Raw genomic sequence first — 72,089 nt, 5'->3', positions numbered from 1 at the left:
AATCCGAGGAAAAAAAACAAAAAAAAAAGGAAAGCGGAAGAAGAAAGGGAAAAGAAGAAGAGAGAGAAAGAAAGAAAGAGAGGGAGCGCGAGGGGGCAGAGAAACTGCCACTGTGCGAAGTAGCGGCGGTGCCTAATGAAGACAAAAAATAGAGGAAGGAGGAGGAGGAAGAAGAAGAAGAAAGAAGAAGAAGAAGAAGAAGAGAAGAGAAGAGAGAGGAAGAGAGTGGCTTGGGGGTGCCACTGCCGGTGGTTGGAGAAATTGGTTGCCGCTCTGTCGCTGTGTATCGATGGAAGGAAGAGAATGAATAGTGCCTTTTGATTCATTCGAGCGAATGAAAAATACTGTTGAGTTTATATGAGAGGCAGAGGCATTTTCATAATTTTGAGTAATTCGGGGGTATTTTGGTAATTTTTTACAAAAATGGGTCAAATTGGGTTCAAGAGGCTGAACCGAGGTTCTGGTCCAACGGTGGGTGGTTCTGGGTCAAAAAATTGGCGGGTTGAGATGGGTTTGATGGTTGAGAAGGGTTTTGATGTAGGGGCTAACAGGATTAACGAAATAGAATCTTTTTTATGAAAGGGTTAACGAGGGAATTTTTGGCTGAAATTTTGTAGGTTGGGGTTTTTGAAAATTCTGGGTTGATTGGCAAGGTTAGATTGGCCCGACTGGGCTCAAATTGGGCAGATCTGGAAAGGGTACAATTCGGTTAATTTGGGGGCTCGAAATGAAATCTTTGTGTAACGAAGAGGAAAATAAATGCAGTTTTTGGTGATATTCTCTAGGTGGGGTTTTTGGCTAGTTTGAGATGATTGGTAAAATTAGATTGAGCCAACTAGACCCGAATCAAACACATTTGGAATCTGGTAAATCTAAAGCTTCAAAATGAAATCTTTGTGTGGTCGAGGGTAAATAAAGGTGTTTTGGGTTGGAATTTCATATGTATGGGTTTTTTTGGTATTCTAGGGTGATTGGAAAAGTTTGATTGGTTTAGATGTGTTCGGATCAAGTGGATATGGGTTATGGGTGCGAGAATGGTCGAAATGGAACCTTTGTTCGATGGACGGGTGAAAGAAGGAATCTTGAGTTCAAATTTCATGGGTAGGTGTTTCAGGATGTTCCAGGTCTAATGGTTGTGTCTGATCTAATGGTTGAGGTGTAAGTGAGGGTCGATCGAGGCCATCGGATAGGTACCGGGTAGGTTTAGCAGTGGATCTGAGGGCTCTCGGGGTGAAATTTGGGTTTCTGGGTTTTTGGGTGTTTCAAAGAGGCCAAAAGGGTTTGATCAGGTGTTTGGGGTGAATTGGAGGCTCAGACAGCAGACCGAGCAAAAATCGAGTGCTAACAGCTGCCCCTCTTTGTTGTAAAGTAGGAAACTACGAAAAAACAAAGACCAAAAGAAGCACACAAAGATTTTTGTGAAGGGCGGCTTAGAAGAGGGGCAAGACAAGGATGGAGGAGTGAGACAAAAAGGAGTTCCCATGCAGCATCGTTTCATCATGTTCAGGCCATTTTATTTTTGGCAAAGTGACCCTTCCTAGGTATCAAGAACCTTCGGAATCTGGGTATATTTGCTGCAAAGAGAAACATTAAAAACAAGTAGAAAACAACGACGAAAGCAACTCAATGTATGATGTCTATTTAATTTTGGCAATAGTTAACTTTCCAACAAGTGATAGATGATCTTGTGGAGTGAGGTCAATTATTTGTCTTGAGGTGAGAAACATAAAATTAAAAACCATAATGTGCCATGCAACGGAATTAAAAACCATAATTCCGTTGCATAGCACATTAGTGTAGCAGAAAATATCTATGCTATAATGCGAACAAATCAATGATTTATGATGGGGCAAGGTGGCGATAAGAAAACTATGTGCTATGCAACGAAATTCATGTGCTATGAAGCGAGAAAATCAGTGATTTATTATATGTCGAGTGGCAGAAAATCTATGTGCCAAGCAGTGGAAGATCTGATTTACGATGTCCTAGAGGCAAAACTTATGTGCTATGTAATGGAAAAATTCTAATTTATGATGTGTTAGACGTGAAAAAACTCATATGCTATGTAGCGGAAAATCCTCATCTGTGATGTGCCAAAGGCAAAAAACTCATGTGCTATGCAGCGGAAAGTCTGATTTATGATGTGCCAAATGACAGAAAATCTATGTGCTACAAAGCAAAAATTCAATGATTTATGATGTGCCAAAGTGGCGGAAAATCTTATGTGCTATGTAGCGGAAAAACTCACGTGCTATAAAGCGGAGAAACCTGTGCTAAAAAGCAGAAAATTCTGATTTATTTTGTGCTAGAAGTAGAATACTCATGTACAATAGTGGAAAACTCATGTGTTATATAGTGGAGAAACTTGTGCTAAAAAGTGAAAAAATTTAATTTATTATGTGCTAGAGGTAGAATACTCATGTGCTATAAAGCGGAGAAACCTGTGTTAAAAAGCAAAAAATTCTTATTTATTCTGTGCTAGAGGCGGAATACTCATGTGCAATAGCGGAAAACTCGCGTGCTATAAAGCAGAGAAACCTATGCTGAAAAGCGGAAGAGCATGTGCTAAAAGGCAAAAATTCTGATTTATTCTATGCTAGAGACGGAATACTTATGTGCAATAGTAGAAAACTCATGTGCTATAAAACTAAGAAATATGTGTTAAAAAGTGGAAAAACATGTGCTAAAAAGCGAAAAATTCTGATTTATTCTGTGCTAAAGGCGGAATACTCATGTGTAATAGCAGAAAACTCATGTTCTATAAAGCTGAGTAACCTGTGCTAAAAAAGTAGAATAACATTGCTAAAAGGTGAAAATTTCTGATCTATTATGTGCCAGAGGGGGAATACTCATGTGCAAATAGCGAAAAACTCATGTTCTATAAAGCTAAGAAACTTGTGCTAAAAAGCGAAAAATTCTCATTTATTTTGTGCTAGAGGCGGAATACCCATGTACAATAGTGAAAAACTCATGTGCTATAAAGCTAAGTAACTTGTGCTAAAAAGTGAAAAATTCTGATTTATTCTGTGCTAGAGGTGGAATACTCATGTGCAATAGTGGAAAACTCATGTGTTATAAAGTGGAAAAACCTATGCTAAAAAGCGGAAGAACATGTGCTACAAAGCGGAAAAGTCTGATTTGAAATGTGCTAAAAGGTAGGACCTTTATTGTACAATGGCGAAAAAATTCTTGTGCAATGGTGGAAAATTTATTGTGCTATGGCAAAAAAATTCATGTGCAATGGCAGAAAACTTATTGTGCGATAGCGAAAATATTAGTTTGCAAACTGATAAAAATGATGACAGGACTGAAAATTCGAGAATGCCAATAACATGCTAGATGCAAAAATGCAATAAAAATTCAAGAAGTATCATCTTAAGATATTCGATTTAGCTTAATTGTAATTTCTCACTTTGTCATTTTCCTTGTTGGAAATTACTTCTCTTAACATTTTTACCACACTTCACATTTTTCTTTTTATTACTTATATTTTTTTATTTTTTTTTATTTTTTTCTGCTTTTTTAGTGTACAATAACAACTTAATTCCTTTTTTAAAAGACTTTTATAGTGGTGTGGCCTGAGCTTATTCTTTGAGACATGTTTATACTCGATTTTGGTGTCAAATGCCATGGGCTGCCCACCTTTTATCTTTCTCTTCTTTTCTTTCTTTTTTCTTTCATTTTTTTTTTTACTTTTTCTTTATAAGTTCCAGAGTAGAAAGATAATGCAACTCAAACATAAAGGATGTGGGAATTTTATTTTCTTTTTATTGTACATTTTTTTTGGAATCTACGAGACCGAAAAAAGAGATGATCGAACAACTATGTCCAAAGGGACCCACGTCATGCCTTAGCAAGAGATAAAAGTATTTGCCCATCTTCAAAAGAGATGATCGAAACCTTAGTAATTATAGAGGCATGTGCATTGAAAATGCGAAAGGGACCATCATGTATTTGCTTTGGGAAACACTCAGGTTTTATGGAAAACTGCCCCAGTTCTTGATTAACAAGAGAATTTGTGATGAGAGATGCTTAATTGAAGAAGGTTTAGAACAAAATCCTTCATCGCCAATCAAATAGGTCTCTCCCATACTAAATTACCAATTTTTAAAGGATCGATGAGGACTTATAAATGGGACGAAACGTGGTCTAAGACAGGGGACCCGAAATGGAGGGAAAAAGGCTCAAAAAACATATTTACGACAAAAAATCAAATGTTTGACCTTTATGCAAAGCTGCTATTCCTCTTCATCCTCATTTTTGTTTATCTTCCCATCTTCCTTTTTCTTTTTTTCCTTTTTTCTCTTTTCTTTTATTTTTCTTTCTTTTTTCTTACATACCCTTTACATCTTCCAATATAAATCATGTTTTTTTACTGATCATGGTGGACTTCAAATGTCAAAGAATCGACAGACAAGTACTCAAGCCAATTGATTATAAAATGATTGAAACATATATCTGCCCAAGTTTTTTTTTTTTTGCATCACTTCTTTCTTTTCCAACCTTTTGCAAATATATCTTCATCATTCCATCTCACTTTCATTTGCCCTATATTCCCTACTTTGAATTTCTTTGCCTTTTATTTCCTCAAAGTTTTCTAATTTTTCAAACTTCCTTGACCATTCCTCCATTCTAAATTGCCCCAGTCTCTTCTTCATTGCTCATTCCTCTTTTTTCTCATTTTTTATTTTTTATTCCTTTTCTCTTTTTTTTTTTGGCTTTACAAAAGACATACCGGAAATTTAACAAGTTCACAAAGGAAAAGGTATTTATGCATTGACTCAATCAGGTTGACTAGCGGATTTTAAGAGATATTATGGTCACTCGAGAATTGGGACGGCCAAATGAGGCCTCCAGCCCTTTCCTCTATCAATTGGTGAAGCACTAGGTCATGATGAAATCCTTACTCTGTGCTGGCTCTAGGAAATTAGTAGAGGATACATATTTAAATTGTCAAAACTGCCCCAGTTTAGGATATTTGGGTGTTCAAAAAAAAAAAAAGATTAGGATTTATGCTCAAGGCCATTTGAAATGTTCAATGAGGTGGGTAGTGGTGGGCATCAATGTTTTTATTCAATGGATTATCCCTTTTCTCGAGTGTTTCCGGGTGCGAGTCAATGATTGTCAACTAGCTTTTTACGTAGACATGATTTGGAGATTCATTGCAAATCCTCGATTTTTTTTTTTAGGTTTCAATTATGCAACTTTCTTAGAAGGGGGAATCTTCATCTTTTCTAAGGGTAATGGGACCCAATGGGATTTATTGTTCCATCATGAATAAGTAATTCAGGAGAAAGCAAATGATAGAAAAGAATTGGGGAAAATTGCTAATTTATTGAAGGAAGATGCCGAACCCATGAGATGGGCTACTCTCCATACCCCGGTGAGAGGGATCAAGCCAAACGTAGTTCAATGTGTGTCTTTGAATGACACGAAAACAGAAAGGGATAGGGACTATGTATAATGACACAAAGATGCTTTCGATGAATGTAGAAGTAGGGTGAAGAGCATTGTCTCCCTACTTCGGAAGTTACATCAATACTGACAAAGGTGCCGCAATATCAGAGGCAACATTTGAAATAGTCAAGCAAATAGACAAATTATTCTCAGCACTTGGCAAAATATTTGAATCGATTACAGAGATATCTTCCTCAGATGGGCTCTCCATAGCACATTTTGTAGTCCGTCCAAAGGTCAGGTCTTCAACTACTAATGATGGCTTAAAAGTAGAATTAGTGACTTTGCTCAATTAAGGTTGCAACAACATCAAACTTTTCTCCTTGTAGTGACTACTTCCTCTGAGAATCGGTAAAGAATTCATAGCATGCTTTGGTCGAGGTTGAGAGGTCCGACTAACTATTGACTTGACTCTAAAGGAATGGTCTATTGGCGGAGTTCCAATAGGAGTAATGAAAATGCTATAATCATAAAATGCCTTTCCTTCACCCAAGAAATTGACGGAGGGGTCAAAATTTTTCCCTGAATTGAGCAGTAGGTTCTAGGGGATTTTTGTAAAATGTTGCATTTGCACAAGGTCCTAGTAAGTGAGATTGTTACCATCAATCAAATCTTGAATTGCAAACTTCAACTGCTAGCAGTGGTCAGTGGTGTGACCAGGTCCTTGATGATACTGACAGTAAGCATTTTCATCATAATTTCTAGGTTTGGGCTCTCGTGGAGGCTTCCATGTAAGCAACCGCAAAAATCTAGCTTGAACTAAAGCAGAGCAGTTGAGAATGAGCACATGGTAAAGGAGAAAGTTTTCTTCTTTCTTTTTGAGGAGATTGCTGAGTGATCGGGGTTTTGGGAGGCAGATGATATGTTTGTGCTTGTGTGGGTGAGGGATAATATATCTGCTCGAGGGCGGTTTAACTAGTTTGAGATGATGTATGGTAAACTGCAAATTTGAAGCTTTTAGGATAATGGGCTTAAGGTACCTGAGACTTAATAGTAGAAATAGCTTGCACTTCATTCTCTTCATTATACTTTGGAGAGGACTTCCCAACTAATGGTAAATTCCTGGGGATCATCACCGGGTTGATTCGACCCTGCCTAAGAGCCTCTTCAATTTTGAAAGCTCCCTTTACGACATCACCAAAATCCTTCAAAGGTCGTACAATCAACAATGTATGATATGGACCCTTTAATGTTTTAATAAACAACTGCACCATCTCTTCCTTTGGCATCAGGTGCCGCAATTTAGCTGCCATTTCACGCCATCGATATGCATAATCCAAGAAACTTTCCCCTGAGTTCTGAGACATTGACTCAAGTTCTGCTCGATCAGGTGCTAACTCCATGTTTTAAGAAAATTGGTCCAAGAATGCTTCTGAAACTCCTTTCCAAGTCCTCTTCTTTTCATCTGCCAAATTTACAAACTAGGTTCTAGCACTCCTTGTAAGGCTCTTCTGAAACATCTGAATGAGTAACTTCTCGTTTGAGTCGTATTGAAACATGTTACCGTAGAAGATCTTCAGATGGGTTTGTGGGAATCCCTTCCCGTCATACTTTTCAAGGTATGGCATTTTAAACTTGACAGGCAATTCTGCATCAAGGTATAAGCACAACTCTCTAAAATCTGTAACACCCGAATTCTGAACTTCTTTTAGCCTCTTCATCTCATCTTTTATCTGCTCTATTTCAATCTTGAGGGGATCTTGGAATGGTGAAGACTAGATGTCAATCATATTCAAATTCTTTCCTCCTGAAGATGTAGCAGTGGGTTGAGGCATGGTTGAATTCTCAAAGTTATGAGTGAGAAATGCCCTTAACTGATAAGCCTGTTTGGTTTCCGCAGTAAAAACAAAGGGAGATTACCAATATGTTGCTTTTGGCATGGGATTAGGGTTCTGGGATGAAAAGGATGTAAAGGCAGAGGATGTAAGAGGGAAAGATGATTGAGTTCCCATTACGGGAGTGGATTAAGTGGTTTGGGATTTCTCAACTTCCAATTTGACGAACTTGATAGACATCTCATTCAATGTTTCTTAGAGATGGAGATAATCACTATAAGGGACATGAGTCGGCACTATTGTCTCTGTTTTGGTGGGACAGCCGATTGAGAGATGCAATCAGTCTTAGGAAAAATCTCAGACATGGTAAAGAATTTGGGATGAACCATGCTGCTTTCTGAATTCTGGATCTACAAGAATGGCCTCCTTTGAAAAAGGGCATCAATTAGATCATTGTGCACCATTATCTTATTATTTGCTTATTCTCCTATGTCTTATCTTGGCCATCTTCCATTTCTTTCCTTCTTTCTTTTTAACTATTTTCTATTTTGTTTTTTATTTTGTATTTTTCTTGGCCTTATTTTCTTTTTCCACCTTTTCATACATCTTCTTCTTCTCCTTTGATGATTTGATTTCATTTTATAATCATTTTTTTTTTGTTTTTTGGTAACGCATTCATTACATTTCCCAAAATTTCAACCAATCAAAACAAATTCAAAGAATTTTGGATCATCCTTTTTTTTCTTTTCTTTTCTTTCTTTTTTTGGCTATTTTTCCTTTTTTGGATTTTAGCTTTCTTTTTGCATTTTTTTGGGATTTAAAATTTTTTCTATCTTTTTTTTTTTTGACTTGTAACTCCTTGATTGAACTAAGGTGATTTTATTTTTTGTTTTTTAATATTTTTAAATATTTTATTCTCGATTTTTGTAATTATTTATTATTTTTTTTGAATTTTTTGGCTTTTGTTTTTGAAATATTTTAGATCTTTAGTTCTTGTTGTTTTATTTTTTTAATATATTTTTCTATAATTAATTTTCTTAATCACTCTAAAGAAATATTCAGAACTTTTCTTATTTAAATGATTTTTTTGTTTGTTTTCTTTCTTACTCATTTTTCCTTATTTCTTTTCCTTTATTTTTCTTCTTTTTTTTTTCTCTTTTTTCCTCTCCCATTTCTATTCCTTTTTTTGTATTTCCATTTTTGCTGATTTTTTTAATTCCTTCTGATGTTTTTTCATGTCCATATATTTGTAATTTCTTTTATTCACATTTTTTAGTGTATATTACTTTTTTTTGCCTTTTATTTTATTTTGACACTTTATTTTTGGATTTTTCTGATTTTTTAGTTTTCTTTACATTTTTATATATTTATTCTTTTTTATCTATTGAAAGCTTCCCCTTTAATTTTCTCTACCTTATTTTTTGGATCTATTATTATACTTTTTGACTTTTTATTTAATTTAATTTTTTTTAGAATTTTGATTAATTTAAATGTTTTATATTTGATCTTTTTCTTTCTCTCTTTTTTCTTTTATTTTCCCCTTTTTGATTGAATTTCTATTTCTTTTGATTTTTTTAATTCCTTATTTATTATGTTGATTTTTCATTTGTATTTTCAAAATTTTATTGCTTTTTTTTTATTTTTTAAAAATAGTTTTTAACACTTTATTTTTTGGATCATCAAAAATTTATTATTTTTACTCCTTTTTTATATTTTTTATTTTTCCATTTTTTGTTGACTTTTTCCTGTTTTTCCATCTTTAAATACTTGCTTTTTGATTTATTTATTTGTTATTATATATATATATATTTATTTATTTATTTTACTCTTTTTTATTTTGATTTCTTAATGGGAATTTTGATTTTTTAATCTTTTTTGTTTTTAATTTTTCTTTCTTTTTTACCCCTTTTCTCTTTTTTTTTCTTTGTCACATTTTTGGATTAATTTTTTGTTTTTTGTTTTAATTTTCTTTTATGTATATTTGTGCTTAACTAAACCTTAATACTCCATTATTATTATTATTATTTTTGTTTTACCTTTTTCTTTTTATTATTATATACCTATTTTTTATTTTTTAATATTTGTTTTTTTTTTTTACTTTTTTTAATTTTTTGGGCCCTTAATTTTTTATTTATTTTTGTCTTTTTATTTTTTTATATTTTATGTTATTATTGGATGTGGGCCCCATAAGGGGCATCCAAGCAAATAAAGCAAAGGTGGCTGACACCCTAAATGACTAAGCTAACATGTGGACAGTGATGCATGAGGGAAGAATTTGACACCTAGATTCAAGGCTCCATTAAGGTCGCCAGTCTTCAAACCTCCACCCATTTAACAAATGAGCTTCTCAAGTTGGTGGCTAGTTGAGGGATTTCAATGCAGCGTACAGGTGCATTGGTCCCGAGGCTTAAGTGTATGGCCCTCTCCTATAAGACAATAGGATGCTAAATCTAATGCAAGATGATGTGAAGAGTGTGCATAAACAGATAAGGAATAACAGAAATAAAGCAATAAACTATCTAATAATCAGCAAGAAATAAGCAGTTATTTTTCTAATAAAAGGAAAGCAACCTAAAAGCATGCATATATACAAAATGGCAATCAAGCCAAACAGAACCCATGTGGGGCCCACCTATGGTCCAAGAACTCCCAATGGAGTCGCCAGCTTGTGAGCATCGAAAAAATCGACTCACTTGCCACATGGGCTGGGAATGGAGTCGTCACCCATCAAATTAGGAAATGGAGGTAATGGGGCCTCCAAGAAATGATTTTTAAAACACTTTATTTTAATAATGACTCCAAAGCCCAAGGCACCAGTCCAACCAGTCTAGGTAAGGCTCGGATGGGAAAGGGAAGGAGTTAAGCACCCCTCTCCCGGGTCCAATAAGTGGGGCCCACATGGTGTCTCAATAAACACAATCACAAGAACACAATTGTTTAACCAATCAAAACATACTAATGTCAAAGAAAAACAAATCAAAAACCTTAGTTTATTCTTATTCATCTTTTATACCAACTATATTGCTGATTTCCAATTTATTTTTTATTCTTTATTATTATTTTTCTATTCATCTTTATTATTATTTTTTATACCATTTATTATCATTTCCTATCCTCACCGCTGCGGGAAATATCCCTGTATAACCATGTAAACTGGAGCATTCAAATCAGTCATCTTCTCCATCTAGGGTATATTGAGGCCGAAGACAAAATGAATTCAGTGTCTCTCATTACAACTCCAAGAGGCTAAACCACGCAGCTATTCAATTCAAACAGTCATATTCATGAATGGCACAACTGCTTCATAAGCAAATCATCCTGGGCTTAAAACAAGTTAGCAAAGCATCAATTAAATAAAACAGCAGAAAGAGGAGCAATATATTTAGATCTAAAACTCATCAACATCCCATTTGAACAATTCAGAGAAGATTAAAAGAAAGAATAAAACAAAACAGATAGCAGATTACGATTAGGATTAACGCTAAACAAGAAAATTGGTAACTAAAAAATCAAGGAAATGCATAAATCTGACGGGACTGGCTAGATCTCCATAGTTTTAACAGAATCAATTAGGTAGGGAGAATCGTCGCCAGTCCCAATAATCATCCTAGTACCCATCATTCCATGCCAAAATAAAAAATAAATAAATAAATAAAAATAAAGAAAAGAAACCGGGAAGATGGAAAGTCGGGGGGAGAGATTTAACAAGTTAACTCACATGAATTGGATTTCGGCCTGAATTCGCTACTGCAACAGGAGGGATTCGATTGAGCTTGAACGACGAAAGCGAAGGGGCGTGGCTACTAGCATATCGGAAAGGGGGCGGTTGAGTTGCTGTTGCTAACAAAGGCTTGGCACTTTTGGAATCTCTCCGGTTGGTTCTCTAGATCAAAGGCGATGAACAATAGAAAATGGCGATTAGAATGGTTCGATGGAAGAAGAAGAGGTAGAGGTGGAGGAAGAAGAAGAAAGAGGGAAGAGAGGGAGAGGTCTGTGTGAGATGGAGGGAATGAACGGCACAACCGCCGGTGCTCGATGTTGCAGCAGCGAGGAGTAGCAGGGGAGGGTGAACCCGAGGAAAAAAAAAAAAGAAAAAAAAACGAAAAGAGGAAGAAGAAGAAGAAGAGAGAGAGAAAGAGACGGAGCGCAGACGGGCGGAGAAACCGCTACTGCGCGAAGCAGCGGCGGTGCTTGATGAAGTCGAAAAACAGAGGGAGGAGGAGGAAGAAGAAGAAGAAGAAAGAAAGAAGAAGGAGAAGAGGAAGAGAAGAGAGAGGAAGAAAGTGGCTGGGAGTGCCGCCGCGGCGCCGTCGGTGGTTGGAGAAATCGGCCGACGCTCTGCCGCTGTGTATCGATGCGAGGAAGAGAATGAATAGTGCCTTTCAATTCATTCGGGCGAATGAAAAATACCGTTGAGTTTATACGAGAGTTAGGGGCATTTTCATAATTTTGAGTAATTTGGGGGTATTTTGGTAATTTCAGACAAAAGGGGTCAAATTGGGTTGAAGAGGTTGAACCAGGGTTCTGGTCCGATAGTGGGTGGTTCTGGGTCAAAAAAATTGGTAGGTTGAGATGGGTCTGATGGTTGAGAAGGATTTTGATGCGTGAGCTAGCAGGATTGACCAAAATGGAATCTTTTTGGATGGAAGGGTTAACGAGGGAATTATTGGCTGAAATTTTGTAGGTTTAGGTTTTCGAACATTCTGGCTTGATTGGTGGGGTTAGATTCGGTTAATTTAGAGGCTCGAAATGAAATCTTTGTATAATGAAAGGGAAAATAAAGGCAGTTTTGGGTAAAATTTCTCTAAGTGGGGTTTTTGGCTAGTTTGAGATGATTGGTAAAATTAGATTGAACCAATTGGGCCCTGATCGAATAAATTAGAATCTGGTCAATCTAAAGCCTCGAAATAGAATCTTTGTGTAGTCGAGGGTAAATGAAGGTGTTTTGGGCTAGAATTTCATATATATAGTTTTTTTGGTATTATGGGGTGATTGAAAAGTTTGATTGGTTTAGATGTGTTCAGATCAAGTGGATATGGGTTGTTGATGCGAGAATGGTCAAAATGAAATCTTTGTTTGATGGATGGGTGAATGAAGGAATCTTGAGTTCAAATTTCATGGGTACGTGTTTCAGGATGTTCCTGGTCTAATGGTTGTGTCTGATCTAATGGTTAAGGTGTAAGTGATGGTTGATCAGGACCATCAAATAGGTATCGGGCAGGTTTAACGATGGATTTGAAGGTTCTCGGGGTGAAATTTGGGTTTTTTGGGGTGTTTCAAAGAGGTCGGAAAGGGTCTGATCAGATGTTTGGGGTGAATAGGAGGCTTAGGCGACGAACTGAGCAAAAATCAGGTGTCAACAATGGGGCATGATTATTTTTCAAGTTACAAGCTACCTTAGTTTTGTGCTATAGGCTGATTGATCCATGACATGAATTTTGTAACAAACACTTTAATGATATTCATTCTTGCCCATTCTTACTCAAGATGGCCTAAAATAGCAAATCAAACATGGCCTGTCTCAATAGTCATATCAAATTATCAATAGTCTATTTCTCCTCCCATGCGCTGGTGAAAGTTCTAGCCATCCACATAGGTCTATTAGGTGTCCCTTGGGGTGTCAAGAATTGAAGTGCATTGTGATGCTATCAAAGTGATTTCTTTAATCTCTAGGCCTTCGTCCAAGGTTCATCACAAGGCCTTTGCGATTATTTTGGACATCCATCATCTCTCCCGTCAATTTTTGAGAATTTGTTTTAGATGGATTAGTCGAGTTGCCAATAGGTCAGCCCATAAGGTGGTCTAATTGCGTTCGCATCAGCACCCCACATAATGAAATGGGGACACCTGTCCTCCCGCACAAGCTCCATTCTAACACATACAAAGCTAATGGGGAGTCGGAGACCCCATTCCCATTGGACCCTCTCTCTTAGTACTCCTGTTTACCGTCCTTGCATCTCCATCCTACATTGGAATCCGCTTATTCTCTGGCGTCGAGTTCATTTCGACGGTTCGAAGGTAATCAATTCTTTATCTCTCTCATCTTTGTTTCACTTCCACTCTTGTATTTTTATTATTTTTTTTCATTGCAAAACATACAAGGGAGGGCATTTTCACCACCAACCATCACTAGTGACCACCAACAACTTTGAACAAGTGCAGTTTTTTTTCCTCTTCCCTTTACTCTATTTTTTTAAATATATATAATACATATATGCTGTTTATTTATTTATAAATATTATTTTTTATATTATATTTTTATAAATTTGTTATATTATTTTTTTATAAAAGACATATATATATATAATGAAAATAATTAAAAAATATTTATATTTTTTATTTTTATTTTATTTAAATTAGTATATTTTATTTTTCTTTTAATAATTTATTAATTTTTAAAGAAAATAAGTCAAATTGGATCAGATCGAAAGATCCGGCTTACGATAAGATTCGAATTCAAATAAAATCCCATCAGATCAGATCAAATCATCAGATTGGATCGGAGAAGAAAGCAAATTTCGATTAGGATGGACTTGACAGTAAACAGCGCTACTCCAAAGTCAAATTAAGAGCGAGGGTCGAGCAGGAATGGCCGAATCGGGTCCCTGACTCCCCGTTAGCTCCGTACACGTTGTGATCGCATGCTTTGCTGTTTATAGTATTTCTATTTTCTCACCAATATATATATATATATATATCATTAAATATATGTTTTTTCAGCACTTGTGTGACAATGTGTGAACACATGAACATATACGGCATTATTTTCTGTTTCTTAACAAGTTACAAAACCAAAAGCATTTTTGACAAAATAAATAAACTGAGACCAGAAACAAGAATACAGTCATCTAGTGAACTGAAAGAGGGGTGAGTAATGACACCACTATCCGTTCTCAAACAAGACCAAATGACACCAAAATAAATTACAGAAAAAAAAGCCCCTCTGTCCGTTATCCGAGGATCAAAGCTCCCCAGTTATACTCCACTCTCTACAGCTACACCTCTACACCTCTAACTAGAATTTCTGCCCGTATATGAAGTTAAAAGTAGGGGTAAGTAAGAAAAACCGAAAAATCAAACCGATCAAAACCGAACAAAAAAAATTGGCTAGTCAAACCGACGAGTTAAACTTCAATTCGGTATTTAAAAAAAACAAAGGTACCGATTCAGTTTCAATTAACTAAAATAGAAAACCGATGGTTAGCCAAACCGATTGATATACATATATTTATATATTATAAATAATAAAAACCCGATCAATCAACAAACCAAACTGATCAACCAATCAACTTCAGTTCAGTTTCGGTTACTGGTTTTTCACCCTTTGATTTAAAAAATAAGCCCACAGTTCGGTTAACTGATCTGTGAGTACCCCTAATTAGAAGCACAAAAATTTAGCCTTACTGAGATGTATCTAATATTTCTTCTGCAATATATGGTTCATCAACCTACTCTAATGATTCCACTGATCAAATTTAGCTTTAGAGGGAGATGGAGCAAGAAACCATACCAAAACAAAAGTCACACCAATTAGGGTTTAGCAAGAATCATACTTAAGCAACCCATTAGTAAATCAACTTGACCTTCCGTTCATTATATTTTTATGTTTTGGGGTTTTAAAGCTAAAGATCTATATAGAATAGTTGGGGCATGGGAGCTATCTGGATAATAAACTTATGGCTGTACTTTTCATAAAGCTCAGTTTGGAAGGAGTAAAAATACAAATATATAGAATGCAAATACATACAAAGTAATACAAAATACAAGACTTTGCACTCTACATATTTATATTTGTACTCCTTCCAAATACAAATATGTACAGTACAAATACATACAAAATAATACAAACTATAAGGTTTTGCACTCTACATATTTACATTTGTACTCATTCCAAACTGAGCCTTGGTAAAAAAATGCTCGTACATTTTACCGAAAAAAAAAAAGAAAAACTCATACCCCCCGGGGTGGTGCTCAATTGCCTCTCTCTCTCTCTCTCTCTCTCCAATTAAATGAGAAATTGGTTGCATGAAATACAAATATTTGCAACAATAAAAGACTTTGTATGTGAGACATCGTACTCCCAACTCCGGAAGCAAAAGAAATGAAGAATATATGAAATAAAGATTATTCAAGAGTTGACACCACAAAGGAAAAAAAAATAATTCCGTTACAAGCCTCAAGAGGAATAAAAGACGAGGAAAAAAATGAATGAGATATGCAGAGATACAGAAGGGGCAAGCTCCAGACAACAATACAACTCTCCACTCACCATCACTATTATATAGCACACAAGGAGGAAAAAAATGGGCCACTATACTTGAAGAAAACCTCAGAAAAAGGTCTACATGGGGAAGAGATATGGGTTCAAAACTACCCGGCCTAGAATGCACTCCAATTATCAGAACTCCTTCTTGGAGTTTGACTCTCTGATGAGATCTTAAATGGTCCAGTTGAACCAAAAGGATCAGCCTCATCAAAAGATGAGAACCCCCCTCTATGCTCGAAGTCAGTGGTGCTGCGGATGGAGTCAAACCTTGCAAGACTCTCACGGGGAGCAAAAAATCCACTGTCATGCATGCTGAAGGAATCAAACCTGGAAATGTTGTCAAAAGAGTGCTCTGACTCGCTGTACCTTGTGGGCGAATTGCCAGAGTTAAAAAGTGGGGTGCCAGGAACGGAATCCCCAAAGTTGAATGGGCTCTTCTTCTGGAACATGCTATCTGCATGTGGGGACTCCGTCCTAATTGGATTGAGACCAAAGTCAGTGGAACCAAAGAAAGAGTTCTCTTTGTGCCTCTCCTGATCCAGATCCTGAAAGAGAACGTCAGAAAAACACACAGAATAAGCAAAATGCTACTTAACCTTGTAAGCAGCAAAATAATTGGAATACTAACATTAAATTGGAGTTCGTGAACTGATCAAGTAATTTTAATTACAGTACAAGTCCACACCAAGTGCAAAGATGCAATGAGAACTGTAAACTATATTCAACATCCAGTATAATAACAATCATAAGGCCACCCAGAGGTAGAATGAGATCGTTTCCTTGGTTTAAATTTACCTAAGCATTCTAACTCATAACTACATAACATAAAACCAAATAACTAGTGTGTGTACAGAAAAAGCAGGTGTGGGAATTGGAGAAAAAGTGCAAGACCTTCAAATTAAAAGAAGATTGAATTCAAGAGCATTTCTAAATGACAAAATGGCAATAGATAGAAGATCCAGGGGGATAGCAACGTTGTGTGGTACAGAATGTTGGAAAGTCAAGAAACATTTCAAAAATGAGTATGGCAAAAATGCATATGTTGAGATTGATGAGAGGAAAAATTAGCAAGGACACAGTCAAAAGAGAAGTCATTCAACGGAACCTAGTAATAACTCCAATAGGTGATACAAGAAAAAATAAACTACGATGATTTGGTTATGTGCATAGAAGACCATCTACAGAATCCGTAAGAAGTGATCTGATACAAGCTGAAGAGGCTAGAAGAGCTAGGGGTAGACCGAAAAGGACAGAGGTTGAAGCAGTAAGAAATGATTTCAGCACTTACAATTTAACAATGGAAACAGCACTGAACAGAGTGGAATGGTGAAACAAGATTAGTGTAGCCAAACCCATATAATTGGGAGGGGGGCACTTGTAACATCCTCCAAAAGAAATTCAAACATTGTTTTTTCTTTAGAACTTCAAACGTTTACCTCATGAACACATACCAGTTTGTGTACTGTGTATAATGACAAGGTAGCAAAGGCACTTTCTTTTTAAGCCTTGCAGTCTAGAGTGGGTGTCACCAGGTATTGTGTTGACAGTGATTTACATAATTCATTATTGAAAGGGCTTGAGCCCGGCAAGAGTGAAAAGATTCATTGGAATCTTTTCTGACAAGTGATTTATTGGAACTTTATCATTTATGGGGTTTATGTGGGGATTGTGGGAAGAGAGAAACAAGTGAATCTTTGAAGGCAATGTGTCCTCTTTTGAAGCTTTAGAAGGGTTAACTTGTTAACTCTTGGGTCCTTGCAATAAAGAAAATGCATCTCCTATTGACATGCAAAAGATAATGGTGGAAATATATAACATCTGTTAATCTTCTCTAGGGCATCTTCTCTCTATAAGTACTCCCCCTCCCTTGAATCAAAACTAAAATCTTATCAGACTACAATTTGAGGAGAGCTCTTTCAAAAACCCAAGGCCAACCAAGGTGGGAGGCATTCTTATCACATCTAACGCAAGCATTACTTACATATATAGTGGACCTATTGGAGGAAGTCACCTTAAAAATAGCTGAGGATCTTGCCCTCACCAGGTTCTGATTGCTAAGAGACCTGGGTATATTTAGCTTACCATTTAGGGGGATTTAACTAATTCCATTAGTAGAAGCAGAGGGTTGGGCAAAGGCTTTGAGAGCTGCCCCCTACCTGAAGATAACTTCAGACATCTCAACCTTTCCTACCCAAAAAAGAACAGTTCCAAAGGAGCTAATCTAAACAGCTGTGGTGTGGGAACGGTTTTTTTGTATAGTATTAGCTTGATGCCTAGCTATTTTTATTCATGAAAAATGGAGTTAATTGTCTCTTTCTGTATTTTATGTACAATTTCTCCTGTGCAAAGTCGTTTTTTATCAATGACTACTGACTACATACTCTTCAAAAATGTAAAAGGCCATTAACCAATGTTGGTCTCAGCTATCCAGGGTCTTGGGAGAGGTGGATTGGATACCCATACCCCTTTCTCAATAAGTGATAAAATGGGATGGATCAGTGGTAGTAGGTCCCTCCTTGACCAATCCAGGTAGAAAGAATGCCTATCAGTCTCTTAGATATTCCAAGAAATTGTGCAGTGCAAGCATGAGCACCAGAACATGTATGCAGATTGATGTAATAAGATCTAAATCAGAGCCACATCAAATGTGATTAGGAGTTTAGTTTATTGAAAATAAAATTAGTGCATTTGTCTAGTGATTGGCATTAGGTTCATTTCATGATAAAATGAGATGATTTCATTTCTATGCAAACAGAAACAACTTCCCTCCTCCCCAACATGGGAATTTCAATTACAAGGTGTATGCAGCTTGCTAATAATAAGTTCCCCTAAAAGGGTCAGATCTCAATGATCTACAAAACATAGATGAAAGAAAACCAATATGTCGTAAAATGGCATAAGTTTAAATTTTAAATACTAAATATATGACAATGAACATACATGTGACAGATTAAGATGCAACATGATTAAACTTAGAAGAAAACTATAAAATAGGTGTTAAAGAAAAACACAAATGAATAAATTTAAAAGACACAAAAACTCAATCCCAGGACTAAATATATCTTTCTCATTTAAATCAAACTTAATAATCCCTTTCTCCCTATGCAGGCAAGTAACCAGATAAAGAAAGCTTTGTGAATATCAAAGCTGAGAAAAATAGAAACATCCAACATATGGGAATTAGACCTTAACCTTTACATGGTTAAGGTAAAAAAAAAAAAACGAGATAAAAAGATATAGATTTAGATTTAAGGTTGGATTAGTGTCAACAGCAGCAGGGGAGGTTTCTAAAGGAAGAAGACGCATGGTTCACATCGAGGCGGTGGGAATTCCATTGCATATGTGGAGCTTCTTGACCTTTGAAGTTGTGGGAGATTTCTAAATTCGATATAAAAATAGAACATGGACGAAGCTGGAAATGGCAAGAATACTGGTGGCAGTGGCGGATGTCTCTGGTATTCCAAATAAGTTGGAGCTTAAATTTGCAGGGGAAAAGTATAGATGGAGAATCATGGTCAAAGGAGAAGATGGTACCTATCTAAGGATGAAGGAAGAGATTTTGAAAGCAGGTAATGAAGAAATAGGTGCAGAGATGGGAAAGGAGGGGATGGGAGGAGCTTGAGTTGGAGAGGGTTTGGGATTCAGACCAGAGGAGAGGTTGGAGGCGGACAGGAATTCGAAGAGTGACCAAGGGGAGAAAAAAGATTGTGAGGTATTGAAAGAGTGATCAAGGGGATTTTGAGGAAGAAGAGATTAAGAAAGCCGTCTTTCTAATGGATAGACCCAAGACTCCAGGTCCATATGGCTTTACAATGGGTTTTTATCAAGACTGTAGGGAGGTGTTGAAAGAGGATTTAGTTGAAGTCTTTAAGGAATTTGCAAACAATCACATTATAAGCCCTGGAATCAATGGCACCTTTTTGGCCTTGATACCTAAGAAGAATGATGCCAACCACCCAAAAGATTATAGGCCTATTAGTATGGTGACAAGCATCTATAAAAATTCTGCCTAAAGTCCTCTCATTGAGGATCAAAACAGTCCTCCCTTCTATCATTAGTGAAACCCAGTGGGCTTTCATTCAAGGGCAACAAATAACAGATCAGATCTTAATTGCAAATGAGTGTGTGAAGGAAATGAAAAGGTCTAGGAAGAGAGGTTTCATTTGTAAATTGGATCTTGAAAAGGCCTATGATTTGGTGGACTAGGAGTTTCTATTAGAGGTTATGCGAAACTGTGGATTTGGGGACAAGTGGTGTAGTTGGATTTTTGGGTGTATCAGTACTTGTCACTACTCTATTCTAGTAAATGGTATGGTGAGGGACTTTTTTCCAGCTTGCAAGGGCGTCAAGCAAGGGGATCCACTCTCACCCTTCCTTTTTACCTTAATAGCTGATGTGATTCGTAGGATCATTACTAAGATTGATAGTGAAGATGCCATTAGGGGTTGGAGAATAGGGAGACACCAAGTCCCCGTTACCCACATTCAGTTTGCAGATGACCTAATGATCTTTTGTGAAGGAGGTTTTAGCGAAAAGGTAGCAAACCTAAAGGAGCTAATCAAAGGATTTGAAAGTATTTCTAATTTCAGAATTAATTTCGAAAAGAGCTGCATAGCGGGTATAAATTTGGAGGTAGGGGAGGTCAAGGCTATTGTGGAGTGTCTTGAGTGTTCCACCTCTGCTTGGCCTATGTCATACTTAGGGCTTCCTTTAGGGGCAAATCCTAGGGAGAGTAGATTTTGGACCCCAACGATCGAAAAGTTTGAGAAGCGATTAGCCTCATGGAAGAGGAATTATGTCTCTTTAGGAGGGAGAATTACCCTAATAAGAGCTACATTGGCTAACTTACCTACCTATTTTTTGTCTGTATTTAGGATACCAGTTAGGGAAGCTAGGAAACTGGAGAAGCTGATGAGAGATTTCTTATGAGAGCCGAGACAAGAAAAAAAGGATCACTTGGTTAATTGGGTAATTGTGTGCAGAAGTAAAGAAGAGGGGGGTTTGGGACTTGGGAGGGTAACTAGAAAAAATCAAGCTCTGTTAGGGAAATGGTTGTGGGGATGGCCATTGGAAAGAGAGAGATTGTGGCATGAGGTGGTGGGAAGCATTCATGGGAGGTCAGAGAATGGATGGGATGCTGGTGTATATAGGCAAGCTAACCTAGCAGCACCTTGGAAGGCCATTCACAACACCCTTCCTCAATTCCTCAATTTTATTAGGTATGAAGTTTGTTCTGGCAACACTGTTCATTTTTGGGAGGATATTTGAGTAGGAGACACACCTTTAAAGGATTTGTTCCCTATGCTATTTTCTATTTCTTTGTACAAAAAAGAGGTAGTCTCAAAATTTGTCTCACCTTTGGGAACACCCTTAGATCCTACTTGGGATTTTGGGTTTCGTAGAGGACTTAGGGATGATGAAATTGAATCTCTTTCAGTCTTGTTTGGTTGTCTTAATCAGGTTTGTTTGGATCCCTCCAAGCCAGATAAGAGGGTATGGACTCCTAAACCCAATGGAACCTTCACTTGTGCTTCTTTCCTCAAGTCAATCTCTCAACTTTCTACTAACTAACCCTTTCCGTCAAAAGAAATTTGGTGCAGGCCAATTCCCCAAAAAATTATGGCGTTTTGTTGGGAAGTATTCCATGGGAAAGTAAACACTCTAAATAACCTACAAAAGAGAAGACCTTTCCTCTGTATTTCTCCTAATCGGTGTATCCTCTATAGAGCTCATGGTGAGGATTGTTACTGCCTATTAATATCTTGTCCCTTTTCTACAAACCTTTGGGCTTGGCTACTTTCGTTGTTTGGGAGCAGTTGGAGTCTACCAGCAGAAGTTCACATGCTCTTCAACCATTCTACCTTTTATTGGCCTACAAAAAAAGGGAGAATTATGTGGAGATGTGCTCGTGCTACCTTGATTTGGACTCCTTGGGAAGAAAGGAATGCTAGAATTTTTCAAGAAAAGGAAAGGAGTAGTCAGGAATTGAAAGACTGTGTGTTATATACGGTCAGCAGTATTTTTCAAGAAAAGGGAAGAAAGGAATGCTGAAGACCTTGGAAATCTTTCATCAATTCTCCTTTAATGACCTTTGGAGAAATTGATCAGCAGTAGCGAGGTACTCATCCCTAAAGGACAAATCAATTACAAGATGGTCTCCTCCATTCGAAGGCTCACTGAAGTTGAACTTTGATGGAAGTAGTTTGGGTAATCCAGGATTATCTGGAATGGGAGGTGCTTTGAGAAATGAGAAGGGAGAGATTTTGTTGCTCTACTCAGGTCCCTTGGGAATTGGAAACTCCATCAGGGTAGAACTTTTAGTTGTTGTACAAGGGGTGCAATTTGCAAACCAGCTAGGGGTACAACACCTAACGATCGAGGGGGATTCCAAAGTGGTGGTGGGTTGGTTGAAAAATCCTGAAAAGGCTATGTGGTGTTACAAGAATGAAATGAAGAAATTTAGTTGCTTGACAAGGAATATGTTGGTCACTGTACAGTGGGTGGGGAGATCAGCAAATACTTTGTTAGATGTATTAGCCAAGCAAGGGGTAAATAGGGAAGAATTGTTTTGGGCTCAGTTGTGATTCTTGCTTTTCTTTCCTAGTTTACTTGTAAGATTCAAGGAGGGGCTGCAGCTCACGCCTCTCCCTGGGATGTTGTATGAACTCACTCTAAATCTGCTTCTGAATTAATAAATTTATTATCATTCATCAAAAAAAAAAAAGATGGTGAGGTGGCAGTGTCGAAGGACGTGGAGGATGGTGGAGTGAGTGGACAGCAGGTCAAAGGACACATGGAGATTGGGATTGGTGAACCAGTGGAAGTTCAAAGGTTGAACAAAAGGAATGTGAAAGAAGATGGGGAACAAGTAATAACAAGTGAGTTTAAAATTAGAATAAGGGTTGGGGACCACTTTTTTTAAGAGACTAGGAAAGGTTTTAAAGAGGGAAACCAAAATAGAAGTGGTAAGAGGGAGGGCTATTACTGGAAAGGGGAAAATGTTTTCGAAGGGGTCAAGATACCCATAAGGTTAGAGAAGAGAGAAGGGGGAGAGAGAGACTTCAAAGGAAAACTGGATTTGGGTAGGGTTTGAGAAAGGAAGAAATTTGCAGTGGTATATGGAGTTGCAAAGGAGTTTGGGAGTGGCTCAAAGCTGGTGGAAAACACAACAAATGAGGAAGAGTGTTTGCAGTTGAATAGCAAGGAAGGACAGAAATTAAGTGTGCCGAACCAGAGAAATCAGTTGAATAAGGAGCAACATTTGAACCTACACGCCGATATGGGGGAAATAGTAGAGATTGGTAATGAGATAACAGAGGGGAATGAGATGGAATGAATCAAATTTTGGTGACAGCGACGGTGGACACAACGGAGAAAATTCCACCTCGTTTGAAAGCCCTTGACATAGGCAGCTGAACACAGAGGTGAGTTCTGCACCTTTATCCTCTTCACCTATGCTGGAGGATCTTAACAAGTGGAGGGTAGGGAAACCAAAGTTGGAGTAAAGGAGGTATGGGGAGACTGGGAGGGGTCAAGAGAAAGTTTTCTAGTGTGGGTGAGAAAGCTGATTATCAGCACAGGTGTATAATAGAAAGAGAAGAGCCTCGGTGTAGGGATATGGAGGAATTGGGAGTGAAAGGGGACAAGTGAAAGTTCAGGAGGAGATGGGGGAAGAAATAAGGATCAGGGAGGGAGAACAGTAACGTGGCAGGATGCACATTGAAGTATTGAACAACTTGTAGAAAGACAAGTGGTGGTGGGAAAGTCTCCTGGGTCACTTTTCCTGGGCGGGGAAACGTGGTTGGAAAAGCAATAGAGCACATTGAAAGGAGTAAAAGAGAAGAGTATAAGAAAAATAAAGCTACTGGGGAAGGGGATGAAGAGTGGGAGGAAGGAGAAGGGCAAGAAGGTTTAGTTGAAGATGAGTGAAGGGAGTTTCTAGAAAAGTGGAGGTGGGGGAACTATAAAGCTTAAAATGAAGTTGATGCCATGGAATTTGAAGGGCCTAAGAGATGGAAAAAGAAGAATTCTGTTTAGGAAAGTGCTGAGAAAACACTTCGGTGTAAATTATTGTAAAATCAATGAAATTCTGTTATTGATCAAAAGAAAAGATTGAAAAATGAAACAAGTATAAAAAAAAAAGAAGATTGAAAAATGAAATTTGGTGTAATAACAGTGGGAAATGGTTGGCCTTGACAGTGGATCATTTGAAGAGGAGAGGATTCTGCATGGCTAGCATATGTTACCTTTGTAAAGAGGATGAGGAATCAGTTAGTCATTTGTTTTTTTTATCAATGTTAGTCATTTGTTTTTTTATCAATGTCAGTCATTTGTTTATTTCTTGCAAAATTACTGACTTCTTATGGAATTTCTTTGCAACATTGTTTGGTGTAAGATACTTCAATCCAATAGAGACCTTCTCTTCAGGGCCGTAACTCAGAGACAGGGAGAAGGCCAAGTTGATTTGGAGTTGCTAACCTTTCGCTATTTGCTGGAATGTATCGAAGGATAGAAACAGATGAGCATTTGAAGACAAGGCATGGAGCTTGGATAGGATGGTGGTGGTTGTTGGTAAATCAGTTTCAGTCTGGAATTTGGTGCTGCCAGAATTTGCACAAGTCAACAAAGAGGAGCTTGGGGATTTTTAGGGGAAGCCAATTTATAACTTGGATGGCATATTTTGAGTTGTATCTTCTTTTCTTATTTGTTGGTAGGTATTGCCTTGACACCTGATTAGATTGTACTATTTTCTTCTTAAATGAAAATTTTTCTTTTACTATCAAAAAAAGACCTTAACCTTTACAGCAATGTAAACAAAAAAGAAACCCATCATGGAAACATCAGCAAAAATCATGAAAGCTGCCACAGTTGTACTAATCCAGCACAGTTTCACTCACAATACAAAGCTTCACTTTCACCCCTCTTCTAGATGTTATGGTTGGTGGCTCAATAAAATTATTCATACTTTCATCCTTTCCTAATTAAGAAGTTTTATCACTAAAAATGAAAATGTACATCAGTCCATGCACGTCCATGTATGGTAGTTTGATTCGTAGTGGATGCATATTGAGGTGTATAACTAAACAAATAATAGCGGGAAAAATGTAGATGAAGAAAGAGAATCAAGATTCTGTTTCAGAATAAAGTCTGGTTTCAGAATAAATAACATAAGATGTCAACAGTCTCATTATCTAATAAATCATTATCTCCATGCTGAATTATTTTGCAATGTAAATCCGGAAGTGTAGACTTACCTTGTTAAAGTTCCATACTGAGTCATCATCATTTGTGTCAAAGGTTCCCCACATAGGTTCATCATAACTTTTGTCCCCAGAAATCACAGATTCGCCACCACCATGATCACTGCAAAGGAAATCAACATGAACTCAGATTATCTAGGTAATTCACCCTAATAATTTAATATCCCAAGTTATTTGATAGTAAAAAAAGATTCTTTAAAAAGAAAATAAAATGGATTACAATAGCCTGGTGATAAGATATCACTCAAGAAAAGGAAAAGATAAATGTCTTTACCCACACCCCAAAATAAATAAAAACCACTCATTCAACCCCAATAATCCCATTGGAAAAACCAATACAAGAAATCTATGACCATGACTGGACAGAATAAACTAAAAACCCAGGCCATCCCAATTCCAAATTCATCTGTCAATGCATTAATTACCTATTCACTACAAAAAATTCACTTCAGCAAATCAAACACACCTCTTCTACTTAGCTACATCAAACTCTCAATTAATCTCACTTTGAAAAACATCTCCAAGCTCTCTAAGCTCCAGCCAAAATCTAAGTGAATCTCCAAACTCTCCAAGCCCCATGACAAAACTTCACTTAAACCTCTCCCAGCTGTGATATTATTCTAATCTGCCTCTTCCACTTTCTTCCAACTCCATTAACATTTTAATTGCAAACTCTTCTACCACAAAAGTTGCAAAATATCAGTAATATATCCGTTCAACTTTCCATGTGAAATGTGTAGTCAACAAAGAATAAGACTAAGCATATTGAGTAGCAAAATATGCAAGTCATAGATATCTTTACACATCTTAGAAGTGAATAAAGATAGCATGTCCACATGTGTGCAACCTTCTATCTAGTGCCAATATGTATAGGTCTACCAGATATCAATATGACTAGAGAGAAGTGCCTCAAATATCATAGCAAGAAAGAAAGATTACAAGATACCATTATCAAGTAATAGCCATACCTCTGGTATTCTTTAGCACGGGGTGAAGCATCTGCCCCAAAGTTCCATCCAGAATGAATATCTGGAAATTCTTGAGATTGACTCTCAAGTGCACCCCTTCCTGCAGGGCTACCAAGCGGGCTTCTTGCTGAACCATCTTCACTCTGAGCATAAGTTGATCCAATCTCAGAGGCCCGTTCTCCTACGTTTGTAGGCTTCTCTGACTTTATATCAACATTAGGTGGTGAAGCTGTGGTTAGACCTTCATCTGTTGAAGCTTTCGGTGGTAAACCTGTGGTTAGACCTTCATCTGTGGAAACTTTTTCTTTCCTAACTGATGTTGATTTTGGTTTTGGTGGGGCTATGGCATTTTGCACATCAAGAGTGAGCTCTTTGACAAAAGTGAATCCTGAAAGTATAAATTATGTAACAGAATTATTAATTAAACAGATTGCAAACATATATACAAAAGTTTATTGAGGCAGTACATATTCTAGAATCTAGACAACGGTGGCCCATGTTGATATTTGTCCAAAATAGGAAAGGAAGCATCAGCTAAAATAAACAAAATATAAAATCCCAAGGTTTCCACTTTGCATCATGGACTACATGTTGCACATGCCAAGGATCACATATTACCTTCATCTCCAAACTTATCCCAATCTTCGTCCCAATCAGCTGCGCCCTCTTGGATGCCAGGTTGCCAGCCTTAAAGGAGGTCAATAAAAGAAAAAGAAATGTTAGAGATATAACTAATATGAAGAACAATCGAATAAAGAAAGGTGAAACCTAAAATGAAATACAAATCTGTAAGTATGACATGCCAATTTGGGAGAAGTACAAGTGTAATACTGTTGAAGGAATTTCTTTTATAGTTTATAACCCAAATAAGTGGGTTGGCTAGTGTGCTAGCTAAATCATCAAAACCAAATAAGGTGTCATGTACGGGAGTTCCCTCTCTTTAAGTGGGGAGGCCGAGTGCCATTCATCTTAGGGGAGGGGGTAATTGCATACTTACCTCACTCCCTATTTAAGTTCCTTAAAGGGAAACTAGAAATCCTCTTCGGAGAAATTTATGTCTCAGAGCATACCACTCTTAAAGGTTCCTAATAAAAGCCAAGATAAAGAGAGAAGAAAAGAGAAGTTCTTAAGGGAAAACAAGGAAGAGAAAAAGAAATCTCACTAATACAGGTTGGTAAAAATAAAGTTCTTTCTGTAAATACTTCCTATATGTGTCTTCTGCTATATATCCTTCTCTCTCTTTTGTTTTACTTCTAAAGGAAATAGAGGGAAAGAAACATTCTACAACCAGGTATTTTTACTTGGTTGATTATGGTCCCTCTATCAAGACAGGTTAGGGATTAAACCATCTACAGTCTTATTCCCAATGGCTGATTATGGTTCCCTTCAAATGGAAATGAAGAACAGGGGTAAAAAACTGTATACAGTTAAATTGACTATTTGACAGACTACAGTTTCCTTCTCATATACAAAATCTAGAAGATTAAGGCTGTCTACAGTCAGGATTTTGTCTGATTGACTACAGTTTATTGTGAAGAAAGGAATGAGAAGGAAATCTTCATTGTATCAAAAAGAAAAGAAATAGAGAAATATATTTTTTATCAGCATAATGAGTTCATTAATTAATGTTTGAGAAAGATACAAAGTTTTAGCTATACAGTGGCCCAAAACTCAACAAAAAAAGCAGCTTGCCCACCCTATTTTGGTTTGCCATCTCCCCTTTTTTACTATCACAAATTACAACATTGCCCAAAATAATGTGGATCTGTTAGCTCCCTGTTTTGCTACAATATCTACCAACCCATTTGTTGTTCTTTTTACCCAACCAAAACTTAGGGATGCAAACAGATGAGATCAAATTCGAATCAGGGTATATCCAAATCCAATCCGATTGCACAAAACCGAGATCCGATCGGATCGGATCTCACAAACAGCGATTTGAATCTGAATCCGTTAAGGATGTCGGATATCCAAATATAATCCGATCCGATTCAAATTATGAAAATTTTAATAACTTATTAAAAGAAAAAAAACATAAAAAATTATAGAGAAAAACAAAAAAATGTAAGTATTTTTTTCAACTATTTTCATCATATATATTAATATATGCATGTCCTTTTATAAAAAAAATTACAAAAAGTGCAATAAAGACATATTTATAAATAAATATTTTTTTGATAAGATATTTATAAATAGATATATTAATATACACGTATCTTTTTATAAGTAAATGTGTTTATAAATATACACATATATTGGTCAGATCGTACCCTTTTGGATCAGATAGGGGGTGATCCAAATCCAATCTGATTTCCAATCGGTTCTAATTATCCAATTCGATCCGAAAATCCGACAAAATAGGATTAGTTTGGATTGGATGGAATCAATATCCAATCCATTTGCACCCCTACCAAAACTAGAGTTACAAATTTTTGCACAAAAGTCGATTTCTCTAAAGGCAAATCCATATTTCCAAGGGGCTGAGTTGACTTTGTTTCACCCAAGAAATGACCAATAAGGAGTCTCTCCCTCTACTTCAAGCTCTCTAACACCCAGCTGTATTGCTAGTTTTAGTTCTTGTAATAGGGCCATTATTTCAGCCTTACCCATATCCCCAAAATCAATTGGCCCTTAGAATAAGGCCGCTACTACACCTTGATGGTTTCTAAAACCCCCTACCTGCCTTCCCCAGATTGCCAAAAGAGCTCCCAACAAAATTTAGTTTCAGCTTATTTGGTCCTACCAGTTTTGCATTCCATTCTCCCTGCTTCTTTGTGTGTATCTGTTTGTACCACTTTAGTAAACACTGTGAAGAGAAGGTTTAATATTGCATGCTTACAAGGAACTAAATGGAAGAGTAAAAAAGCTAAAGAAATTGATGATTATAAATTATGGTACACAGGAGAAGCAAATAATAGAAATGGAGTAACGACAACAGTAGCAGATAAGGATATGAAAAATGACATTGTAAATGCTAAAATAATTGGAGATAGAATGATTATAATTAGACTTAAGGGAGGAAATCATTAGCAAAATTAGTGCTTATATACATCAAGTGATTCTTAAAAAAACATTAAAAGACAATTTTGGGAAAACCTAGAAGGATTAATCCAAGAAATACCAAATGAAAAGAAGATTTTTATAAGGGGAGACCAAAATGAACATGTAGGTTAAAGAAGTGTTTGATATGATATGGAGCGTGGAGGTTATGGGTTTGAGGAGAGGAGGAAACAGGAGATACATACTAGAATTTGCAATAGAATATAATATGGAAATTTTAAACACACTTTTCAAAAAGAAGGATAATCACTTAATAAAATTAGTAAGTTGATCAAACATAAATCAAATAAAATTTTTCCTTACTAGAACAATAGAAAGAATGATGTGTAAGGATTGCAAAGTTATTCTTGGGGAAAGCTTAACCACACAACATAGATTGGTGGTGGCAGATGTGAACATTAGGAAATAGAAGAAAATTAGGGAAGAAAAATAAAGTGTCCAAGAATTAGGTGGGCTAATCTAAGAGGAGAAAAACTAGCACAATTTACAGACTGGTTGATAGTAGAAGAAAATTGAAATTTATAGATGAAAAGTCTAATGCTATGTGGCTTGAAATGGCAACTACATAAAGAAAGCTGAAAAGGATGTTTTAGGAGAATCTAAAGGGAAATGAAAAGGTGCTAAAAAAACTTGGTGGTGGAATGAAGAGGATCAAAATATATTCATATCAAATCAAGCATGTTATAAAGATTGGAAAAAGACTAAAATTGGAGCTCTATGAAACTCGGGAATGGCAAGTATTGGTGGTGTGTTTAGAGATCACTCAAGCAATGTGATGGCTATGCCTTTGGTAGTTATAGGGGTAGGGGATTCACTAAAGGCTGAACTGATGACACTGCTATAAGATTTGCCAAACAAATCAAACTTCAAAAACTTGGAGGTTGAAGGGGATTCAAAACTGGTTGTATCCTGGACTACCACTAGGTGTAATGTACCTTGGATTTATAGACATGCTCTAAGTGAAATAGAAAGCCTGAAAAGGGACCTGAATGCCACTTTTGCTTGGACAAGAAGGATTGCAAATGGGATGACCGACGCATTAGCTAAACAAGAGGTCTATACTTTATAGGCAGATTTATCTTGGGTTTTATTGTAATTCTGTTATTGGGCATTGCTTTTTAGACTTCTTCATTTTGGGTGACTGGACACCCAATCTTTTGTAACTCGTTTTTTTCACATACTAACAAAATTAACCTTTTCTTGTTGATAAAAAAGACTAAAAATGGAGAAAACTTAGAAAAATATAAAGCCATAAGAAAAGAAGTTAAACAAAAATTAAGCAAAGTTAAACTTAAGGCATATGATGAGCTCGATCATAAATTAGGCACTAAAGAGGGAGAAAAACGAATTTATAAACTAGAAAAGATGATAAGAAATTATTAAATAAAGACAGATTTAAACCATGTTAGATGAATACCAATCAAAGAATCTTGGTAAAAGATGCAAGGAAAGATGGAAAAATATTTTGGAAACAACCTTGTACTTTGATGGAAGTGCGTTTGGAAACCCAGGTGCAGCAGGAATCGGTGGAATTTTTAGAAGAAGAGATGGCACAGTTATTTGGGCTTTTAGTGGACCGATAGGGATAGCCTCTTCAACAAAGGCTGAAATTATGGCAGCACTAACTGGAATCAGGATTTGGGCTTTCAGAACATCACCATAAAAGGAGATTCAGCAAATACCATCAAGTGGCTAGCTGACTGGCAGTGGTCCATGGGCTTTAGCTCATTTCTTGGCTGAAGCAAGGAATATCTTTCTCAACCTAAATGCACAGCTGGGTTGGATCCCTAGGGAGCTAAACACAGATGCGGATGATCTAGCAAAAGCTGGTGCTCACAGGGATGTCTTGTTAACTGATAGTTCTCTTCCTACTTAACACTTGAGTTGTAATTTCTGTGTACATCTTCTTATGTACCCTCTATTTCATTAATAAAGTTACCGTCTTTTTCAAATATATATATATATATATATATATATATATATATATTGGAAATTATTAAATGAACAAATAGAGAGCACTAATGGATGAGAGATTAGAATACTCAGTGTTAAAAATAACATGTACCTTCGTAAAATTAGAACAACTGAAGTGAAAAAGGGGTTAATAATATCAAGGGAAAGGCATTAGGACCAGAAGTATTCTAATAGAAGTGTGGAAAGCCGGAAAGGTATGGGAGAGGCAGACTTATTATAACTAACTAAGCTATTTAATAAAATAATGAAAGAAAAGAAGATTCCTAGAGAATGGAGAAAGAGTAATATGGTGCCTTTATTTAAGAAGAAAGAAAATATACAAAGTGGTAATAACTACCAAGGGTTTAAACACATGAGCCACACTATAGAACTTTTCTCTCTAATCTCTGGGAGAGAAAAGTTTAGAGGAAAAAAAATGATAGATCATTATGTGGTGTTCATTAATATAGAGAAAGCATATACAATAGAGTCCCAAGAATGATAACATGGTGGATGTTGGAAAAGAAAGGGGTTTCAAATAGGTATGTAGAATACATGTCGTAGAGACATCAGATTTTACAATTACGAAGGGTTTTCACCAAAGTTGAGCACTTATCCCTTATTCATTTGCATTGATCATAGATAAATTGACCAAACATATTCAGGAGAAGGTCCTATGGTGAAGGTTATATGCCGTGACGTTGTTTTAATTGATGAAGCTAATGAAGGATTAAATGCAAAATTAAGTTTATGGACAAGTACCCTAGAAAAGAGAGGTTTAAAAATAAGTAGGCCTATAACAGAATATGTGATTTTTTTAAGAAGGTAAAGTAGCGTATTAGGAAAAGGAAGAACGCATGTACAATGAGGACCTGTACAATGGGAATATACAAGAAGCTCAATGGAAATGTGATATGTAAATTTAATAATAATAGCAGTACAAATCAGGGGCTAGAAGAAATGATTTGTTACAAGTTGAAAGGGCTTGAAGGGCTAGGGGTAGACCAAAAAGTACCTGGTTAGTAGTAAGAAATGATTTAAGGACTATTAATTTTACAGTGGATATGGCATTAAATAGAATGGATTGATGAAACAAGATTCATGTAGCCAACCCCATATAGTTGCGATAAGGCTTGGATGATGATGATTCAAACATCAAACATATCAGCCTTTACTAGTAGATATACCTCACATATCCTCAGAACTATCTTCTTTACAAATACAAACTCTATTATTTGCACATGCATGGTCCTACAGTAGAAATGACAATAAAGCAAGATCCAAGTTTTAGAATTCATAATTATGCACAAAATGAAATACAAAGTTCAAACAATCTCCAACACTTGGATCAATGATTCCAACTGCATAGAGATTGCATGATGGCAAGAAACGAAATATGCTAAGGTTCATAACCATATCTCATATGTTTGCCTGGTTGTCCACATACATGTTACAGACTAATACTCAGTTGGAGAAAAGAAGAATATATATAGACTTACTGAAGCCAAAAAAAAGTTGTGATCCAGACAGCCGATTAAAACAATTAGATGGATGAATTATAACAAAGAAACAATATGGTGGTGAAATTACCGAAAGGAAGCTCGACAAGTGAAGTTGGCTTAACATGTAATCCATATTTCTTGCAACGTTCATTCAGAGATTTCACCAGCTCATCTAGGTCTGATTGGATGTGATCAGCACGAACCTTTACAAGGTAGCAAAAAACCTGGACTTAGGCAAGTTCCCATGCACTTTAAACTGATTGATCATCTTTAAATTACCTGAAGAATACCATCTGCACTGCCACCTTGCTCCATTTTGACAATTGCCTGATATAACTCCATTTTCCTTTCCTACAAAATAATAATAATAATAATAATAATAATAATAATAATAATAATAATAACAACAACAATAATAATAATAAAGTAGGGCCAAAAAATCATTCACATGGAGATTTGAGAGGTGGCGGACATTTTCAGGCCTAACTTCTTAAGGCAATCAAAGAAAAGAGGAAGATTGATGTGGACAGTTACTAAAGCTGCAACTGTTTGGGTGGTCTGGGAGGAAAGGAACAACAGAATTTTTAATGGCAAAAGTAGATCTGTGGAGAACGTTATTGAGACAATAAAAGTGAAGGTTGTATCTATCAAAAAATAAAAAAACGTGAAGGTTGCACTCTGGACTAAAAACATGGAGTGCTTTCAGAGTCTCACAGTGACTGATATTGTAAGGGCTTGGAAGGAGAGTGCACAATCCTCTAGAAACAAATACAGCATAAAAACGGATTGGAGACCCCTACAAGGTAGTAAAGTTAAGCTGAATTTTGATGGAAGCTCATTGGACATTAGGCAATCCTGGTACGGTAAGATTTGGTGGGCCAATTAGAAATTCAGAGGGCAGATTGCTGGCCCTTTACTCCGGACCAATTGGTGTGGCTAACTCCATTAAAGCTGAATTTTTGGTTTTACTACAAGGTCTCAGGATAGCTAAGCAATTGGGCCTCAGACAAGTGGAGGTGGAAGGGGATTCCAAAGTAATCATCTCTTGGGCAAGAAATAACAGACATATTCCATGGACTCTCAAGAATGCCTTCAAGGAAATAGCAAGGGTTGCAAGAGAGCTAAATGCTGAATTTAAATGAGTTAGAAGAAGTGCAGCAAATGGGGTAGCTGACTCCCATGCTAAACAAGGGGTAGATAGGCAGCAATTGTTTTGGCCATCTTTGTAACAAGTGTTGGTTGTTGGGCTGATGTTATGGTCATTAAATTAAACTTATAATGTTTTTTCACATTTTTTTATTATAATCTAAGTTTATTCGATAAAAAAAAAAAATTGGCTACCTACACAAACTCTAATTAAGATGAACTTTGAAGGATGCAGCTTGGGCAAGCCTGGGAACTCAAGGATTGGAAGAGTGTTTAGGAGCTGCAATGGAGATATAATAGCACTTTATTCAATGCCTATTGGGCACGGTTATTCCACAAAGGTGGAATACTAACAGTTTTGCATGATTTAATACTGGGAAGATCTTTTAAATGCAGGAATATATTGGTAGAGGGTGATTCAAAACCAGTGGTGGAGGTTTGGTGTGCTCTCAGAGTCAGGGATCTCTTGGGATTTTGGTTTTAGAAGAGGGTTGAGGGAAGATGAGTGTGAGTCTCTAGTGCTGTTGATTTCAACCAGAGGATCTACTTGGACCAATCTATAGCTGATTGTAGAGTTTGGTCCCCAACTTCTGATGGCTTATTTTCCTGTGCATCTTTCTTTGGTTTGCTCACTCATATTGATCGTATGGGGGTGAACTTCCCAGTGAAAGAAATATGGTCTAAACCGATCCCTCCAAAAGTACAAGCTTTCTGTTGGGAAGTGTTCCTAGGGAAGGTAAACACTTGTGATGTGCTACAGAAAAGAAGGCCAAACAATTGCCTCTCTCCTCATGTGTGTGTCCTTTGTTTGGGATGTGGTGAAACTCTAACCCACTTACTATTATCCTGCTCTTTTGCTTCTGGTATTTGGAATGTTGTTTGCTCTCTCTTTGGATGTAGATGGGCTCCCCCACAAGATGTGGCAAGTCTATTCAGCCCCTCTTTCCTGTGTCAACAGAAGAAAAGGGGAAAATGCATATGGAAGGCAGTGAGAGCAGCTACAGTATGGACTATATGGGAAGAAAGAAACCTAAGAATCTTTTCAGGAAAAAGCAAAACAAAAGAGGAAGTTATTGAAGCCATAAAAATCAGAACTGTACATTGGGTGAAGACCATGGAGATATTCAGAAACTACTCTACGAATGAGATTCTAAGAAATTGGGCTGAAGTAGCACAAACAGATGTACCCAAAGTTCTTATAAGCATGGAATGGAAGCCACCAGCACTGAACAAACTAAAACTGAACTTTGATGGGAGTTCTCTTGGCAACCCTGGAAGGGCAAGCATTGGGGGTGTGTTTAGAAATCATCTGGGTGTGGTGGTGGCACTCTACTCAGGATCAATAGGTTATGGTGACGCAATACAGGCTGAATCTCTAGCCCTACTTCAAGGTCTAAAGATCGCTGAGCAGATAGGAACAACAGACTTAGAAATTGAAGGAGACTCACTATTGGTCACCTCTTGGGCCAAAAACATCGCATCAATACCTTGGAAGCTCAAATTTATTTTCAAAGAAATTGACACACTTGCGAGGAAGTTCAACTCTCAGTTTGGTTGGGTCAAAAGGGATGCAAATGGGATGGCGGATACCCTAGCAAAACAAGGGGCAAATAGATCATCACTGTAATGAGCATAATTGTAACTGATCGCTGGAGATTGCAGTTTATTCCTCTGCAATCGTTATCTATTGTATCCTAATTTCTCTGTTATTAATGAAAGATTTTTTGCTGACCAAAAAAAAAAAACCAGTGGTGAGTTGGTTCAAGAATATAACATTCAGGACACAGAAATCTATTGAGGGAAAGTAAAGAAATTAGCTATTCAGTTAAATGCTACCTTCTGTTGGACTTACAGATCTGCAACAGCAAGGCTGTTGCTTTGGCAAGACAATGTGTTAATAGTGAACAATTGTTTTGGGGGGTGGCTCCCAGAGGGAAGTAGTTGTAAAAAGTTTAAGGGAACACCATATGGGGCAGGCTTCCATAGGCATGGATAGAAAGTGCTAGCCAACAAAAGGGGGTGCTTGGCAGTTGGAACAATTTCTACCCCAAAAAAGGCAGTTGGCATAATTAAATGTGCATTCCATTTTTTCAACTAATTAATAAAACTTTTTATTATTACTGATAACAAAATTATTGTAACAAGTGATTAAGATATTTAGATGCACAAACAGAAAGGATGGTTTCCTGATCATCAATCAACAAAAGAGGCTGATTGGTTTATGGTTACCTGAATGTCACGAAATGTAGCCTGTTCAATGGTTAATTTACTTGCTACATCTCCTACTTGCTTGTACTTCTCTTCATATTTCTTCGCTAGTGACTCAACCTGAGTCAATAGTGCTCCCAATAAGTCAATAAGCAGAATAAAAATTAATAAATGATAAATTTACGATCCATGCATCAAAGTCAGATACCTCACGTTTATCAGCAGAAGCCCTCTCAGTAATCTCATTAAATCTATTGTCACATCTGCTTTTATATAAAACCTAATACCAAACCAAAATCATTTAAAAAAAATTAGTAAGAGTAAGCATTTTGAACTTCAATCAGAGTGTATGAAAGGTAATCAGTACAGATATAGCCCAGGTGGCAACAGAATGTAAACTGGTTATCCTAGACACCTCAAATACAGAAAAATATAACAATTTCTTTCCACTAGTAATTTAGAATCCTTGAGGAGCTTGTAGAATAAGGAATGCATAATGTTTAATACCACATTAGCTATTTGAAGTAATGCAATTGGAGGAAAAACAAAAGAGATCAAGAGTTTTACGTGCTTGAATATGTTTTATATGTTAAGCTTACTTTTATTTTTAAATTTTCATTTTAAATATGTTTCACATGTTCTGTTTATGTATTTTAATTTGAGATGATAGTTTTAAAAAAAAAACTTATTTTAAAATTTAAATTCATGTTTTTAATTAAGATATTATGTTTAATATTTTTAATATTTTGCTTTTTTTTTTATTTTTTGGCATTTTTTACATTTTCTGCGCCTTGCTTTGAAAGGCAAAATGCCCTTGCACATTTTTTGCACCTTACACTTTTAAATCACTGCATTGAAGACTTCATATCTATCAACAAATGACTTTGCAGAGGACTTCATGCAGAACATGAACTGATTATGTGGGGTTGGGGACTCTATCAGAGCAGAGCTATTAGCTGCTGTACAAGGGGTTCAATTGCAAACCAACTGGGGGTACAGCACCTAATAATCGAAGGGGATTCCAAAGTGGTGGTGGGTTGTTTAAAAAATCCTGAAGATGCTATATGGCGCTGCAAGAATGAAATGAAGAAATTCAGTTGGTTATCAAGGAATATTGGTCACTGTGCAGTGGGTGGGGAGATCAGCAAATACTTTCAGATGTGTTAGCCAAGCAAGGGATAAAAAGGGAAGAATTGTTTTGGGCTCAGCTGTGATTCCTGTATTTCTTTCCTAGTTTACTTGTAAGATTCAAGGAGGGGCTGCAGCCCACGCCTCTCCCTGGGATGTTGTATGAATTCACAACTCTAAATCAGTTTCTCAATTAATAAATTTATTATTATTCATCAAAACATGAACTGATTATTTGATAAGAAAGTCCTCTCACTAACAAAGAACTTCTTTCCAGACAAGTTCATTAACAACACTAAATGCATTTAAGGTATCAAAACTAATGAACTTTACTGCAAGCAAGCTTTTGAAAACAAAGCAACAATACAGAATCTAATAGAGAGTGCAAATCAATAAAAAGCAGTGTGGTTATGGAAAACAAAAGAAAACCACTCACCAGTTCCTGCATCTTACTGCGGTAGAATTCCATCTTCTCTTTAGAGTCTAGGATCTCCTTCTCCAATTCTTCCACCTTTCAGTTACAAAAAGGATAAGATCAGATAGATCAATTAGATGTAACAAAATTGAATGTTCAAGTTTCAAATTTATAAATAATATATTTCAAGATTGCAAATGGTAAGAAGTTCCCATTAAAACCATTAAGCAAGAAGAGAAGACATTGGTTACTTGGTCATCCTTCAATACTCAACAACTGCAAGGATTAACTTTGAACATATCTAAATTGTCTTCTCACTGAGAACAAGTAGAAGAGAATAATAGAGAATTTTGTAACCACCTAGAGAACTTAATTATCAAAAGTTCTGCTTTATGCCTTTATTTTTCTTAAGGTCAGGTGAGAACCTAACATGCTTATCCAGTAAGAGGAAAGGAAGAAACAAAAGTTGTATTTCAATAAGATAAATATTTTCATTGTAAAGTATCTATCCAGAGTTCTGAGCTGGTATTTAAACCCACCTTAAATGATAAAAAATCCATCAGTATAATGCCACATACAAACTTGTATCTTTAAAGGCCCTAGGCTCACATAGTTTATTACTATGCTTTGATGAATTAACATTGAATTTGTTGTTGACTAGGTTGTGCCTGTGGTTTTTTTTTATCAGCAAAAGGTAAATTACTTTATTAGAATTAATTAAGCAATATTGAGTACAATTTGATGACAGGGAAGTCATCCCTAAAAGCTTTCAAACTGCAGTTACAAAGAATTCCAAAAAAAAAAAAAAAAAAAAAACTAAAAGGTTCCCAATAGCCCAAAGTACAGCAGGTTACAACTTTGCCCAAAACAAACTAGGTCTGTTAACTCCTTGCCTTACCAGAACATCTGCCAACCCATTTGCTGTCCTTATCCAGCAAAAAGTAGAATTGAATCTCTTTGCTAGAGGGTCAATTTTCCTGAAAGCATGTCTGTATTTCCAAGGAGACAATCTGAAATTCTTGGACCAGGAGATTACTAACTATGAATCTCCTTCAACTTCCAATTCCCTTACTCCGAGATGTACTGCAAGCCTCAATTCATGTACAAGAGCCATAACTTCAGCCAGGACTGAATCTCCAAAAGCAATTGGTCCTGAAAACAGGGCCAACACCACTCCTTGGTGGTTTCTAAAAACACCTCCTATTCTTGCCCTTCCTGGATTACCCAAAGAGCTACCATCAAAGTTCAACTTTAGCTTGTTAATAGGTGGAGGTTTCCCAACCATTCTTACATGTCTAACTGTTTGTGCCACTTCAGTCCAAGATCCCATTATGTCATTTGTTGAGAATCTCAAAAATATCCATAGCTTTTACCCAATGTGCAGTTCTTACTGTTATGACTTCAATCAGTTCCTCCTTTGATTTACTCTTCCCATTAAAGATTCTGTGATTTCTTTCTTCCCAAACAGTCCAAACCAATGCTACTCTTGCTGTCCTCCAAATAACTCTGCCTCTCTTCTTCTGTTGCCTAAGTAATTGGAGGAGGGGAGGGTTGTTCCATCTGCAAAGAGAGATCAGACATATTTCCAAATACAAGACAGAAAGGGGCAAGCGAATAGTAAATGAAGGAGGGTGTCACCACTTTCCTTGCACAGATACACACATGAGGAGAAAGGCACTTATTTGGCCTTCTTTTTTGTAGAAAGAGAAAGGCACTTCCCAACACAAAGCTTGTACCTTAGGAGGATAGGTCTGCACCAGATTTCTTTTACTGGAAAATTTTCCCCCAACAGGTCTGACAAGACAAGAAGGTTAAAAAAGGAAGCACAAGAAAAAAGGCCATCAGGAGAGGGAATCCAAACTCTTCCATCTGGAGAGGTAGGGTCCAAAAAAACATTTTCTAGATTTGACAGTAAGAGAAAAAGAGATTCGTACAAATTATCTCTCAGACCCCTTCTAAATCCAATTTAGACCAAGTTCCTAGGGTACCCCAAAAATGTGAGACAGGTTTAGCTTTGTAATTGGATAAAGAGAAGAGTAAGGGAAATTGTAGTTTAAGTGCCATATCCCCAATACAAAGATCCTCCTAGAATAAAACTCTTTCCCCATTGCCCACATCAAAGCGAGTAAAACTAAGAAATGTTGGTAATACCTCTATTATTGCTTTCCAAGGGGATTTTGAAGAAACATGAGTAGACAATTTTGCATCCCATCCATTTTCTACCATACCATGAATGCTTCCAATGACCTTGTGCCACAATATATCTCTTTCTAGAGGAAACCTCCAAATCCATTTTCATAGCAAATCTGTATTACTTTTTTGTCAAATTTCCAATACCAAGCCCTCCCATTTCTTTAGGTATGAATATCTGTTCCCATTTGATAAGATGATCTCTTCTTTCATCACTCGGTTCCCACAAGGATCTCTCATAATGTTTTCCAAAATCTTTGCATCCTGACCGGTATTCCAAAGATGGATAGGAAGTAAGTAGACAAGTTGGCTAAGGTGGACCTAATCAGAGTAATTCTTCCTCCCATATATATGCAACTCCTCTTCAAAAAAAGCTAATATTTTTGTGAACCTTTCTAGTACCGGTTTCCAAAAGATTTCTGCCCCAGGGTTACCGGCCCAAATGACACACCAAGATACTCTAGGGGCCAACTCCTAACCTCACCACCTAGTATTTCTACCACCACCCGAATATCTTGTTCTCCCTCATTAATTCCTGTTACACAACCTTTCCCCTTATTCACTTTCAACATCAATACCCTTTGGAATCCATCAACAAAAAGTTTTAAGTTGTACCTATGATATTTATATCAGACTTGCCTGCCAAGGTTTCCGAATTAGAAGGTATTGATAAAAAGAAGGATTCAGACTTTCTGGCACAGGGAGTCCCTAACCCCGTTTCTCTGTTTTCACCTTTTCAGTCTGTGAGTCCAGGTATACACCTCTCTAAACTATGTTTATCGAACTGTGCAGGTACAACCAATGCCATTCCTCCCTTGAATACTCTAACGGACTATGCCACAGCTCAAGATTCCAAGAACCTTCCGGACAATAGCTTAGAACAAGAGAGAGCTAGAATCTGGTCCCTAATTAACCTATTGAATATAGAGTGAACCACCCCATCACCCAACCAAAGTCGGTATCCTGAACCTTAAGCCAGGTGGATGCTAGGAGGCTGAATCAAGAGGATAAAGAAGAGTCATAAGGAAACAGAAGAGTGGAAAGGAAGAGTGAAGGAAGTAAAGTATATTTTAAGGAAGAAAGGAAAGCAAGAAGAAGAAAGCAAAGTGAGCTAGAGAAGCTTAAGTGCGGAATTAATTATGAGAAGAAGGAAGCGAGGAGCCTAAAAATAAAAAGAGGGGAACAATAGGCAACCATTGATAAGGGGTCTTAAGTAGGTTGAAATGAAGATAGATAGCTGGAATGTAAGAGGCCTTGGAAGTGCCAAAAAGAGGAGGATAATCAAGAACACTCTCAGAAAAGAAAGACCAAATCTGGTTCTGATCCAAGAAACCAAACTATCAGAGCTGATTAGAAAGTGGATAAGAAGCATTTGGGGATCCAGGGGCCTAAGCTGATCATATGCTCCATCATGGGGAGCCTCAAGAGGGATTTCGACCATTTGGAGAAATGAGGAAATGAAATGTGTGGAGGAATTGATTGGTAGATACTCAGTCTCCTTAAAAATTAGAAGATCCTCAAATGGGTGTGAATGGGTGGTAACAAATGTATATGGTCCTAACTCCTATAAAGACAGGGAGGCCTTTTGGGAGGAGTTAAGTGCTATTAGAGGAATTTGGGAGGGACCATGGTATGTGGGAGGTGACTTCAATGTTATCAGATTTTTGGGAGAAACAAACAAGCCGAACCAAGGAATCACTACCAGCATGAGGAAGTTTAATAATTTGATTGATTCCCTTGAATTGAGTGAACCTTTGATGTTAAGGGTGGACTATACATGGTCAAATTTTCAATCCCCCCCAATCTGTTCCAAACTGAATAGATTTCTCATTACTCCCGGCAGGGAAGAATTGTGGGGATTAATAATAATAAAAGGGCTACCTAGGGTTACCTCAGATCATTGCCCCATCTCCATTGAGAAGGAAATTCCGGGGGGAGGCCCGACTCCATTCAGATTCGAAAACATGTGGTTTGAGGATCACTCATTTAAAACCAGGTTGAAGGATTGGTGACAAGAACTCAGACCTTTGGGGGTATGAAAATGTTAGGCTTTGCATGGAAATTAAAGAGGATAAAAAGGAAAATAAAAGAGTGGAACAAAGGGCATTTTGGGAGGGTAGAGGAATTAAAAGATAATATAGTGAGAAAGATCTAGGAGCTAGACAAGAAAGAGGCAATAAGAAGGTTATCAGAAAAAGAGAGAGAGGATTGATGGAAAATCAAGCAATAATTGGAAGAGATTTTAAGGAAGGAGGAAATATGTTGGAGACAGAAGTCATGACGTCAATGGATTGTTGAAGGAGATGGTAATACTAAGTTTTTCCATGCAATTGCAAACAGAAGGAGAAAGAAAATTTTAATTTTTAGTGTGGAGGAGGGGGGTCAAGAAGTTAGAGAGAGTCAAGAGATCACACGAATCTTTGTCAACCATTTCAAGGAAATCTTCACAAGCTCAAGCGCAGTGACAACAAGGCTACCAGAAATGGAAGGGGATAGGCTCTCAAATGAGCAGTCTCAGGTGTTGGAGAGGAACTTCACTTTGGAAGAAATTAAAAATGCAATTTTGTCCATGGAAAGATCAAAAGTCCCCCGGGCCGGATGGATTTTCAATGACCTTTTATCAAGAATGTTGGGACTGGTTGAAAACTGATATTCTAGAAGTGCTCGATGAATTCTTTCACATAAGAGGTGCCTCGAGGGGTAAATGCCACTTTTATCACTTTAATCCCGAAGAAGAGGGAGGCCAAAACCCCTAAAGATTATAGACCAATTAGTCTTGTTGGAAGTGTATATAAAATTATTGCAAAGGTTCTTTCAGAAATGATCAAAAAAGTACTACCATCGATCATTTCACCATTCCAAGGTGCTTTTGTGGAAGGTAGGCAGATTGTGGATCAAATTTTAGTAGCCAAAGAGTATGTTGCAGAAAAAAGAAAGGGTAGAGGAAAAGGGTTGGTGTGTAAGGTGGATCTAGAGAAAGCATATGATATGGTTAATTGGGAAGTGCTACTTCAAATTATAGAAAGGTTGGGTTTTGGAACCAAATGGAGATCTTGGATTAGAGGATGTTTAAGTTCGGTTCATTATTCAATTCTTATTAATGGAGTAGCAAAGGATTTCTTCCCAACTAAGAGAGGAATTAGGCAAGGAGACCCTTTATCCCCTTTTCTTTTCACTTTAGCGGCTGAGGTGTTAAGCAGAATGGTGGCGAAAGCCGATTTCCAAGGTTTGTTTAGAGGGTGGAGAATAGGTAGAAATCAAGTGGTTGTTACCCACCTTCAATTTGCAGATGACACAATTTTCTTTTGTGAGGGAAGTACTGAGGAAGAAGTGGTTTACCTAAAGCTGCTATTGGAAAACTTTGTGGGGGTGACAGATTTAAGGATAAATTGGACCAAAACAAGCATTGTAGGGATCAATCTGGAAGAAGGGAAACTTAACAGATTTGCAGAGATTTTGGAGTGTGAGATTAGAAGTTGGCCAATTAGCTACTTGGGGTTACCTTTAGGTGGGAACCCTAGGTCAGAAGGTTTTTGGATGCATGTCATTGAAAGATTTTGCTAGGAAGCTAGCTCTGTGGATAAGGAATTATATCTCTTTAGGTGGAAGGATAACACTGATTAGAGCCTCATTGGCAAACCACCCTATTTACTTCCTCTCAACCTTTATAGTACCCTGTAGAGTAGCAAAGAGGTTAGAAAAATACATGAGAGATTTCCTTTGGGACCTAGAGGAGGAGAGGAAGACTCACCTGATTAATTGGGATCAAGTTAGAAAGCCCAAGGATAAAGGGGGTTTGGGAATAAGAAATATTTCACTTAGGAATTCAGCTCTATTAGGAAAATGGTTGTGGAGATTCCCGTTTGAGAGAGAAAGGTTGTGGCACAAGTTGCCTCTCATGGTTTGGTTGGAAATGGTTGGAGTGCAAAAGTTGCCTCTCATGTTTCCTCATCTTCTCCTTGGAAAGCAATTTATGAAATTTACCCAACATTCCTTAATTCCATTTGATCTGATGTGAGGCCAGGGTAATAAAGTTTGTTTCTGGGAAGACCTTTGGGTGGGAGATAGTCCACTTAAAGATCTCTTCCCTGACCTATACACTTTGTCAAACTTCAAAGGGGAAATGGTAAACATTTAGGATGATCCTGGCCCAAATGGGGTCAATTGGAATCTGGGATTTAGAAGGGGCCTCAGGGAAAATGAATGTGCCTCTTTAGTTCAATTGTTGGACCTATTAGGACAAGTTCATTTGGACCCATCCTTGGAAGATTCCAGAATATGGAAAGGTTCCTTAGATGGTCTCTTCTCTTGTTCCTCATTTTTTAGTGTTCTTGCCACACCTAACAACCTGGATGGGGACTTCCCTGTAAAAGAAATTTGGAGTAAGCCTATCCCCCCAAAAATTCAAGCCTTCTGTTGGGAAATTTTCCTTGGCAAGGTTAATACTTGTGATATGCAAAAGAAAAGAAGGCCTTTTGCTTGCCTTTCTCCTCACATGTGCTCCCTTTGTAAGGAAAGTGGTGAGACCTTGACACATCTATTATTATCTTGTTCCTTTGTGCATCACAATTGGGAATTCTTTTGCTTTCTCTTTGGCTACAGATGGGTTTCCCCGCAAAATGTGGCGGGACTTTTCAACCAAGATTTTTTGAGGCAACCAAAGAAAAGAGGGAAGGTTATGTGGAAAAAGCTACAAAGGCAGCTATTTGTTGGGTGATTTGGGAAGAAAGGAATAACAAAATATTCCTGGACAAGAGTAGAACAATTGGGGGGGGGGGGGGGGGGGGGGGGGGGGTAATTGACACAATTAAAGTTAAAGTAACTCATTGGGTAAGATCTTTGCATAGTTTTCAAGAGTTCTCAGTCATGGCCATTATAAGATCCTGGATAGAAGTAGCACAATCTTCAAGAGTAAAAGAGAGAGTAAGGATGGAATGGAAACCCCCAGATGGTAACAGAATCAAACTGAATTTTGATGGAAGTTCTTTTGGAAATCTGAGACTGTCAAGTATTGGAGGATTGATCAGAAATTTTGATAGGAGAATATTAGCATTATTCTTTGGACCTATTGGCATGGTAAACTCTCTAAAAGCTGAGTTAATGGCAATGCTACAAGGATTGAAGATAGCTAAGCAACTAGGAATGAGGCATATTGAGGTTGAAGGGAACTCCAAGGTGATCATCTCTTGGGCTAAAAACAATAGAACCACTCCGTGGACTTTCAAACAGGTGACAAGGGAAGTGGAAAAGGTCGCAAGGGAGGTAGAGGCTGAATTTAAATGGGTTAAAAAGAGTGCAAATGGGCTAGCTGATTATCTTGCTAAACAAGGGGCTTTGAAAAAACAATTGTTTTGGGCTGCAATGTAAAGAGGGACAGAAACATGTAATAGTGTGGGAGATCGATTCCCATACACAAAGTTGTAAAATTTTAAATCTAATATCAAATAAAATTCTTCTTTGCTGATAAAAAAAAAAAGGCTAGCCTAAAGAAGACAAAGGCATAACCTTCTATTTGCTTTGCAATTTAGATTTGCAATCTTGTTGTCAACCATTCAATGATTCAATCTGATTAAAATCATTCCTATAACCCCATATTGCTTTCTCATTATTTTTTGTATATCATTTTTCCTTAATAATCAATACTATTCATGACTATAAATAAACAAAGAATTCACCTTTCCTTCACGCTTCCTCATCAATGTTGATGTGATTCTTGAGGCTGAGTCATACATGGTTTTCTAGATCTAGCCTCTAAGAAAATTGGATATGTGCCACATTTTCAAACTGCAAGTAGCAAATAGAAACCTAAAGCTTATTAGGCACTTGTGTCTTCCAATGTTCTAGCAGATATCATTGCACAAGGGGTTGGTAGCAGTCTTTAGGAAGTAATAGGGGAGTTCACTGTTATACTCAGAAGAATAACACGGTAGCAGGAAGCAGAATATCAGCACCTCTATTACTTCCTAAAAGATTGCTACCAACTCCGTGTGCAAGGCTATCTGCTAGAACATTGGAAGACTTGGTATTGAGTTGAACCTTGAACTGGCTATTTGTCTTGAAATATCAGTACGATATGTCCTATACAGGGTGTATCATATTGGTATCGACCATAACCGGCATAAGATAAGCAACTGGGGGTGTACCTTGACAGTCATGCATATCGAGCTAATACGGGTGTGCACCGGTCCGTATCGCATTGTATCGGCCAATATGCACCAATACGCTGTACCTTCCTACTAGAAAGTGAGAATGGAGCGATTCAAACCTAGGTCGCCTAGTGTGATGCGTGCCTAAGTTTCAAATCGACCCTTGAACCACTACACCAACTTGCTTCTTATCTTAATAAGTGAAATAAAAATAACTATTATTAAATACAGTATCTAGATGCAATCCAAATAATAATAGATATTTATGTTTAACAATTCCAACTAAAAATTAAAAAGAATAATATTCAAAATTAATATTTTATAAACTAATGGAATAAATAATCTATCAAATCCACATTAAAATCAAAAGATAATTTTAATCTCAAGAAATTTGTACAAATAAAATATTAATAATAGAATAATTATTTTAGTACTTAGAATTAATATTTATTTAATTATTAATTAATATTTTAATTTACATTACATTAATAACAACATATTAACTATTTACAAAAAAAAAATGTTTAGAAAATATTTGAGAATATAATATTAAAAAGAATCTATCAAATCTGCTAATCAACATGTAAAACAAAAATTGGTTTTTAATTTTAGAAAAATTATAGAAACAAAAATATTAATAATGAAATAATTATTTTAGTAATTACAAATTTTCTTATGACATGTATCTTAGAAATTTTAACAGAATTGATATATTTTAAATTGAGATTATATATTTTTATAAATTATTAACTAATATCTTAATTTACATTTGAGAATTTAATATTTTATTAATTTTTTTGTTAATATAAAAAATAAAAATAATAAAATAGAAAATAATTGATATAATAATTAAAATATAATATGTGAATATGTTATGTGTCTTGTACTCTTTTTTTTTTAGAAGAGGTAAAGAATTTCATTAAAAAGAGAACAAAACACCCTGTAGAGGATATAACAAGGGAACATACAAGAAACTAAGCCACTATCCCTTCAGCATTAACAAAAAAATGTACAAAATCAAAGAACTATGGTTCGAACTGTTTAAGTTGATCTGAGCTGAAGACCGGGAGAATAATTTGCCCAAAACATTACTCCATACATCCTCTAGCTAGCTACTTTTGTTGTGAAATATTCTAGAGTTCCTTAAATACCATATCAACCACCACATAATTCCTGGAATCATTTGCCAAAGTCTTCCCTCTTTTGCTCAAACCTTGAATATACCACCCCTTACAGAAACTTTCCACCGAGTCCAGACAATATCCCTTAAAGGCAATTCAAACCTTGAATGTGTCTTGGACTCTTGATTGATGCATTATCAATAAAATTGTATGATATCTATGCATCCTGCTATATTCATTATAATATATCTTTTCATATACACCATTAAAATATACATTTCCTATGCATATTTACATTATTTGTGGATATTTTAAGTTAAATTTAGTGTTATTCATGTATTTATGGAATTTGTATGTGCTTCCCTAGTGTTTCCATATTTTTTGTCCATATCCATGTGTTTCCAAAGCGTATTTGTATCCACATCCATAATCCATATCTGAGTTGTCCAATACAATACCAATACCGATACTTTATTGATGGGGTTAGCCTTACTATTTACATATTGACAAAGCATTTGCAGCTGATCAAAACAAACATATGGAAAATGCCAAGGACCCATCATAAAATTCCTTATCTACCTAATAACAAGTGTCTCTCCACTACTAGATATACGAATAGCCTGGGTAGTATCCCATCTCCATTAACAAGTTCAAAACCATAGTTTTCAAGTATACTTGTCAAGGCGACGCCTAGGCGACAAGGTGCCCTTGGAGGCTCGCCTTGCCCAGCCGCCTAGCAGTTTTGTGCATTGGGTTATAAAATACTTTTAGATTTTTAATTTTTTGACGCTATAATTATAAAATAGACATTATTAAACTAGAATGTTCATTTTATGTGTTTATATACTAATTTCTTTTTATTATTTTCTTATTTTGTTAGGGTTTAACCAATGCAAACATTGTTAACTACTATATTGAACCCATGGTTCACAGTATCGATGCCCCTCTGTAAAGCTAGGAGACTGGGGATCGCCTTGTTGCCTAGTCACCTAGGTATAGGTGAGTTTTTTAAAATAATATATATATATATCCTAGGGCAGTTCCCTAGGATTCATAGTAATAAGCAGTAATCTTTAACTACTAATTACTATAATCCTAATGAAATAAGTATAAACCCCACATCAAAAGTTAGAAAATAACATATTTATGAGAAGAAAGATAAGAAAAGAAAACATACAAAACATAAGGGCTGCATTGTTTTGGTCCTAGGAAGAAGATTAGAAGAAGTCTTATTGATTGTTCTTGTGTGTCAATTTGATAAAATCTTCAAGTTTTTTTGTCAATTGAACCCAAACAAATAAGAAAATAATAAAAAGAAATTAATATAAGAATAAATAATATTAATACTATAAACCCACAATACGAATAATTTAGTCTAATAAAATCTATTGTATTACTATTAATAAAATAAAATAAAAATATAAAAATATTATGTGGTGTCTTACATATAAATATCTAGGCATTTGGGCAAGGCGACCCACCAAGAGCACTTTATCGCATAGGTGTCACTTAGATGCCCACCTAAGCTTCGCCTTGATAACTATGATCAAAACATCAAAAGGTAAAATTTGTATATCTAACAATGTTAAAATTGAAAAGAAAAAAATTCAAAATTGGGCAAGTGATAGAGATCAATCAGCACCCTTGTTGTAGGAGGAAGAATACCTTACAATAAGACCTCATATGGCATGATGATGATGATGATGATACTTGGAATTTGGAAAGAAATTGACACCATGGTAGAATGGGAACCTCCTTCAAAGAGTGTCATTAAGCTGAACTTTGATGAGAGTAGTCAGGGTAATCCAGAACCTTTGGGTATAGGAGGGGTCCTAAGAAATAAGGAATTAAGGATAGCCACATTATTTCCTTATATTCAGGACCAGTGGGAGTTGGTGACTCCACGAGAGCAGAGATACTAGCTACGGTACAAGGGATTCAGATTGCAAACCAGATTGAGGTGGTGCATCTTTTAGTTGAAGGTGAATCACAGGTGGTGGTGGGATGGCTCCTGAACCCGGATTCTGCCATTTGGAGTTATAGAGACCTCCTTAAAAAAGTGAATTGGCTGACTAGCAACATGACCGTCAGTGGGAGTGGATGACTCCACAAGAGCAGAGATACTAGCTACTGTACAAGGGATTCAGATTGCAAACCAGACTGGGGTGGAGCATCTTTTAGTGGAAGGTGAATCACAGGTGGTGGTGGGATGGCTCCTGAACCCGGATTCTGCCATTTGGAGTTATAGAGACCTCCTTAAAAAAGTGAATTGGCTGACTAGCAACATGACCGTTAGTGTACAAAGGGTGAGCAGATCGCCAAATGCTATGAATGATTCATTAGCCAAACAAGGGGTTTCTCGGGACTGCCTTTTTTGGACTACCTTGTAACTTATTCAAACTGTTTTTAAGAATCTTCTTTTGGCTTTTCTGAAGAGGTCGCACCCCGTGCCTCTTCTTGGGTCACTTGTATCTCCTATGTTCTGTGATTAATAAATTTCTTCATTTATCAAAAAAAAAAAAAGCAAGACAATATGGTATTTCTCTATCAAGAAAATAGATAAGATAATGAGTAAAACATGAAGGGCGGAGACATGCCTTTTTATTTGCTTCTGTTGCCTCTTGGAATTTTGAGTTTAATAAACTCTGTTCCTCTTTACTGAGTTGGTTCACAAGGTGCTTCTCCAATTCTGGCACTCTTGGCTTTTGCCGATTGGGCTGCACCATGTCATCAGCTTGAGGAGGGACAGGAACTCGCACTGCTGGCCTGACACTAACTGTAGGCCTGGTTGCCTGTGGACCAGGCATCCCTTGTTGCTGAAAACCTAATCATCAAAAGTAAAGGATAAAAATGCAGAAATAATGGGAAAACAATGATAGAGGAATTGAAAACAACATGAAAGAATACCAGCAGTAGTTCCCCAAGCAGCAGGTCCAAATGCCACAGGTGGTTGACCAGTGATGGACAAGAGTTTTTCATCAAACATGATATTGCTTGGAACCGCCGCTGGCAGAGGGCGCCCTTCCCTGTAACGCTCCATCAAGTAGAGTGCAGTGCAAAACTCTTTCAAAGATAGCATGCTATCATTATCCTGATCTGACAAGTCCCACACTTGCTTTAAGACCTCTGGGAAGTGAACACACATTAACATGAGCACATTGTTATCATGGAACATAGTAACAGCCTTTTCACATTTCATGGCTACAAGATATCAAGGAAATATGGAACTGCTAATGAAGTTCAAAATACATAAAGCTGCATAAGAAAATATCCATGAAAAAAATACATGAAGTGCATCATATTGTGAGCACAAGACCATATGGGCATGTAATTGGATTTTTTTTATCATTAACAGAGCAGAATTTTATTAATAAGAATTAGAAAATGTGAGTACAACAAAGTGGGAATCCCATATGGGGAGGCTGGCCTCAGCTAACCTCCATATAAGTAACAACATCAATTCCTAGCCAACTTGGTCCCAATACAACTGATCCCTTGATACCCCTTGCTTTGCTAATTAACATGCCAATCCATTATCAGCCCTAGGAACCCATTCTATTTTTTTCTCGCAGCTCCTTCATAACTCTTTGTAGCTCTCTGATGTCTACTTTTTCTCAACTACCTTCTCTTCATTCTTTAACCACCTAGTAACTATTTTTGAATCACCTTGAACTTTAATTTCTTTCAGATTCCTTTCTTTTGCTCTCCTTAACACTGTAAGGAGGGCCAAGTTGGATGATAATGAATTTTGATCCAAACAAAAAACATTACATGCAAGAATCATTACCATCATCATCTAAGCCCTATCCTAACTGTATGGGGTTAGCTACATGCAAGAAGCACGGGAAAGGGAAAGAAAAGAAACAGAGACATATAGCAGAACCATAAGTTTAGGTCATGCTCATCTATTATCTGATGGTAGAGCAAATTATGCTTGCATATGACAATTTATTGTGGTCCAGAAATCAAAAATAACAGGTGGGGGAGGGGGGGCAAAATTGCATATAGCATTAGTGCACGACTCATTCTACAAAAGACATTAACAGGAAAAACTATGGAATTAGTAGATACAATGAAGAAGAGAAGGATTAATAGTGCATACTTACAAGAAACTAAATTGGATATGGCACTAAACCAAACAGAATTCATGTAACAGACCCCGTATAGTTGGGATAAGTATTACCCAGACTCGGATGTGATCTGTTTAATGCATTGGGGCCACAAGGTCCCAGAAGGTTGGAGAACCAAATGAATACCTAGATCCACTCTTGTGCATGTGATGTGAGTTGTAAAAGGTATACCACATAAAGCATAAAATTGCATGGTTGAATCTCATAAAGGAATTCTACCCCAGTTCTAAAACACATGGTGCCGGACTTTGATTTCAAGCACATGAAGTGCAGGAAACAAATCAATATCATGTTTATCATGTTTATCATGCATATATTGTCTCAGAAGAAAGGAACCAATAATCATCTAAGATCATTAAAAATATAAAAGCATAAAACACAAACATGAAGCTAAAAACAAAAGAATATATACCCCTTGGTAATCTCCAGCTCAAAAACAGGTTGCGTGCCTGCTCTCCAGTGATTTTTCCATCTCTATCTGTGTCTACCTCCACAAACACTTTCATATATTTTTGAATATCAGATTGAGACATCTTTGGCCATGGAGGCTGGGACTGGTTGGGAACAGAGTTCCCAGAATTAACTGAAATGCCAGATGAAACAAATGCAGAACTCTGTGCAACCTTCTGATTTTGTTTGCCGAGTGACTGGGCTCGATGAAGCTGAGAGCCTGCAGGTTGAATTGTGAATGAACTCTGCAAAGACTCAAGTGGACCCTTCGTAACTGATGGCTGGGGGCCTGTAGACACAGGAACTATGGCAGATGACAAAGGTACACTGCTGGCAGAAAATGTAGGCAAGGAAGAATCTTTCTTCTGTTGAGATGGAGTTGCCGAAAAAACATCTCCTCCAAAACCTGAATCAGAAGCAAAGCCATTTCCAGAAACTACCATTGCATTAGAATCCTTAGCCGCAGTTTGGATTGATGTTAAGACCTGATCTTGTAGTTTTGCTGCAACTGAAGCCGTCAATCCAGAGGTTGCTTGTGGTGTAGGTGATATGGAAGAGGGTAACCCTGATGGTGCCAATCCATATCCACCCTGGCTTGTAGAGGGAGTAACCCCCCTACTCGGGACTTGTGAGGTTGCTGCAATTGGAACTCCACCCATCCTCCCACTAAGCCAATCAGGTGTGACATTTGAGTTTGCAAGACGTGGACCAGCCAGAGTTCCTGCACCCTGGTACCCTTGACCTTGAACAGTGACACCAGATGAAGGAAGCGAAGCAGAAGCAGCAGGCATGGCTTGTCGTGGCCTCATGAATTGATTGTCCTGATGAGGGAAAAACTGCTGGTTCATACTTGCATTTGGAAGAACTTGAGGGCCTCTGAAGGCAACGTTTTGAGATGCAGTAGGTACAGCTGCACCAATCTGAGGAGAATGCACTGCTGGTGTAGTACCCAACTGGGATGCAGGTGCAGCTGCAAGATTTATCTGGGGTGCTGGGATCTTAGCTGCAGCTGGACCATACAATGCAGCTTTTACAATATCTGGAGTTAGTTCTCTCTTACTTTGTGCCACAGTGACCAATTTGAGAGCATTATAGAATTCTGCCCTACCAAGAAAACCAGTCCGATTCTGATCTGCATGCATCCATATCTGCAGAAACAAGAATGGATTAGAGACTCGATTTAGTATGAAATATTAATCTTAGAAGAGTTACACTGCAAACAAAATATAAAATCACAAGTTTCCATTACACCAGTAACCATATCAAGCGTAAAAGGCATATAAAGAACATCTTGAACAAAAGAAACCAAATATTTAGGCATCAGTTTAATATAAACAAGTTCTAATGTTTCTTTTTATGTGCAAGAGATTGGTAAGGGTTGCCAAATATTATTGGTAATCCACTTTCACTGAGATCATGCAAGCTAGTGCAGCTACCACCTTCATTAAAATAAATACACAAGAGTGGCCAAGCCTGAGAGGGAAAAGGAATTAAGAAGCTGATTAAAAAGTAGAATTAAGTAATAGGTAGAAATACATAATGCTGTGTTTGGTTTCACAGAAAATTGAGAGAAAGTTCTTAAATAAACAAATTTGTGAAAAACTTTCCCTCAACCTACAAGAAAGAATCTGTTTCGAGTCCACCATTTGAGTTAAATGTTACCTTAGAGCACCTTATTCCACAAACCTAATCACATAGATGCCGTTCAACAACGCCCAACAGTCCCAAGGTATAGTCCAACTTTCTGATTTCAGCTCAACTATAATTGCTTATTTGGGCCATTTTGTGATCATAAGCTACATTTGCTTTGCAATCTTCCCTTCAGGCTCCATTTGTTTTAATGTAAGAGGGATGGAAAGCTTTTTAGGCATAAATATTTCAGCTGGTATTGTCAAACCATTTATAGTAAAAACTTTGGAAAACTTCCAATAAAAAGATGTAGAAATAATATCTGCAATGTTTCAGTTTGGAAAACTTTCCATCCCTATTAAACTGAAGCAATTGGAGCTTTATTTATCTTTTTCCATCCTTTAAGCATAAATTATTATGAATATGAGTATAATGATTCTTATTATAACCTGTTGATGATGCTCTAAGGTTAAGTCAATAACAAATCTTAACAGTTACAACTCTTTTTTTTATAATTAATGGTTACAACTCTAAAACAAGGTGTATTAATGTAGGAGACCTCCAATAAGATATCAACAATGCAGCACTTCAACTTTCCAAGATTTTTGTTAATTTCTTTATTTTTTATGCAATCCTATACTAATTATGTATTTAATAGTAATTTACCTGATGTAGAAAGGGATATGCTATGGATTAGCAATGGTGGACTAAAGAAATAGAAAAAATGGCCAGTTATAGATTTGCGGCTTTCAGAGCTAATAGAAGGTTAGACAGATACTTAACAGGCAAGGGGGAAGATGGAAGGATTATCACTTAAATTAGGTCTGAGCAAAAAGCAATCCATAGGAAGAGATGGATGAGTTTATGGGCTACTACAGGTCTCTTACACTGAGAGAGCTGCAGCAAGATGTTTGCAGAAACTTGGAAAAGAAGCCACAAAATTAAAAAAATAAAAAAAAAGAATATAAGATCATAAGATCTTAGGAAATGGAAACAAGTAGCAGAAAAAAGAAAAGCAAAAGAGATGGTCACAATAACTCAGTAATCCTTCTTTATACCAAAAAAAAAAAAGAAAAAGAAAAAGAAAAAACAAATTTATGACTCATTACATTAGCTCAAAAAAATTTAACTGAGGAGTTGATGGTCACATCCCACTTTTCGCAAAAGATGCAGACCCTATTCATTAGTCAATAAGATAGGTGCTTTAAGAAAAAGAGTGCCCTATATATCATTATAAATAGGGATTTCTATATCCTTACAAAACCATCTTGTAAGTGTGCGGTGTAATTTTGAATGAGAGAAACTGTCTTTCTTTTTAATGTCATCTTAGACGTATTGGAGACTGGATGGTGATACTGTACAATCTCTTCTGTAAACAGGGTGCTGCTGAATTCTGAATTTGATATGAGGCCACAATGTTTTTGCCTATGTATACTCGAGACATCAGAAACAAAATGTGGTGACAAGTAGTTGACTACCTAGCGTTGCATCAAATAGTGACAAAACTGTCCACTATAAGTAACAGACAGTCATTTCGGACTTCCAATATATCCCAGGTAACTCGTTCCAAAATCCAATCGGACATGAACTTAAAACAGTGTTAAGGTTACAAATGGCAACAACTAGAGTTCTTTTTTCCATATTTCACAGTTCTGTTCTTACAGTAATATGTATTCAAAATGCCACTATCAGCCAAATTCGAAAGTTTTAGAAACTTACACCGGTCATCCAAGTGGCCCAAATCTATTATGAATTATCTTTCCGTTTGTTTGTTCGTTTGTTTATTATGGAGGTGAAGGGATTTTTATGAACTAAGAAGCTATTCGCTGACACTTAGAAAATAACCAGAATTCACAACAATGAAAGCCTAAAAGCCATACCACCCAATATAGGCAACCACATCAAAATAATGGAAGCTCCAACCAAACGAGAAGTGGATGGACAGAAACACATGGAAATAGAGATTGCGTTCTAAAATAAAAGAGTGTGATGGTACCTGTGCAAGGATGTGCTTTGGCAAATTTGAACCTTGAAAGAAGGCGACGGCTTCGGCCCCACTTATCCTCCCATCCCGATCCAAATCGGCTCTGCGAAAATACGCATCAAATAGATCCACGTTCGGTGCTTGGGCTTGCCCCGCCATTTTCAACCGGCAGACCCCAATCGGATTTCACGGAAATTCGCAGATCAGGGCAAAATACGAACCCCAAAACACAGTTCAAACATCACAACAATCGAGAAACAACAAACAAATACAAACAGTAAGAAGTGAATATCAGAAGAGACAGTTGAGAACTCAAAACCCTATAATTGAAGGTTGGAGAGAAAACGAAACGATATTTTAGAAAGATCCCAGCTGTGAAGGAGCGGCAGGAGAAACAAAGAAATGGGTGTTTCCCGCGAGATCCAAAGATCGGAGGATCCTAAATGGTTAGATCGATGATAGACGACAGTGGAAGATTGGAGGAATTGAGATTTTGCGCGGATTTTGGTGACTAGGGACACGGATGACAAAACAGAGCCCTCTTCTCCTCTATGCTTCGTTGGTTGAGGCACCTGCTTCTCGGTCGATCAAGAGAGAACGGAACCGTAACCCGGACCAGTTTAGAATTTATTCTTCATATATGTAAAATGACAAAACCACCCTTACTTTCCGGTAAAATAACAAATGTATCATCGTCCGCAATTATTAAGCACCTAATTAAAAAATGTAAAGTGATCCTGGTGGTACACTAGCTATTTTAAGAACCACTTGTTTTGCATCTCTGGCCATCAGAAAAGGATCCAATCTCCTTGTTGGTTAAGAACATCCAAATCATGTATTCTAAGTGGGACCGGAAATTATACATTCTGTAATGTTCAGAAATCAGAATAGTGGGTTCGGTTAAATTTGATAAAAATAATATGCTTTTTAAAACACCATAGTATAATTAGCACCAACAACAAAATCCCAATCCCGCAATACCACAATGATAAATCAAGGGCTACCAATCGCAGCGGTTGTAAATGTGTGATTTCTTTTTTTAGTGGGATACCAGTAGATGTATGATTACCGGATGTGCTGCTCACAGAGGGCGCCTCACACACACATAGAGAATATTTCTCCTATTTTAAGTTATTATTCATTAGAGATGTTTCTAGTTCATGGTGAATGTGCACGTGAGACGCCCAAGAGTGAGGAGCAGATCCCGTCTCAGATTTTAGATAACGCGATCATTGGATTAAAAATTCCAAGTCGCACCACAGTAGACTCGGAAGAGTAATAATTGTGGAGATTCAAAACTCACAACTGCAAAGTTGTGGCACGTGGATGATCGCCTACGTGGACATTTGAACGCATGGAAAGCAATTGACCATCAAAAAGAACTATAGAATGACCGCTCCGTATTAAAGTAGGTGGCGGTATTGTAAATTTAGGTTGTTCATTATTTAATTTAATAGATTAAATAAAAGGAGTTTTTATTGTTCAGTCCAATCCTTATAAATCATGGCCCCATCCTGGTGGGATGAAAATCATGTCAAATTCATGAATAAAATATTATTTATATGGGCTACTAGTAGACTACGAAGATTGTAATTTCAGATTTGTGAGATAGAGTACAGTCTGTCTATTTAGTCTATTTATCCCTTATCCCTGTATCAAATTTCATTTTTTATTTTATAAATCCTACATTTGACTTGATATGAGTTTTTTTAGTGAAGTTAATTATTACTTGAACCACTATTTTGAAAAGCGGATTAGATCAGACGATCCAACCATTTAACCCAGGAACCAGTCAATGTTTCAGGTCCGATTATGCTAAGACCTTTTTTAGCCAAATAAATGTTGAAAAAGTCCAAAAAATTAATGAGCTGAATGGTTCAACCCAACGGTTCATGGTCACTCTTCACAATAAATATAAAAAAAATAAATACCCAAATTTCTCATTTAATGCTTGAAAACCTTGATGGTTTTTGCTTTTAGGGTTTACCCTTGCAAATAAAAACCCTTGAGCTTTGATTAACAATGGTGGCCTATGGTTGAAGAGGAAAATAAAAGGGTAAGAATGCTAGCTCGGTTATCGAAGAAAACTGCCTTAGGAGTTTCTTTCAATGTCAAATGTGTACTTTGCTTTATATTTTTAATTCTCTTTTTTTTTAATGTAAAAAAGTAAAAAAAAGACACATGGATCCAAAATTATTACAACAGTCTTTAAATTGTATATTTGTACCTTACACTTTGGGCCTACCCTCGCTTTGCTACCTGAATTTCAAAACGTGCCAATCTAATACTTGAATTCCCAAAACACCCTAGTTTAGTTCCTATTATTTTATCATAAATTTTGTTTCTTAATTTTATTTAAACTATTTGTTATTTTTCAACAATACCATTGTAGTTTTTTATTTTTAATTTATAATTGTATTATATAGTTTTTATATTTTATTCAATTTCCAACATTCCATTCCTCCGTTGTATTAAATTAAAATTAAATAATATTTATGTCTTTCCAATTTGTTGTCTATTTTGTATTTTGTTAAGTATTCTTTTATCAAATTTTTATTTTTCTCAAAGTTTGTCACTTTACTTAGCAAAAAAAATGAAAAAAAAAACAAAACAAAATGTAAAAAAAAGACTGGCCTGGTTCGGCCCAACCCAAGCATGGCATCTACCCTGCCTAGCCCAAGCCCGTGACACGATATGACACAACCTGAGCCCACCTAGGCTTACCCCAGGGTCGAACTTTTGAAGTATACCAGAGGAGGCAAGCATAGCCCAACTCGACACGACCGGTTTACACCTCTAGGTTTTACCAAATCTGTACCAACATTAGTGTTGGCATATCTTAGAAAAAGTTGTCTTATTTAAATATATAATTCAATATATATTTATAATTATATTTAAATATTATGGGTCAAACCATTTGACCAGTATGATTAAACCATTGACCAAAAAATCAGAGGCTTCCATTTCCGAATCAATTCTAACCTTGATTTGAAGCTCATACCTTTCTTTTTGTAACAAAAAAACAGTTCACACCTCTTTTATTTTCTAGAGCGAGTATACATGTTTGAAAATAAATGCTTTTATTGAGAGATTTGACATACCCATTCATATTCAATTTCAATTATCCATGAATCAAATTTGGGTCTACCTATTGACGGGGTCGTAACTCAACTTAGTTGGAACACCATGTGGGCATAAACATGGCAACAGTTATGGCATACAACGGCAACCTTGAACAGAGAGGGGACACATGGCAGATGACAACCTCTTCATGGCCTCCCACAACGAGGAGCATGAAACTACCCCGAGACCTCGGCTGAATGCGATCTTTGTGCATACCACTCGTTCCTAACAGCTTGACCTAGACAACCTCTCCACTCTAGTGACTAAAGCATCGAAGTTCTCCTCCCCGAAGAACCACCTTGGGCCCTTAAACTTTAGTTTCTTGCAAGTCGTTGAGTCTCCATCACCTCATCATGCTCACTTCATCTCTCACACCTAACTTGATACGGCTCAACATCAAATTAAACCATCCATGGTGTGCCCATATCAAATTAAATCATCAATGATATACTTGTATCAAAATAAATTGCATAGATGTAGCGTGCCCAAAACATTTTTCTATTAAACCATTTGTATAAGGTTCGCATGGAATCATAACATTAGTAAACACAACTCGCTAATAAGAAATTTGAAATTAGATGGACAGTTTGGATTCCTCCATATAGGATAAATATGAAGTAAACTCAACTAGATATTTTACATAAGTAGAAATCACTTATTGCAGTTTTAGATAAATTTCTTGTGAAGATAAAGAAGAAGAAGATGAAGAGTTTCAGCAGTAGAGAAGAAAATGAGTAGGATGTCAACCAGAATTGAATTAATTCTGCCCGCCAACCCATCTTTGTATTATATACTCAATTTAAAAAAATAAGAGATTACAAGAATGCCCTTAATAGGGTAGCTACTTAAATAAACAACAATATGTCTATCTCCTTACCTTATAGCAATAATCCAATTTCTTAACTGATAAGTCCTAGCAACATTCTCCCTCTATGAATAGGTTTCTGCAACCCCATCCCATATTTCCTTAATTGTATTTACCCAAAAAAAATTTTACTTATATGGGGCATCATCGAATTACATAGCCAAGTCATCACCATATAGTTTTCATGTACCCATCGGGAGCTATTAGTTTCGGGTTTCACTTCTTAACCAATGATATACCATAACTTCTCACAAGCAACAATGGTCATCTTTGCAGATTGTGACAATTCTAAATAATTTCAATCATCCAACTTAACTGTAGTAATAATTTCAGCCCCAAAAAGGTTACTAACACCTCCTCCCACTGGTCCCATTTCACCCTCGGGCTTGTTTTCAACTCTATTACCCTCCATAGTTATCAAAAAGGGGTAGAAGGTTACTATAATATGCAAAAATATCAAATACATCACTTTTTGTACCAACGACACCCTTTCGGTGCCTTAGATGGCCCTCTCACAAAAGATTTCTTTTCTATGGGATGAGAAAAGATAGAAAAGATGCAGCCACTCTCTCTAAAAAAGTAGGGCACCACTTCCTAAGTCAAAATTGAAGAGTCCAACAGAAACAAGACTCTTCCCCTTTCTCTAGTTTTTCCTGATTTTGATGAAAAACCCTATACCAGCTACAGGGCAAAACAGATCCAGCAAAAACTCCAAAAACTAGGCTTACCTGAGATCTTCGATCAGCCTCTTAAATCACCATGCAGTTAGCCGATCTAGGGTTGCATGATAGAATAGCTCAAGGAGCCTTTGGCTTACTATGATACAAAGTAGAAATCACTAATTGCAGTTTTAGATAAATTCATTGTGAAGAGAAAGAAGAAGACGAAGAGTTTTAGTAGTAGAGAAGAAAATGAGTAAAATGTCAACCGGAATTGAATTAGTTCTGGCCACCAACCCCTCTTTGTATTATATACTCAACTTAAAAGAATAAGAGATTACAACAATGCCGTTAGTAGGACGGCTACTTAAATAGCTGAACATTTTCAACTTAAAAACATAAACTAATGGGCCTAAAGCCCAACAACTTAATAACTTAACAACTTAAAATTAAGAATTAAATAACAGGGCCCAATAACTAGAAATCGACCCAACTCAACAACATATACTAGTAAATAAGCACATATGTTGCACGTGAAAATTTTTTCTTCATATTAATTAATTGGATTTTATATATATCAAAGTTAAGATAGAAATTGAAAATTAACAAAAGTAACAATAAGATTAAAAATAAACTTAAATGCTTCTAGCAAATAACAATTCTTATTCTTATTATTATTATTATTATTGTTGTTGTTGTTGTTGTTGTTATTAAATTTTGTATTCCATTTATATCATAAATAAAAATAGTGTTTATTTTAACAATTATTTCTTATTTAATATGATGAATATATATAACATTAGAAATGTTCTCAAAAGTTTTCAACAAAATTTTGTACATTTTCATTTTTTGTGTTCTATATTTTTTAAAATATTTATTATTCAATTATGATATCATGGATTTCTTTGAAAAATTGCATCATTGACCTACCATCTAGATAACAAAATATCTTTGCTTTTGGATTAGTTTTAAATTAGGGAAAATTATAATTAGTGCCAGATGTATATTAGGCTACAGTTTGGTGCAAAAACCAACAAAACTCTAACAATTGACTCTACATTTCAAATTATAGAAACACCCACCATGTCATCGGAGGTTTAAGTGGTTGTTGCCAACATAGGACTCTTAATCCATATTGGACACAACAAAAAGCTTATATTGAAATGTCCCTTTAATGTTGGGTAATTGAAAATTAAAAAAATGAGTTATTCATTTCTCTCCCGCTCCTTGCCTCCCTCCCTCTTTCTCTCAATCTCCCTCCCACTCTATCACTTTTACAGTCATCTCTATCTTCTAAAAGATTGTGTGATTTAAAAATAAGTAAAAATGGTTTTCTGTTTCTATATTTACATTCTCGCTATCAATTTCTCTTATTCAATTTGTCTACCTATCTCCCTCAATCTCTCATTCTCTTTCTCGATTGGTTTCTCATACTCCTTTAATTCCTATCATTCTCCCTTAGTTTTTTCTCCTGCCCCTTCTCTTGTTCTTTTTATTTTTTATTTTTTACACACTTATATGGTATTAATCAAATAGTATAAAAGAATATGAGACCAACTTGGTATGGTTCAACAAATCATTACACCAATTTGGTAAAAAAATCACAAGAAACTCTTGGCTATGAAATTTACACCAACTTGATAGAAATTTATAACTTGATTGTACAAGTGATTGGTCCCTTTAGTTCATTTATACAATTTGATTAATATTTTATAAGTTTGTGAAAAAAAAAGAATGAGAGAGGGAGTGGGAGAAAGATTGAGGGAGGAGATATTGACTAAGAGAGTAAGTGAGGGAGAAGAATGAGAGAGAGGGGGGAAGAAATAGAGGTTTTGATTTGGCTACAAACCAAAATCGAGAGAGTGGAAACAATAGAGTGGATGAGATCAAGACATGACTGTGAGAGTGAGAGAGAAGGGAAGGAATTTGAGAGATATTGAAAACCTATTTTTCGGTATGGGTTTTTGTTCTGTCCAACATGGATTAAGAGTTTCGTGTTGGCAACGACCACATAAGCCTTTGATGACATAGCGCGGGGGGGGGGGTTATAATTTAAAATGTAGAGCCGATTGTCATAGTTTTATTGGTTTTTTTGGGCCAAAATATAACCTAATTTTAAATGTACAACCGACTTTGATTATAATTTTTCCTTTAAATTATATATTTCATTTACATTATATAAATAATTTTTACTTACCACACGTAATTTTTATTTGTCTATGTATCATTAGACCCAAGCCACTAATCCACCACTCAAAAGCAAACTAGTTTGATTTATAGGCTAACATTAAATTTTGTATTATGTTTTCATCATTGATAAAACTATTTCTTATGTATAATAATTATTTTTGTTCAATATAATGAATGACTCAGCGTGACAGCACAGCAAGCGCAACCACAACTCGGTGGGAAGGGCTCACCGAGTTTAGTCTGGCAACTTGGCGAGTTAGGCTGCTCGTCGAGAACCACCTGCCTTGCACCTCCTTTCCAAGGCTGAGGCACTCCGAGCTACCTTCGAGCTTGGCCCCCTGACCTTTCCTAATGCCCGAGCTCCTCCCAATGGATTTTAGGCCACTCCCAAACAGGAACACCACGATCCGCCTTTAGATCCCCTCGAGGTAGAGACACCTCGGGCCAGACAGCTTAGTGTAGCTTGCCACACGCAGCTCGCCACTTGCAGGGTAGCTCGGTACCATGTACCCGACAAACCTGGAGACTGCAACCACGTCTCTCTTCAGACAGTATCATGCCCGCCACCTTTAGAAGGTGTCTTACACCTGATAGGTACGTACTTTGCAAGGACGGCCCCGCACGTGCCACCTCAGCCCTAGCTGTAACAGTTGCGGCAGGACGACAGTGGTGGTTATATCTGCCCTATCAAAGGCAGGTGGGCTTGATTCGACAGAGTTCTGTTATGAGTAGCCCAATCCCAAAGGACAGAGGTAACTTTCTGATACCCGTGCTATCTACACTCTTAGCTTTCTTCCTCTCTTTGAATCTTTCACAGAACTCTAACTTAAGCATTGGAGTGTTCCCGCCAGGTAAGTCCCCGGGGATTCTCCATCTTCTCCATCTCAGGTACCTTTCAGGAGCTACGCAAGTGCCAGTTAGGAGTGACCGGATTGCGCACCATCATTTGGTGCCGTCCATGGGAAACACTTCTAAAAGCCTTCCTCTAAGCTCTTACTGTTCTTTCTTTTTTGAAAACTCGGCATTCATGGATTCTTCAAGCAATGTCGGACATAGCATGGAGATGGACATCGTCGGGGAACAACCCCAGGTCCCCGTGGTCTGCATTGGGTAGTTCACCATTCCCCTTTCGGTGGATGGAGAACCCAGCCTGAACGTGCCACGAGCAATGGCACCTGTGAGTGTTCCCCTTCCCCCCTTTGTTGAGACAACCTTTGCTGAACCAACTGTTGTTCCACCGACGATGAGCCAGAGCCAACTCGACAACCTGGTGTAGTCCATGCAGGCCATTAAAGCCCAGATGCAGCAATTTCAGCAGTTCCATCTCTACCAGCAGTAGGTGCTGCACCAAGTCTCTCAATATCATTATCAACAGCAGTTCCCTCAGCTGCCTCAGCCTTAGCCTCAGCTCCCTCCTCAGCACCCGGCCTCGCGACAAGCTAGGTCTTGCCGCCAGGATGAACGCCCTTCTCGCCAAGAAGAGGCTTCTCAGTACCCCTCAAGAGCCAAGCCTCCTCTGGCGGTAGAAAGGAAAGACCAACCACTCCGGTCTCGCTGTGGGCAGTCAGGTCGGGAGGACCCCAATCGCCAGGTCTACATCACCCTAGTAATCGAAGTTCGAAGCCCCACTTCTGGAGAACCAGTGTGACAACACAGCAAGCGCAACCGCAACTCGGTGGGAAGGGCTCACCGAGTTTAGTCTGGCAACTCGGTGGGTTAGACTGCTCGCCGAGAGCTGCCTAGCTTGCACCTCCTTCCCAAGGCTGAGGCACTCCGAGCTACCTCCGAGCTCGGGGCCCCCTGACCTTTCCTAATGCCCAAGCTCCTCCGAGTGGATTTTAGGCCACTCCCAAACAGGAACACCATGATCCGCCTTTAGATACCCCCGAGGTATAGACACCTCGGGCCAAACAGCTCGATGTAGCTTGCCACAGGTAGCTCACCACTTGCAGGGTAGCTCGGTACAGTGTAGCTTGCAGAAGAGCAATTTGGCACATCATAGGAAGGCCTCCTGCCCGACCATTGTACCTGACAAAACTGGAAACTGCAACCACGTATCTCGTTCCGCCACCTTTAGAAGGTGTCTTACACCTGATAGGTACGTACTCTACAAGGACGGCCCCGCATGTACCACCTCGGCCCTGGCTGTAACGGCTGCGACAGGACAACAGTGGCGGTTATACCTGCCCTATCAGAGGCAGGTGGGCCTGATTCGACAGAGTTCTGTTATAAGTAGCCCAATCCCAAAGGACAGAGGTAACTTTCTAATACCCACGCAATCCACACTCTTAGTTTTCTTCCTCTCTTTGCATCTTTCGTAGAACTCTAACTTAAGCGTCGGAGTGTTCCCGCCGGGTAAGCCCCTGGGGATTCTTCATCTTCTCCATCTCAGGTACCTTTCAGGAGCCACGCAAGTGCCAGTTAGGAGTGACCGGATTGCGCACCATCAATTTTCATCATTGATAAAACTATTTCTTATGTATAATAATTATTTTTGTTCAATATAATGAATGCATAATATTATAGATGTACCCAATATTTTATTTTTTTCATAAATATATAACATTAGATATGTGCCCAAATTTTTCTCTATCTTTTTTTGTGATTCTTTGTATTTTCTATTTTTTTAAAAAATAAATTTTTGACTATGATATCATTTCATTTCTTGGTAGATTTTAAAATTGACATCATTTTCATTATTAATAAAAATACTTCGTACATTTCATACTTATTTATTTTAATTTTTTATTATTTAATTATGATACTATTTGTTAATTCATTTGACCACAAATGGTCGAATTTCTTGCCCACCACTGAGAGGGTAGAAAATGTTTTTTATTTTCAAATTATTTTTTAAAAATATTTATTTTTGTATTATTGAAATTAATGTTGTAGATTTAATTATAAGAATTTAAATATAGGATTTAATGAGAGAGAATAGGAAAATGTATTTATTTCCAATTTGTTTAAAATTTACATTCTATTTTCATCATTAATAAAAAAATTCTTATTTATCATATTTATTATTGTTTAATATGTATGTTAAAAATGTTTCCATTTTTTAATTTCTATTTTTTTATTTTATCTATTTTTGAATTTTATTATTTAATCATGGCTACATGGATTGACCCGTTTGATCCAAAATGGTTTAATTTCTTACCACCACCTAGACGAAAACATTGTTTAATTTCTTACCACCACCTAGATGAAAACATTGTTTTTTCTAGGTAGATTTTAAAAGTATAAGTTTTTATGTTATCGGAATTATCAATATCTATATAATATATTAAGCTGAAATGTATAGGTAAGAAGGCCTGAGGATGAGAGAAATGATATCTAACAGTATTTTTTGCCTTTTTTCATAGAAATTACAAGAACGCCACTCTACCAACTCTCTCATTTGCTTTTTTTTTTTTCGTTTAAATCACAACAATGCTACTTTCTCCAACAAATTCTTTCTCTCCCTTGCTTTTTTTTTTTCTTTCAATTTACAAGAATGTCACTCTCTCTCTTACCAATTACAAGAATGCCATCTCCCCCCCCTCTCTCTCTCCTTATAAATCACAAGAATGCCACTCTCTCTCCAGCTGAGGGAGACCTCAGCTCAGCATCTCGATTGCTAGGGGGTCTGTATGCCGAGATCGAACTTCTGAGCTCAAGCTCAAGTCTCTAATTCGAATCAAGCTCGAGCTAGATGACACCTTGACCATTGAGGGAGATCTCACCTCGGCACCTCAGTCACTGAGGGAGATCTTGTCTCAGCACCTCGACAACTAAGGGAGACCTCAGCTCGACACCTTGTCAACTAAGGGAGACCTTAGCTCGAGACCTCACCTGCTAGGGAAACCTTAGCTCGACACTTCAGTAGCTGAGGGAGACCTCGATTTGGCACCCCGACAATTGAGGGAGACCTCGGCTCGAAACCTCAGTTGCTTGAGAGACTAACAATCAAAGGTAGCCGAGCTCAAACTTTCGAGCTTTTGACTCGAGCCGAGCTCGAGCTCGAGCTCAAGTCTCTAATTCGAATCGAGCTCGAGCCTGATAGTTTATGAGCGAGCCCCTACAACGCAGGGCCCCCTCCGCTAGTAAATATATTAAGCTGAAATGTGTATGTAAGAAGGTCTTAGGATGAGGGAAATGAAATCTAACCATATTTTTTGTCTTTTCATCAAAATTACAAGAATGACACTCTCTACCAACTCTCTCTCTTTTGTTTTTTTTTTTTCTTTCAAATTACAAGAATGGCACTCTCTCTTTCTCTCCTTATAAATTATAAGAATGCCACTTTTTCTCTAACTGAGGGAGACCTTAGCTCTACATCTCGACTGCTAGGGGGCCTACAATCAAAGGTAGTTGAGTTCAAACCTATCCAATCCGAGCTCGAACTTCTGAGCTCAAGCTCAAGTCTCTAATTCGAATTAAGCTCGAAATAGACAATACCTCAACCACTAAGGGAGACCTCGACTCGATCACTGAGGGAGATCTCGACTCAGCACCTCAACAATTGAGGGAGACCTCAACTCGACACCTTGTCCACTAAGGGAGACTTAGCTTGACACCTCGCTTGCTAGGGAAACCTCAGCTCAACACTTTAGTAGCTGAGGGAAACCTCAGTTTGACACCTCAAAAGTTGAGGGAGACCTCAGTTGCTTGAGAGACATGTAATCAAAAGTATCCGAGCTCGAATTTTCAATCTTTTGACTTGAGCCGAGCTTGAGCTCAAGTCTCCAATTCGAATTGAACTCGAACTTGATAGTTAATGAGTGAGCCCCTGCAACGCATGGCCCCCTCCACTAGTTAATTTATTAAGTATGGATTTAATTAATTGAACTTAATGATGAGAAGAAACAAAAATGACTTAAATATATGATTCAACGAACATGAATGCAAGTTAATAACTTAAATGTTGGATTTATTGAGAGGGAATTAAACGCTTGAATATCTTAAAGTTACCTCCTTTCAACTCATTTAATATCAATAATCGATTATGCTATTTGCCCTCATTTTTTATCAATAAATTTAAACATAGAGGAGTAAATTTTGTCCTCGAAAAATCTAAAACTATTCTTGAGGCCATTCATGCTTTTTAAAATAGTATAGATATAGACTTAGTTGATGGAAATTTTGGATCCAGTCCTCACAAGTCACAACTATCCTCACACCATGCATTCTCACAACCTTTTGCAGCCATGCATTGGGAACATTTTTGTACTTGTATATTTTTATTCATGAAATATTTCCAATGCACAACTGCAAGGTGTTTTTGGATGCATTCGATATATCATCATATATGTTTTTTGTTTTGTATTGCTTCTCCATGCTTAGTTGTATTGATGGCAAAATTGATCTTTTTAATGGTTTTTAATGCACAGTTGGCATGTATTTGTAAGGCCTGAAAACTCATACTTTAATAAATAAAAATATTAAAATTAAAAACAAACTAAAGGAAACTAACGTTATGTTTAGTATTGTTTCAAATGACCCCTCAACTGCAAAGATTTTGTTTTTTCATGGACAAGTGGCCAATTGGTTAAATGTGCTAACACATTTTTTTTTTTATTTTGTTTGAAAATTCTTTTTTCATTTCTCAAACATAGGCTTTCTTATAAATAAATTAATCACTAAATTAAGAAGTCTTTTGGATGAGATTGTCCTCTGACAAAATTTTTCATTAACCACGGAAGTTCCACATTACTCAACACTCAACATAGACATTACCAAAAGACCAAAAAAGAAAGAAAAAAAAAGGTATTAAATGTTGTTTAGGAAGTAGGAACTGGGTCAGTAGGGCTGTTAAAAGGGAGTTTCCTTTGTTTTTTTTTTTTTATTGCGGTTAATCGGTTAATTTTTGGGATGAGAAGTTATTATTTAATAGTAAAGTTTAAAGTTAAACTTATTCTCAAAAAAAAAAAAAAGTAAAGTTTAAACCATTATAATTTGTAAATTATATATTAAAAAACAATACTTCTACATTTTGGTTTGAATGATTTAAAAGGGTTTGCTGGATTACATTCAAAAAGCATGAAGACCGGAAAAAATGTAAAAAATATTTGCAAGGACATATATCAACAAGACATATTGGATTGGACCCAATCTGGTCCTAAATATTTATTAGATTAGATTGGACCTGGTTCGTCCATAATAAATTTATATTGGATTGGGTTGGATTAAGCCAATATCTGGTCCATTGGTATAGGATAAGAATATAGGTGTTAATGGACCAGGTTTGGGTTTAAACTAATTTAAATCAAAATGAATTTGAACAGATCGGATAGTTTAGACATTGAATTGGATCGGTCCAAAATATTCATTGGACTGGATTGGACCTGATCCATTTATAATGAACTCACATTGGACTAGATCAGATTGGACCAAATCCAGTCTAATTGACACCCCTATCAACACATGATGATTTTTAGTTATTCCGTCTTAAGAGTTGATTTGCTCTATTATTTGATCAAGTGAGTGAATTTTCAGATTTCATCTATGAACATAATTTAAGCGCTGTTGTGATTGGAAATATAGATTCAATGGCAATGGTCTTGATTGTCCAATCCTAAGATCCGACCCATTACAAGGGGTAGCACAAGCCTGATGTGAAAATGGGTTGGGCTCAGATGCCTAATGGGCAGTCCACTTAAAAAAAAATCTTAAATGGGCCTATTAGCCAATCCCAGTTTAAATTAACAAGGATGGATCAGAGGGCCTTTGTTCTTGTCTTAAGAATAGGTAGGGTTGTCATTCTGTTAACCGTAAGGTCTGGTTTGGGACAGGCTGTACAGATCCAGAACCATATCGATTATTAATCTGGGTAAACATGTTTGAATTAAACTGTAATATACTGACATCTACAAATATCTATGTTAGTAATAACGTAAAACTTTAGTTTTGCAATATAACCTTAAAAAATGACAATAATAAAGCAAACTGTTTATGGGAAAACTTGTGATGCTGGAAAAGCATGATATCGGAAAGGCTTTGATCAATCATAACTCCCAGTAAATTTTGATTAAAATTTATGTGATTGGTTACAATTTTTATGATGCTGATTGGTTGTAAGTTTTTCCGGTATCATGTTTTTTTGATATTAAGCATTTTTAACCAAAATTATCTTATATATTATTCATCCAACATTTTCCTTTTATACCTAAAATACAATAAAATATATAAGAAAACTATAAAACTTTTATATATCGATCATAAACTCAATATACAACTTCAACTTTTATATCTCTTTGCTGGATGAATTGCTACTTTTAGCCATGCACAAGGGATAACAAGGCTAATCCAAACCATTCATTATTCCCAAAGTATTACCATATATCAGTGCCTTCAAAGAAACTTATTGAGTTGATGGTCGGTTTGGTCTTATTGATAGCTAATTAGGTGGGTTGTGCATGATCATGAGATATAAATGGATGAACCAGAGTCAGAGCAAGTATCAAGAGATAAGTATGATATTAATCTTAAATTCTTAATTCAGAATCATCTTGGGCTTGTGATGTGGGCCATCTAACAAGTGGTCGATCCATATTCCATTGATGGGCTATATCCATAATTAGTTTTGGAAACGATTATATAGATGAACAAAATCTCAATCATCTTGGGAATTTGTGATCTGCACCTGCAAAATCCATGGCTGAAGTCTGAAAATATGATCCCTACAAAAGAAAAGAAGAGAAAGAACCAAATATAAGAAAGTTGTAATCGGAAGACAATGAAGCAAGTATAGGGAAGTTAGGACCAGAACAAACCTTGTATTAAGGCTAGACCTGTCAATTGGGTTGGGTGGGTCGAGTTTGGGTTGGGTCAAGACACTTCGGGTTGGGTTATCAAATGTTAGACCTTAACCTTAAATGTTTGGGATAGGGTTGACCCATGGGTTAATTCGGGTCATCCCAAAAAATAACTGAAATAAAAAAAAAAATAAAGAAAAACTACATGAAAAATGCCAAAATTAAAGGAGTTAACCTTAAAATTCTAATTATAAAATAAAAAAAATTGAACATTTAACAATTTAAAGAGTAAACAATAAAGAGTAAAGGCTAAATAGAAAAAATTAAAGAGTGGAAACTTCTAACAATGCATAAATAGTCCCAATTAGACTTGACAATCGGGTCAGTGGGTTGACCCATGATCCAACCCAACCCAGTTTTTTTTTCCGGGTTGGGTCGGGTCGGATCATTCTCACATTTAGGTAGCTAAATATGAGACCCTAACCCTGTTTTTTTGGGTTGGGTTGGGTTGGGTCAACTTTTTTCCACGTCTAATTAAGGCCTTGTTTGTTTTTTAGGAAGCCATTTACTTTAGTAAGTACACCCATCCAAATATAGGTAAGTATACTTACCCACATGAGTACTTTGTACTTATGTTCTTTTGATCAAAGGTATTTCACAAATTAGTTATACATGGCCATTTTTTACCCATAAAATAACATTATTAGAAGAATTAATTTTGTCCTATAATATCTTATCAATTTCCTAGTTGGAAAAGTTGCTTACCCACCTTGTCCTAGCCATGCACGTGTTTCCAAATTTGGATTCATCTATGGCAGGAATGCTCGGCTGAATGCACATAGGTGTTGAAGATAATTTTTTGAGGATTTGAAAGATATGCTTCACATGGTTTTTGAACCGCCGTTGACTTAGATGATTGGACCATTTGGCCCGGAAACAGTTCAGGCAATCGGTTCTATTTTACTTTAAATCCGATTCTTGGCAAAAAACTGTTAAATCAGTCATCGGTCAATGACCTGCTGACTCGGGTGATTGAATTGTCAAATCATCGAACCATCAACCTATTGAATGATTTTTGGCCTTTTTTTTTGTCAGAACAAATCATTCATTTGAACCCAAATGACGAACCATTGACCTAAAAACCAGTGGCCATAAGGGTTTCATTTCTGCGTCGTTTTTAAAACCATGATGTTTCATGAGGTGACACAAGGGTGTAACCCGTCGCCCATACACACAAGTCCATAACCCCCCAACCCGGGTTTGATCAGTGTTTTCAAATCTTTCCCCACCCACCTGAGGCAATGGCTAACAATTCAGAGGGCATTGGTTTTCTAAGCATGCTGCTTGAAAAAGAAACCTATAGCCCAAAGCATCACCCCCAAAAAATGTTACTCATGGAAGGATTAATCACTTATTATAGCAGTTGAAAAGTGATAGCAAGATTTGATCCCACGTCCGGAACAAGAGTTGGAGATTCTACCAAGCCACCATCAGTTCCGTAAAGGCCCTGTTGGTTTGGTACAATAGACATATTGCTTCCTAATAGGTTATTAGGTCCTTGTCTACCAAAAATGTGAACATTTCGTCACCCAAATTTGTTTCTCTTCTTTGTCTTTTACTTCTCCTTAAGTCTGATTCTTACCTAAGTGAAGTACTGATTCCTTGAGCACTCACTTGTTCTTGGTTTTTAATTTGGTTTTGAGAATGTTTCCTATTTATTGTTTCTTTTCTCCAAGGGAAGATATGCTCAAAGAACTGTGCAACTTGGGACTCTATTATTGTGTTGTTTTTGACAACGTTATTAATTGTTTTAATTAAAAGGAACCGATAAGACGCATTGTTTTGCACATATCCAATGAACACACAGTCACATATTTTCAGTCCTAGTTTCTTTCTTTTAGGTTCAGGTATTCCAACCTTTGCTAGGCAGCCCCAAACTTTTAGTTAATTCAGACTAGGTTTTCTGTAATGCGTAAGTTCAAAAGGTATTTGTCTTTTCTTCTTAGATGGTATTCTATTATATAAGTGACAAATCGTTATGATTGCTTCCCCCCACAAATTCAGAGGTGCACTTGAACTAATTAAAATTAAATTCATCATTTTTTTTTTATGTTTTGTTAAGTCTTTCTGCAACTTAATTAGATTCAGGTTGATAGGGAGTTGTGGTTTCATGTATGGTTCCATTTTCTTCAAAGAATTTTCTAGTGGTTTGTCCATCATACCCAATCTCTCTATCTGTTCTAAGTCTTTTTATTTTCTTTCATAATTACTTTTCTACTTCATTTTTGTAGTTTATGAAAGCTTGATCAGCCTCATCTTTTGATCTAAGTATAATTACTTTTGCATATCAAGAAAAGTCATCTGTAAATGTTATATAGCATCTTTTTCTTCCTTTAGTTTCATGACATTTAAGGTCTCATAGATCACTATGAATGAGTTGTAACAATTCAGTTTCTCTTTGTACACTTTTATAAGGTTTCTTAATGAATTTTGCTTCTACGCATACTTGGCCTTTATCATTTGTAAAATTAATAGGAACATTCAAAACTCCTAATTTACATAATCATTTTAAATAAGGAGCACTACGATGTCTTAGTCGAGCATGCCAAATATCAAAAGATTCAACAATATAAGCAGAAGAATAAGAATTTTTTATTCATAACAATATAAAAAATGTTCAGTACAAACAATCCACCAACATTGTATTATTTTCCAATAAATACATTAT

General features: G+C 36.8%; 1 protein-coding gene across 2 annotated transcripts; it reads right to left on the bottom strand.

The window, feature by feature from the left end:
• Positions 1-15,321: 15,321 nt before the first annotated feature.
• Positions 15,322-55,388, bottom strand: LOC148849532 (uncharacterized). Of its 2 annotated transcripts, XM_088950793.1 has the most exons (14): positions 54,801-55,388; positions 51,138-52,323; positions 49,503-49,721; positions 49,193-49,419; positions 37,160-37,234; positions 35,804-35,875; positions 35,617-35,715; positions 32,521-32,592; positions 32,330-32,444; positions 26,345-26,413; positions 26,010-26,114; positions 25,727-25,967; positions 24,753-24,861; positions 15,322-16,043 (listed from the first exon to the last, which is right to left on the bottom strand). In XM_088950793.1, the coding sequence occupies exons 1-14, from the start codon at positions 54,945-54,947 to the stop codon at positions 15,612-15,614; spliced, it is 3,168 nt and encodes a 1,055-aa protein (XP_088806919.1). In that variant the 5' UTR covers positions 54,948-55,388; the 3' UTR covers positions 15,322-15,611. The 2 variants fall into 2 exon arrangements, with proteins under 2 accessions (XP_088806919.1, XP_088806917.1); XM_088950791.1 differs by having other exon boundaries at positions 25,727-26,114.
• Between the last annotated feature and the right edge of the window lie 16,701 nt (positions 55,389-72,089).

The sequence above is a fragment of the Nelumbo lutea genome, chromosome 6, assembly GCF_056320005.1.
Source record: "Nelumbo lutea isolate HS-2025 chromosome 6, American lotus-T2T, whole genome shotgun sequence".
NCBI classification, from domain to species: Eukaryota; Viridiplantae; Streptophyta; class Magnoliopsida; order Proteales; family Nelumbonaceae; genus Nelumbo; species Nelumbo lutea.
The sequence above is the reverse complement of the archived record's forward strand: the minus strand, read 5'-3'. Positions and strand labels throughout refer to the sequence as shown.

Coding starts and splice junctions, on each gene's coding strand:
- LOC148849532 (XM_088950791.1), bottom strand. CDS start 54,947: ATGGCGGGGCAAGCCCAAGCACCGAACGTGGATCTATTTGATGCGTAT. Junction 49,722..51,137: donor GAGCTGGAGATTACCAAGGG/GTATATATTCTT, acceptor TTCACTTCCCAG/AGGTCTTAAAGCAAGTGTGG. Junction 49,420..49,502: donor TGCTTGGGGAACTACTGCTG/GTATTCTTTCAT, acceptor TTTGATGATTAG/GTTTTCAGCAACAAGGGATG.